The sequence below is a fragment of the Artemia sp. Qi Xiang Cuo genome, chromosome 16 (genome assembly GCF_049724085.1).
Source record: "Artemia sp. Qi Xiang Cuo chromosome 16, ASM4972408v1, whole genome shotgun sequence".
Lineage (NCBI taxonomy): Eukaryota > Metazoa > Arthropoda > Branchiopoda > Anostraca > Artemiidae > Artemia > Artemia sp. Qi Xiang Cuo.
In genome coordinates, this window is record NC_142809.1 from 48560337 (window position 1) to 48632425 (window position 72089).

Below are 72089 nucleotides of genomic sequence, written 5' to 3' on the forward strand. Positions count from 1 at the left end.
ATCCAATCTATGGATGTTAATCTACCTGGCAATATATCCAATCCAATCTGTCTGGTAATCCAGTCTTTAAAGCATCCATATCGTTTTGACTTTACACGACGTAAGCATTACAGATATGCCAGTGTCCCTGGAATCCTTTTCAGTAAACGAAGAATTAGCCACTCTCAACCTCAGATTGGCTGAACCGCTTATTGGCAATCATGAAATATGTACAATACTTTTTTTTACTTTACTTTTTAAGATTCTGTAGTTCTTGTATTCCTAAGATCTAAAGTAATTTATTTTTTTGCTTAGTCTAATCTAATATATAGTAACTAATCTAATATCTAATATAGATTTTTAGGAATACTTTTCAAGAATGAGAAAAGTCATATCTGATAGGTCAGCGACATCCATATGGTTTTGATTTCTTACGGTCGAATAACTGCAGATGAACCAGCGTCCCTTAAGTGTTCGTGTTACACAAAGTAATGGCCACAATCAAAAGTTGAACCAACTTGAATTGTGGCAGCAATAATCTTGTACATTTGTGTTGACTTAGATAGTGCGTTGTAACTTTTGCTTTTAATATTACACTCATCTCTGATTTCGATACAAATTGAGTCCACATCGATCTCTATAATCCTTCTACAGTTTTATTCTTCTATCCAAATTAATTGCAAGAAACTGGCTTGTTTTGGTAAATACTGTTTTCAGTGCCAGATATTGTTGATACGGACATTTTTTGCCCATTAGGTGTGGGTTTAATACCTATGAAATGGAATGTCCATGCTATCAATTCTTTCGTCCCATGCAGGTGCATCTGGGTAAAAAAACCTGGAACCGGAAAGTAGCAAACTCTTAGATCTGGGAATGTATCTCCAATTTGAGTCGAATGACAGGTCTCGACACCCAAAATTTTGATTCTTGAAATCAAAATTCTCACTTAGTGAGCTTTCAATGATTAATGGATTTGTGATAGTGTTCTCATAGTACATTTTTTAAAATAGAGCCTCCTAAAATATGCATAATGACTGCTGCCTCTACTCTGAAAAACCATATTAACATGGAAGTAAGCTCCTTAGCATCTTGGTTGATTTCTTCTTTTGAAGAGGTGACAATGCAAGACGTTCAAGTTCTTATGAAACTGGGCCTTTCAAATGGGTAAGCGTGTCAAAGAGTACTTCGTGCATAGTAAAGAGACACTGAACAGCCGAGTTTGCATATCACGAAATGTTGTCAAGATTATTTAGCCCTTTCCTGCCTCCTGCAATTCCTGACTTGTAAAGACCATGTAAAGTGTCTTGGTTTTTCGCGCGTTTTGGAGACAACTTTTCCTTGACGCTTATTCTTCTTTTAATGTTAGAATACTATTAAATTCTTACAGTTGTTTTTACATGTTTCTTGGGTTTTTCAGGTGTGGTCTCTTTGCAAACCATTGGCTGCTTTGGTTTGTCGAAAAGACAGAGATCTATTCTGTATTTACTTCTTAGACGGTTATATTCTGGGATTGCCTCACTGTCGGCTAAAATCTTTTTTTATACAATTCTATGACATATAATCCAGCACTACTTGTTACTCTTGACAAGGCAATGTAAATCATTCCTGGTCCAAAACATGTTTCCAGCATAAACTATAGCACACTCTAAGCTACGGCCTTGTGACTTATGGATCGTAATAGCAAAAGCTAGCTTTTGTGGAAACTGTAATTTATTTGTTTTAACGCTTCAAATCTCACAGGTTCACGGTATATTTTAACCATGCTTTAGACCGTCAAATTGTATAGTGATGCTACCAATTTCACCACTTGGTAGGTTTTTAAATCCTTGGACATATCCCATTGACCCGTTAGCTAATCCTTTGTCAACAGCAATGTTTCTTTGAAGCATAACTTTTGGCCTAGTTTACAACACCAGATTCTTTAATGTGTAACCAGTAAGTTTAGTTTCATCTTCAAAATGAATGACATTCTTCTCTGCTTCTTCCTCAATTCGCTTATCTTTAACGACCCAGAAAAGTTGATCAATCGCAGTTAGAGGCAGTAAATTTGAGCTGTTTTTTTTTGTAAAAATATTGTATTCATTAGTTCACAATCATCATTTGTGGGCATAAGAACAACAGGAGAATTTCCTTTATTAACCAGTCGTAAATATAAATCTGAAATTTCTTCAGGGGTAGCCCTTAAGTCTTTACCAAGTTTTCTTGCATTGAGATAATGAAGTTGGGTCTCTTCACACTTTCCAACTAAAATGATTGCTAGAGTTTCTCCGTGCACTTTGTCTATTTTTGTCTCATGTTGATAGTCAGTTCATCATAGTCAAACTCATTCCATAGGCCAAATGTACATATGGAACCAGTACGATTTCGAATTTCAAGACGCCTTAGAGAAGCATTTGGTGGATTTGCTAAAACTGGTCGTAGTTTAAGAAGATCACCGAAGAGATGACATTTACTATTTCCCATTGAAAGTCAAAACTAGTTAGGTGATTACTATAATGTCACTTTCTTTTCTCCGTGGTTAAAAAGTTTGAGAAGCAAGGTATAATAAAGTTTATTCTTCTCGTCAGATTCGAGGGGATTAATATTTTTGCTTAATGATGTAAGGTCTGTGGATTCGCTTTCTTAAGAAGAATGAACCATTATCAGTCTGACACTCTCATCCTTTCCTTGTTTTTCACGTTCATACCAACTGAGCAGTTTATATAAATTGATATTTTCCAAACTGTCTTGTCTATTTGTATACACATCAGATACCCAGTGGGTGACAAATAAATCTGAGCTTTCTGGGTCTTTTTCAGCTGATTTTTTTGTTTCTTTGTAGGTTTCCAGCGTCCTTTTCAATTCTGTTAGCTTTGATAAATTGACAGATCCAAATTGTCTTGAACAGCTATACAGTTTAGTACCAAGAAGCCTATCAGCTGCTTCAATGGCACCAACTTAGCGTGTTTTCACTGAGTTTAATGAATAAGACCAAGCAATTTAAGGGATTTGTTAATTGCTTCCTACATATTGTCAACATCAAAACTTTCTGCCTTCGTCATGTAATCTGTGATAGTTTGATAGTTTTGTAATCTGTGATGTGTATTCTGTGATGTGTGATGTTTCAAAAAATCAAGCTTCCCAAGTCCCCCCTTGTGTTGACTGTGTTAAACACATCAAACAGCTGGCTGATCTCCGAGCTAAATACAACTCCCAGTTAGAAAAGAATTCAGAGCATGAAGTAGCCATTGAAGAGTTGAAAAAAACAAGTTGAACTTTTTCTCAATGACCAAAAAATTGGTAACAATATTCTACAGGAGCGTGATCTTGAAATTAAAAAATTAAGTGAAAATATAAACTCTCATAATTCACAACGCCTCCTTATGGAAGATGAACTCTGCAGTCTAGAGAACAATCAGGTGACCATTAAATTGAAAATCACCAAATTACAAGAGGATTTAAAAAACAATGAAGCAATTATTATTACCCTAGGGAATCAATTATCTGAGTTCAGCAAATCCAGCATTAATTGCAGAGTATCCCATGAGAGCTTACAAATACCTATGTGTGATGACCTTGAGTTCGTTAATAGTCCAGTGACTTCCGGCTTTTCGCATAAATTATTTGGTGATAATGAACTAAACAAAAAGGTTATGGAGAAGTCATTATCGGACGATGACATTTTATTATCTTTGAAAAAATTAATAAAGTGAAGGATAAAAGTGAAATAAATACAAAAATAAGCAGAAAGGAAAATGTAATCTGCAAGCATTTCAATAGTGGTTTCTGCAAGTTCTGCAAACAATGCAATTTTCTGCATATTTGTAGCCAGTTTATTTCGGGAATTTGTGTGTCTCATAAGTTTATTTTTGACCATGTTGATCTTGGTTCTGTTTTATCTTGTATTGATAAGTCGTGTACTTTTGCTCATGCCTCTCCAGGATTGGAGCGCAGGTTTAAAACCCAACGTTTTTTAGAGCGACGCCGAAAGTATTCGCGACTTCCCCCTCTCCTTATTCGTGTTCCATTCGACTTTGTCTTATCCCCCTGCATACCCGTTACAGAGCAGTATTCCACAGGAATCCATCCCTCAAAACAATCCTTCGCCCAAAGTTCTTACACGTGCCCAGTCAGTCCAACCCCCAAAATCACTTCACTCAATTTGGACCATCCCCAAACCCCCCCCCCCCCTCACTCATATTCCTCCCAAAAATCCACTTCCTTTCGACTCCTTTCGTCTCCGTACGTCCAAAAAGTTACCAGCCGGTTACCAGCTGGCTCCCCTCTCAGACACCCTCCACCTTACTTCCTTCCCTCAGCATGATCTTGCCCCCCCCTACCTCCCATATAAAGAACACTCCCAATTTGACTTATTCCCAGATCACCCGAAAACCGTTCTCCCTTCCTTTGCACTTTACCCCCCCTCGCTGCCCTACCAGCGTGACTCTGGTTTAAGAGTAAGCAGGAAGAATGATCCACAGGTAACACATCCATGCAGAAATTCTAAAACCGCAAATAGTAAGATAAATTCCACCGCTGTTCCATCCCAACTTAATAATATTCCCATAATTTGTTCGCTGTCCTCCGTTTCTCTCAAGCCTGGTCCAGTCCCGCCTTTTAATAATGCCTCAAAACCACACCCTTCTCATAAACTTCAACCCCAAATAACTACCTCCCGAATGGAAAAAAATCCCAATACCCAAATCGGTTTAAATTTCCAACTTTCCTACTTACCAATGCTGAGAGCCTGAATTTTAACAAAATTACCGAACTCGAGGGTATCTCTGAAATTCATAAAATTAATATTATTGCTGTGACAGAGGTTCAGTCCCAGAACCCAGATTTCCTTAAAATTAGCAATTATACTCAGTTTATGAAACTTCGCCCTCCCGATCACCCTCTCAGGAAAAAAGGGGGTGGTATATTATTTTTTGTCCGAGATAACCTCCAACCTAAACTCATCCCCACCCCCAACTTATCAGATTATGATGAAATTCTATGGCTGAGGCTTCGACCGAAAGTACTTCCCCGCCCTTTCAATTTAATCGTAACCGCCGTCTTTTATCATTCCCCTAACCAAAGTATTGACCAGAAACGCAAATTTATCCAACAATTTCTTATAAGTGCTGACTTTGTGTTATCAAAGTGTCCGAGCGCTGGTATTTGCTTACTTTGTGATGCGAATGACCTGAGGATAGACTCTATCTGCACCTCTCTTAATATTAAACAACTGGTTAAAATATCTACAACAAAAGGTAACACCTCTCTGGATGTTATTTTTTCTTTGTTGAAAAAAAATGTTTCTTTGTATTTTTTCTGGATGTTATTTTTTCGGATGTTATTGTTATTTGTTATTTTTTCAGCTAATAACCTCAATAAGTTTCTGGCTTCTATTGTCCAGAGTCTCCCACCACTATCTTACGAATTTCCAGATATTCCTGTTCCTTTTTCACTCCCACACATTTCTCCACTTGATGTTGTAAAAAAAATTGAAAAACTAAAACTATCAAGCATTTGCCCTTTAGATATTCCTGTTCCTGTGATTAAAGCTTTCAGTGATTACCTCTCAAAACCCCTATCCACCCTGTTTAATAAAATTACCGAATCTGGACAGTTTCCTCAATATTGGAAACAAGGCTTTATTACCCCAATCAAAAAGAAAAATGGGAAGCCTGGCTTTGATGGCATTCGTCCTATTACCCTCACCTCGATTTTTTCAAAATTGTATGGAAGTTTTCTCGCAGACTGGCTTAAGATGAAAGTCCTCCCCCTCACTGATCTTAGACAGTTTGGTAATCTCAAATCCACGTCAACCTCTCATTACCTGATCCATCTTGTTGATACCATGGGTAAACTACTTGAAAAACCTAACACTTGGCTTAATCTAATTTTTATTGATCTTCAAAATGCTTTTGATTTGATTAACCACAATTTACTCATAGATAAACTTTTAAATCAATTCCACATTGACACTTTCCTTGTTAAGCTCGTTGCCTCTTTTCTCTCTAATAGATCTCAAGCAGTTAAATATCTAAATTGTTTCTCAGATCATCTTCCCATATTTAATGGCATTCCTCAGGGGACTATTCTAGGCCCTCTCCTTTTTTCTCTTATGATTAATAGTCTTTCAACCCTTTATGACAATCGATGGAAATTTGTCGATGACTTGACAGTTTTAGAGATATGTCATAAAAACATCTTTAGCAACCCAATGGGCATACTCCAAGATATTGCCTGTGAGGCCTCTTCCCTTGACATGACAGTTAACCATTCTAAATACGCAATACTCCCAGTAACTTTCCTTAAATTCCCTCCCCTTTTTCTTGCTTCTATTCCTCCTGAAACCTCTGTCACATCTCTTAAACTCCTTGGTATTAAAATTTCTTCTAATTTGAAATGGGATGCCCATATAAATAATATCCTACGACAAGCAAACTCCTCGTTTTCCCTCCTTAAACTTTTAAATAAATTCAGTTGCCCCCAATCACATTTACTACAAGTATACATTTCTTTTGTGCGTCCCATATTAGAGTACGCTTGTCCTGTGTGGCACCCTGGCCTCTCTAATGAAGAAACACAAAAAATTGAAAATGTCCAAAAGAGAGGTCTAAGAATTATTTTTCAAGAGGGCATGATACCATTTTGCATTTGTTAAATATTTCAAACCTAGAGACCCTCGAGAGACGAAGAAATAATTTTTGCCTCCGTTTTGGTAAGTTGGCACTTTTGAACCCCCGTACTGCGTTCCTTTTCCCTGATTACCATGTACCTGATAGAAATCGTCCTCCACGAACTGTGTCCCAGCCTATCCCCACCCTATCTCCCATTCTTTGTACTACCTTGCGGTATAAGAAATCTTTTATCCCTTTTTTTACTGACATAATAGTGGTTAATTTGTACATAAATCTTGTCTTTTCTCTTATATAATAAAAGAAACAGCTCGTTTTCTTTATACTCTTTTTTTTGTTCCCTATCCCCTTTTTATGTTGTTTTTTAAACATTGGTTAATGTGTATATTATTTATTTTTTCAGATTTATCAGTTTTATCTTTTTAACAAGTGGCCATTTTGCAGATTTTAATATAAGTGACAAAGGAATCATATAGCATTCCAATATTTTTTTTTATTTTTTTTTTCTGCATTGTTTGCCAATTTTTTAGTTGTTTTGCTTTTGTTATGATTTTCTTGTTTATTTGTTTTTTTGTGGACTTCGAAATTCGAATTCGGCCCTTCAGGGCTTGTGATAGAAATTTCTCGAAATAAATATATCTTATCTTATCTTATCAATGTTGGATAAATTTGGCATTAATAATTAGGGACCACAGTCATTAACATAGCGCTCAGTGTCTTTACGTTGAAGGTCGTAAATTCTCTTACGTGGTTTGTTGTGGTTTGATCCGTGAATTAAGTAGTCAATGATGTCATGCATCTCCATCTTTTCTTTTAAAGGACGTGGATATCCAAATCTACAGTAACTGATCCATTTTTAGTTTCTTTTGAATTTTTGCTGGTAGTATTTGTTGCACAGATGTATTTGATTATCGGCAACCAATTTTTTCAGTTTTGGACTTTTTAACTTATCTGGAAGTTCTCAAGTGATAATACTATCTAAATATTCGATCACTTCTTCAACTGACAACGTTCCAATTACAGGCGCATATTCTATCCAAAGAATACAGTGCACGTGTGGTGCTCCTCTTGCTTCATACTCTATGCGCTAAAAAATTATCCTTTACTTTTCCAAATAGAGGTGTGTCTTTCGTGCATATTAGTTCATTAAAGATTGCACTCCATTTCTGTTGAAAATGCACAGATACAAAATAGAATCCATAGAAGTCGATTCTCCTGCAGTCATCTTATCTATGCCAGGCATATTTTTGTTTATTTTTCGTAAATGTTTGATAAATTCTTTAGAATGCCATTCTGCACAAGAAAGTGTAGTGAATAGCGTTGGTAGACCCTCTGGCTGTATCGTTGCCCCTACATTACCCGAAAGTGCCTGAAAAAACTGGCGCGAACCTCTGATTCTGGATTGTAGAGAATATACTGAAGATTCCATATCTCCATCTGAATTTTTTAGAGGATCCATGGAATCGCGAGCGTTTTATTAGGTTGTAGAGCGTGCAGCATGTGACCAATGCTATTACAGAAATATGAAAGTTCTTGAACTTGAAAGTTGTGGAACAAGTATTATATATCTTGACAGAACTGTGGATGTCTGCTTAGAAGGCAGAATTTGATGTAATCAGAATTCCTAATATAAAATTGGCGGGTTAAATCTTTCATATAGTTTTTTTCTGTTGGGAAAAAAGATTAGGGAATACCATAACATCAATTCCTTTTTGAAACAAATCTTCACCTATACCAACCTGTTTTTTCAATTGAAGTTGATCGCAGTCAACCTTCTTATTTTTCTGGAAGTCTTCTATGAAGTCTTTTGGGACTGATGCGTCTAGTGGCTGTATTGAAAAATGTTCAAGCAGCTTAGATCTCGCTTCATTAGATAACTTTTCTAACATAGCACCATCCGGTATATTATGTGGGTTTTCTTGACATTTTTCTTTTTCCAATAAGCGATTTGTAAGTACTTGCTCCAATTCTTCTATTGTGAACGCTTATTTATTTTTATACAAATAATTGTTGTCTTTCAACAAAAAGGCGCTGTGTATCTTCTTCAAATCAATCAGAGCAAACCAAACGTTTCTTTTGTAGGTAGATTGACCGTTGACAATAATCACAAAGCTATTTATGTTTAGTAACTTGTCCGGAAGTATTTCTGCATTTGCGTGGACATCTTCTGGCAAATAAAAGATTCTTCCTTTAAGAGCATTAGTTAATTCAGTTTCAGGTCTCTTTGATCCCATTACTCGTCCTAGTCTTAAAATAGTTAAACAGGGCATGACACACAGAATTTGTGCCAGTTCAAACTGGTTCAAGGTTGCTATGCATTCAGGAGCTGCTTTCACTTGAAGATTGTTGGCAACAGAAGGAACGTTGTGTTTACTTGAAAGCACTTGCATGTGCAGTATTCACATAATTGAAACATATCTAATATATTCTCCCTCCAGCCAGTGGAAATCTAATTTCTTGTCTTTCTTCCTTGGGTATATATCTTTCAGTTTCGTCTAATAAATCCGTAACCATCTCATTGAATCCCTTTCTCTTGGAAAATGCTCTTAGAAACTTAAAATCTTTTGTATTTTTCAACTGTTCGCAACAGTCGCATGGAATCGAAGGATACTCATCCCTGATTTGGGCTATTCTAATTAGATTATTTGCAAAGATACTCATTATCTGATATTAATCAGTTGACACTCGAAGATTAGATGTATGTGGGTTAACACTTCTACATTTAATTTGAATTTTACCAAATGCTTCTTCAACAAGTGAGTGAATACAATGCTCTGCCACGGTTTCTAGGGACAGGAACATGTGAAGCTAAGGCTCTTAGAGCTCTAACAGCACTGTCACAACCATTTTCGGGGTGACAGCAATATGAATATCCATGCTTTTGCAACAAAGTAAAGGAACTTTTGACAATATCCCAGTCATCTAGGTATTCTATGACAAGAGAATATGTTAACGATTCTTCTTCAATCATATCAGCTATATCAGAATATATTTGTTGATATATTTCAATGTTAATTGATTCATATTTACAAAGTTGAGGATGACATTTCCATTTCACTGAATCTTTGTTTTCGGTATTTGCTTTTTTAGCGTTCCATGCCATATCACTCATTTCCACATCATCAAAAAGTATTTGTCCTACCATACCTCTGTGGGTTGCAATAGATGCAACCTGTTCATCAATATTATTTGTTCCTTAAAACTCATTGTCACTTATTGTGGCTGTTTCGAGGGTTGTACGAATTTTGCTAATATTTTCTTCCATGGAATCTTTCTTAGTTTTTATCAAATGTTGATTTAATTTGCCTCCGTCACTTGTAGTTTTCAAAACTTCTTTACTTCCAGTCAAATACAAACTGCCAAGGATTCTACGCAATTTGTCAGTTTCAGTTGATTTCATTTCTTTTCTGTCATCCTTCCAGATGTCACATCTGCATTTATTCTGAAATTTTCTCGGAAATATTCACCGTAATTAGGTAACTAGGAAATTTTCACCCTATTAAAAAAATAGCTTGATATGTTGTGTTAATTGGTATTGTCTAGTATATATAACCTACTTGACCACAGCTGTTGCATTTATTTGTGCCACAGTTCTTATAAGCGGTTTCAAAATGAAAAGCCTCACTCTGCTCACAATGCTCTAGAGTATTTTCCATTGAAACCATGAATTGAGATGCTTCTTGGACATCAAATGAATTATATAGATTCTGTACAATTTTTTTGCATTGGTTTCTAATGTTCACATACAGTTTTGCAAATGCATTAGATATATATTTTACAATTTCCTTCGATGTTTCTAAAAGTAGTTTGATTTCAACCATAGAATTGTCTTTATCGTTTGGAGTGTAAAAAAAAGAGGCATCTTGTAATTCTTCAAACTCAAATGTCATCTTGGCTAAATTTATTTTCTTGCTAATAAACATTGTTTTTTTTATTTGTTTCCCGTGCATTAGTTCCTTGAACTTCATGAATTGGATACTTGTCTTTATTCCAGTACTTTTCTTTTGTTCTAGCAATATGATTTTTCCTATAATCACGGTCTGTCCAGTACTTTTGGAAAGATGATTTAATACGTTCTTGGCGAAAGGTCTCATCAGTATTGTACTTGGTTTGATCCCTTCGAAGGGCTGACTCGAAACGTTCTTGGCGAAACGTTTCATCAGTATTGTACTTCGTTCGATCCCTTTCAATACGTTCTTGGTGAAAGGTCTCATCAGTATTGTACTCAGTCTCATCAGTATTGTGCTTGGTTTGATGCATCCTAAGGGCTGAATCCATAGGTTCTTAGTGAAACGTTTCATTAGTATTGTACTTCTTTCGATCCTTTTCAATGCATTTTTGGCGAAACTTTTCATCAGTGTTGTATTTGGTTTGATCCCCTATAAGGGCTGACTCTTTGTCATCGTTTTTTAATCTATTAGTAACTTTCACTTTTATGTCATTCTTGTTTTCTTCATAATTTTTTTTTGTCTGTAAATCTTTTTTCAGCTCTGCTTTCGGTTGTGTTTTTTTCTTTAAGCCTTTTTCTGAGTTCTTTTGAAACCAATAAAATGGTTTTAGGAGACAGAAACTTGACAGTATTCTTTGAAGTTTCAGATAGGTTACGCTTAGTCCTAAATAGAATTGTATATGTACCTAAATTTCACATACAAATCCTCCGTCAATTCCTTACATATGATTCCTTATTTCCAAAGAGGAAATGAGGCACTTGATCATAGGACCGAAGTCCTAGTCCGCAATTGGTCGCCGTAAAGCTACCAAAACAGTAGCGAAACTACCCTTATCGTGTCCGTAGGACACAAAATCCATCAATTCCTTATTCAATTCCAAAAAACCAACAAAGACAAAATTCTCAGTGAAAAAAAAAACAACAAACGAGACTGCGGCCAGTGGAGAGAAACGAAAAAAAAATGTAAAACAACGAGGATATTTCCCCTGTATCCAAACAAGGCGTCTTCAGCTCGAAAGGAGACAAGAAGAACAAGATAAAAAAAAAACAAGCAAAAACTAAAAAACTAAAAAACCAGTAAAACAACCACCAAAAAAAAATACACAATTGGCGCAAACTGATCCACGTTGGGAAAATGTGCAATTATAGAGTTACTTCAGTGAGGACAGCAGAGTAACTGAGGAAAAATAATAAAAAAAACTGTTAATTACTTTAATTATTCTGTTGCGAAATAATCCTTTTATTGGCTATTATTGAAGCAAGTTGTTTTGGTCTAGCAGGTAAAATAGTCATCTGGAGATTAATTATTATCTTAACTTTCTTATTGACTGTTGATTCACTCTTTAGAAGATTATCTAAAATTGGGTCAATATTTAAATTACCTGTATCCATATTTATCGAAAGGTTAGCAAATATATGGTTTTTAATTTCTATGGCTTCTCTCGCCCATTGTGTGTACCCCTTATCATTTGAAATAGCTAAGGCCTCATCAAATTTTACAAAGTGATCTGGTTGAAACCAAATATGTTCTGCTAAGGCTGAAACAAAAGTTTCCTGAGGCCTACTTAATTGTAAGGTTTTTTCTATTGAATTTCGATGTTCTTTAAATCTCTCAAGAAATTGTTGGTGAGTCCTGCCAATATAAAACTTCCCACAAGAACATGGAATTTTATACAGCCCACTTACTAAATTTCCCCGGTTAAATCCTTCCCAGAATTAAAGAAATTACCCATTGGCCTCAACGATTGGAAACATGTATCAATATTAAATTTACGCAAAATCTGTAAAAGTTTCTCACCCAAACCAGGTACATATGGAAATGAAATGGAGCTTTTTGATACATTTAAATGTGTAAATTGAGAAACCCCAATAACCCTATTATCATGTTTAACACGTCTATTTTCAATTATTTTGTCAATGAACTTTAATTGGGTAATTGTTACAAAACAAAATATCCCTCAAGTATAACAATTCCGAATCCAGAGATTCCTGAGAACAAATTCTAAAGGCTCTATCGACTAGTGAAATTACAACCCCCCGTTTCACAACATAGGATGGCAAGAATCAAAATTCAAATACCTATCATTGTGCGTAGATTTTCTATAAATCCAGAAAAGTAAATGGAGACCCCTTTTAATTAATTAAATATCCAGAAAATGTAATTTATTATTTTTTTCATTCAACTGTAAATTTAATACTGTTATCAAAACTATTCAAATGCTTACAAAATAGGTCTAAGGAGCCCAATCTATGTTTCCGAATGCAAACCACATCTTCCATGAACCTACCCCAGAAAAAAGGGGAGATTCTAAAACTGTATATAGTGGAGGTTTCAATAGAATCTATGAACAGATTTTTCAATAAAGGAGATAGAGATCCCCCATAGGTAACCCAAAAATTTGTCTATCAAACTCCCATCTGAAACCAAAATAAAAAAATTCATTTATTAGGGTAATTACTTTCATAATGACTTCAATACCCAAACTGGCTAAAGTCACATCTTGTATTAAATCGAAGTGTTTTTCTAATTTACTTTTTAAAATGTCCTACCACCTTTATAAATCACAATTTGAATACATGGAAACTACAAAGAATTGAAATTTCCTCCAACGTGAAACTTCTGAATTTATTAGTAAGATCAGTCTAGCTTTCTTCGCTAAGACACCTTCAGCAACTTCACACATTATTTTTCTAGAATTAATCCAACAATATTCCACATTATCAAATTTTAAACTCTTAAGTTTAGTACTTAACTGTTCCTGGAAAGTGTTTCTCAAATTTTTATCCTGGAGTCTACCAACTTCATAACTTCCCGGGAGGTAGTTACCATTCCGATATTTCAGCTTTGAATTAACCCTTGACACTGCTTTTACGGGATAGGAGGGGATGGGTTATTTTTTCGCTTAAATAATTCGTGAATTTATGCTCCCGAACTGTTAAAAAAAACAAGGCTACCTTACTAAAAATTCAGTCGTAAATACTAATGTTTTTGGTTGAATATATTTTTCAGATTTTCACCTTCCCAAGTTTAATTGAACTGCTCGGTCAACCTAAATCAATGAAATATAGAAGTAATTTGGATCGGAAACTGATAACAGTAATAATGTCAATGTAGTCAAACTTAATTTTAACGGATTATCTGGTGTTTTTGTCCCGTAATTTTTCTTTAAAAATGACTTCAAAGGGTATGTCAAGAGCGCTGGAAGGAGAAAACAACATCGCAACGTCAGGCTTAATGTAACTCGTTCTTTCAGGACTAGATGATCTAAGTATACTATTTTTCAGAAAAAAAAAACATCAAGGTGTTTTGGAAATAAAATACATACATGCATAGAAAAACAATTATTGTTCATTGAAAGATTAAAGATGCATTCTTGAATAATCAGCATTATCATCTTTATTTTTCAAATCTGTTTTTCTATTCTGTGATAATTATTAGTCTATTGTACCATTTTTGGCTGATTATTTCTGTTGTGTAGTTTCTATTATTTTTGACTATCATCTCTTTGATCCAAATTTGCACTTTTCAGTCTTGAACTCGCACACCCTTTAGCATCCACCATCTGTGGTCTTGAGCTTCCACTGTCCTAAGTTTCCCAAACTAATTGAGTATCAGTAAAGGCAGAAGTTCTTTTCCTGTTAGGATTCAAAAAGCTTGATATTTGGCAAGCTGTCGGCAGATTGCCGAATGATATTTGGCAATCTGTCATCTGGAGAAGGTATCCCAACCATCCTAAACTTTCATTATACCCCTGAAAAATGGGATAGAACCATATTTTTCACACAGTTCACATTTTGATACAAGCTCAGTCACCCTGGTACCCAATACAACTCGAAGACAATTCTTCTGAAAACTACCTAATAGATCATTTTATGTATTTGGAATGCCCATTTGTAATGACATACTTGACCATTGTTGTCAGTGTGGCTTTCAAAATCCTAATTCAGTTCATCAGGCGAATCTTCCCATTTTTTCTAAGTTTTTTCAACCGTAAAAACCCATCCTTTGCCTATGTTATACTACTTCTAACATGTTCATTGTATCCACCATATTTACCAATAACAATATCTTGGTAAGTTTAGCTATTCCTCTGATCGATCATCTTGTTACCCTAGATGACTTTTTCGTCTTCATCTATTTAACTTAACTCTAACAATTTTATTGTCAAACGCTTCAAACGGTCGTGCTGATCAGTGGCAGTTTTGTCACAACAAAAGATAAGACATTAAGCAAAAAATTCACAGCCATAGCTATCTTCATACAACTTTTTTTTAATTCGAAATATCACAAACAGAGTCATACTAAAACCTAAGATATTAAAATGTCCAAATTTATGGATAAGTTTTAAAAAAATAACCAAGTTCAAATTGAAGAAAATAACTTTAAAATCAACAGCAAGTAAAAATAATGATGAACTAAAACAAATAAATATGTAAAATCAATGGCGAGTGAGTCTAGTATTAATTCTTGACAGACTAGGGAACAAAACTATTTTCGTAACGAGTATGTCGTGCTGTTACTGGCTGAATTTTAGGTTCAGCTTAATGTTGGGGGAGCCGTTTGCGTCAAGGGAGTTGATGAGGAGTGGGGGGGGGGGATTTCACGAAGCCGCAGATAAGCCAACATCCCGACACTAAATTTTAAATGCATTTCATCACGGTGATCCGACAGAGCTGTAAGGAAACATTTTTTAAAGGGGAGCAATAAGTGACTTTAAGAGATCTAGAAACTACCAGGAGAGTTCGGCATTTAATTCTTTTCATGCTTTGCTTCTTGTCCGAAGACAGGCCGTAATGCCAAAGGGGAAAATTATATTCTACCAGCGGTTGGGTAAACGTAAAAAAATACGCAATAAGTGCCGGGTTGGGACGCCAACCCCCCACCATATTCCCAGCTAATGCAAATTATTTTCACAAATACTAATTTTCGAGCCTATTTTTACTCACTGACCGAACAAAATATTCAAAAATCACTCATTTTGCTAACAATTTTGTCTAAAACGGTCAAATCATCAGTATACTCTAAGTCTTGGCGATTTTTACTTACCGATTTTATTCTTTCCTCTTAAATTGACTTTGCCGTCTCCATTATGACAAAATCCATTCAAATGATTTGTGTAAATGAGTATAGAGCACAATCTTGATTCAATGCGAAACCTACTACGAACCTCATGTCCTGCCTCAACCCCATTAACATGTACTTATGTGGTATACCTTGCGGTATTAACTTTGCTAGAGCTTTTCTATCGGCTGAATCAACCTGCTCCTAATCTGTAAAGTTAAGGACCAGTTCATTAAAGTTAAGGGGTCTGATAACTGATACTGTTCTAAATTATTAATCTAGGATTAAAAACTTGGTCGAACTATCCTCTGCCCTTCCTAAACCCGCCCTAAAACCATACTCTATCTCTCTTAGAACTATCTATAGCATGTTTAAGTCTAAAAGTATCATCATAATCAGTAATTTGCATCCTACAAGAAGCAGGCTAATGTCTCTCTAATTACTGCTCTCGCTCTTTATCCCTTTCTTATAGAAGGGCTTAATTAAAGTTTTTCAGAAATTGCTTGTTACTTCACTTTTTCCAAAAATTAATCAAAGTCTTCTCTAATATATCTCTTAATTCATCCTTATTATTTTTCAATCCTTGAATATTGTCTCTAATTTTTTTGCAAAAGAATTATTCCTTCAACTGTTACAAACAAGTGTCAAATTATTTAATCATATCTTGATTGTTTCTTGTCACTCTATCACGGTTTAGCACAATCTCGAACTTCTGCCTATCTCTCTTCAACTCTTTTTATTACTAATTATTCCCATTTTTAACTTGGAGAAGTCAAGAATGACTACTGTCTCTCAGTTTTCTAGCGTGCCAATACAATATTTTATTGATAATTATGTTTGGCTGTATCTTCCAGATCCTTAGCAATTCTATCCATGGCTTTCTCTTCACCACCATTTCAATTCATATTTAACGCTCTCTCTACTTTCCTTACATTCTCCTTATTTTTATATTATCAATCACTCAAATACTTGTTGTAAAGGCCCGGTTTCCTTTCTTGTCCCTGTTTCGTCCCTAAGACTGTGTTTTATTTTTTTACCTTAATATTATTCTATGGCTTTCAATTACATGCTTAATAAAGTAGCAATATGTTATTATAATTAATTAATACAATCTATCTACTTAATGAATTTCTTATTGCCTAAGTAACTGGATACTCAATCTAGTTTGTTGAATTGCTTTAGTATTTCTTAGCTCTTCAGATTTTGCTGGAGTGATGTCTGGAAATGACCTAAAACCTACACGGATGGAGGTGAAGCTCTTTGCTGGTGGTATGGAGGAAGAAAATTTCGAAGCCAGCTGGTTTCTAGACTTTTATTGATATGGCAGGCTTTCGTCCAAATATTTGTTATGTGTATTATTTTCATGTTTTAGTAGTTGTTGTTTTTAATTCATCGAAAATTAGTAGAGCTGGGGCAAAGGTAAAATGCACAAAAAAATTGTTTATGGCTTTCTTTTCAACATATATGTAAAATCAGACTTCTTCTGGTTCTGGATAGTACGAATTGTGGATTTCTCAGACCTTTGAAAAAGATATTTTTGAATGTTGATTGTTATTTACAGTTGTTTTTAATAATTTTTTGTAAAGAAACTGTCAATAAATGTGGCGAAATCGAAAGCGATAACTTTGGTGATTCAATAGATTTATTTTAAGTCTCGAAAGTTAAATGTTCAAGCTCCCATTGAAGTGCTGTCCTCCAGCAGTGTCTGGAATGCTTTTTTTGTAAATTTCGTAATTTTCACTTCAGTTTTTAGATTAGGCTTTTATTTTCACTTCACTCACAAAAAAGAGTACAATCTTCAAATTATTAACCGTTATGAATATATTTTCAGCTTTGTCAAAGATATGTGAAGAAGAGGACAGTTCCTGTTATTGATCTTGGGATGAAATTGAAAATTAGTAGAGCTCGGGTAAGTACACTATTACTATTTTATCTACTTGCCTTTTTATGCTAGAGTTGGATTTTGTTGAAAAATCTGTGTTTTGTAAGATTTTTCAAGATTGACAATTAAGGAGAACGATAATCTGTTCTAAAGGAAAGATTGTCAGAATATTATCAAAGAAATGCTTTTTCAATGCCTTCACGTTTTCCTGTTATTTCTTCAAAATACTTACTTTAATAGCCAGGAGCATCTTCAATAAGCGAGGCTTGATCCCTCAGCCCCATTTTTTTGCTAGGTAAGAAATTGGCGCCGAGGAATGATGGCCAATTTTCTAAACATTTTATCATAACTGGGCTCAAATTCTTACAGACAAACTCTTAATAGGGAAAACCAATTATGTTTTGTTTAAGCACAATGGGAAATTCAGACCTTACAATCTTTGATGTTGCATCAACACTATTATTACCTTCATTTATATTGTTTAAGGTTAAAGAATTCACGCATTTAACAATATATAAACTTCAGGGATTGTTCTTTTGCATTATCTTTCTGTTCCTTATCTTACTGGTCCATAAAAGACAATTTTAATGTTTGTAATTTAATTAATATATAGACTAGTCCATCAATAGTAACCTTGACAGTCAAATTTTTTTTTAGACAGTTCGTGATAACGAACTGTAAGTAAGGAGCTATCCGGGTCAATAGTAACCGAAACTCTAAAAAAACGGAATTGATACCAATAGATATATCAAAAGAATCGAGTTTTTATGCTGGTTTAAGATATGTAAATTTCATTAAGTTTATTTCTACCACTCAAAGGTTACGACCCTGAGACTGAAGAAAGATCACGGATGTGTTTATTTATTTTTTTTTCCCTTTGGTAATTGTATCGACCGAATGGTCCTAGAATATCGTCAGAGGGTTCGTTCGAACAGAAATTAAAATTCTAGTGCCCCTAATAAGCGACCAAAAAGATTGTGGGGCAACTGGCCCTTCCTCCCCACCCCATTTATCCCGAACTTCGTCCAACAAAATTTTTAAGATGGCCATTTTCTTCATCATAGTTTAGAGGCTCAGTCTCTGTGACTTTGGATATAACATGACCCCCCCTCCAAACCCCTAAAGCCCTAGGGGAAAGGTACTTAAGTTTCAAAAATTGTCTATTTTGTACACATAGTATTTGTTATTGGGAAGCATGCATACATCTTAGGATGGGAAGACGAATTTTCTGAGGGTTTTTTTTCACGGGGGAACTTTCCACGTAGAGGGATGTTTTCCAGGGGGTGAACTTGTCAGAGAAAATTATACACTAGGGGAATTCGCCAGAATTCCAATGTGAAATTCTTTTATATTTCTTGCTTTCTCTTTTCCGGCTCAATTTTAGTTGTTAAGGGTAGTTGTCCTTAGGAAATTTGCACAGGAGTGGAACTGTCTAGAGGATATCTGTGGGGAGGATAGTTCTTCTTGGAGGTGGGGCCAGATATCCTGGGACTATTTAAAGAACGATAAGAAAATAATTTAAAAAAAACAAGTTTTTTCAACTGTAAGTAAGGAGCAATATTAAAACTTAAAACAAACAGAAATTATTACTTGTATAAGGGGGTTGCCTCCTCCTCAAAACCCAACTCTTTACGCTAAAGTTTGTCCAAATTTTTTAAGAATGACTCCTGAAACACAAGAGTCGTTCAAAAAAAGCTTTTTTTTCAAAAGTACTAAAAAACTTTAGCGTAAAGAGGTATGTGTCGAGGAGGAGTTAATCCCCTTCATATACGTAATAATTTCTGATCGTTTTAAGTTTTAATGTTGCTCTTTACTTTCAGTTTTAAAAATTTGTTTTTTTTTAAATTAATTTTTATCAAGAGATCCATAGGGCTTTAAAATTAGAATATACAAAAAGAATTTTATTTGAAAGCCTAATATAGTTGGTCACACCTTCTTTGCAAATTGAAATATCCCAATCCCCGGCATACCTGCTCAAGATAGGTTATTAAAAGCTCTCTTCTAGAAATAGGTGGCAATCAAGAAGAAAGTATATAATGAATAAAATGATTAACCATATAATGATGATCATCCCAGGATAGGTTACACACCTGACTACCTTTACAGACTATCCAAGTTTAATATTTTTCCCTAATAATTTGAAGTGTTTAACGTCTTTACATGATGTCACTGAATGTTTGTTTTCTGGTTGAACGTAATTTAATATTTACAAAAGAGAGAGGTAACATATTAAAGTTAAATATAAATAGAACCTTTTTTTTGTTTTTACCTTTGTTTAATTTAGTTAAAAATTAATTTTGGTTATGTAGACAAAACCTTAATCTTTTGCCATATTTTTGGTAAGAACGCGTGGGGGGGGGTGAATAGTTTATTCTACGACAAAGCAGTTTTATACGGTGCTATTCTTCTGAGATCAATTTGACTTTCAAGAAAAAGGAATCCTCACTAAAACGAAGGAGAATTCATGTTATTTTAGCATCTGTATTTTCTTAAAACTTGCTTTGAAGAATAACTTTCGACACATTTATTCATATGATTATTTACCTAAAAATCACATCCCCAGCTTTATATCTTACCAGTCTTCTATCTTTAGTTTGTATTTTTGGGAACCAAATACTCTGACTGATTTATTTTGAAAATTAGGAATGTTGAACGGTATATAAGAAAACTTATCCCCTGGAGTGCTATTTGACAAAATGCTTCTAAGATGGCTTCCCCCTCCTAAAACAAAATCTACAACAATAGCACCCTCTTGAAAGTAATAATATCTTCTGAAACTTTCGAAATACTTTTTCTGAAATACATGAAAATAGAATTTGTTAACTAAATTATTGTAATGATATAACAAACTTTTATACGAAAAGTGATTAAAAATAATTTCAACCTAGTAAGAGCCGTTTGTTCAATAGCTCAACTAAACATAATGGGTGTTTCATCTTTTTGATGTTGTTCTGTCGCAACAAAAATTTACGCGAAAAAAATCCTAATAGGTGCATAATAATCCAGAGACAAATTGTAGAAAATCAAGGAATATACCAAATATAGAGCTAATGGCGGAGCAACAAATATTTTTACTTAGATGTCCTTCGCACTTTAAGTGTTAGACAGTTGAAAAAAACAAAAAAAAATGTGGTGATGCAAATCTGGAAACAGATGAGAATTAGTTCTACCCTACACACAAAACTAAAAAAAAAAATATTAGCCAAATTCATTATGAATTTTTAGACTTGACTTGACTTTTATTTAACGAAAACATATACATAAATTTTATACAAAGGAGAAGAGAGGAATCTCGTAATGTCTCCTTTATCAAAAAATAATAGGAAAAAGAAATTACACTTCCTGCTAACATAGCTTCAAAAAAGAAGAGAAAAATTGATAAGAACATAACAATTTTTAAAATAAATTTAAAGAAGAAAAAAAAGAACAAGAAAATACATAACTTAACTATCGACTCACGGAGATTCGGATGGGATTTACTTAACAATTTATAAGTAAATCAATAATACAATCAATCGCTATTGTAGGCTGAAAGGACCATCTTTTTCAATTTCTTTTTATATATGTATAGTGATGGTGATTCACTTACTAATCCAAATAACTAATATTTATTCGTAATATGAGAAAGTTGATATCCTAAACTTAGTCTTGATCTCTCATTTTTAACAAACGGGAAAAGAAACTTAATCCTATCTCTTGATAAATGGCTATGTTTATTTTCAACCAAAAGTTTCATACTATTGAAAAAACGATCTTTATGCTGGATTTTCAAAAGCCATATTCCCAAATTAAGGTGAAAAATTTGCTGTAAATCAAGAATATCAAGAAATAGAAAAGACGTTTTAATTTCAGATAATTCTTCTGTCTTCCTTGGGTGTGCTAAAAAATGGTCCAGGATTCTTATTGATTTATTTTGAACAATTGGGAGTCCTCGTAAATGTGAAGGGAAAGTCAACATCCAAACGCTCGCGCAATACTGGAAATAACATTCAATTAAAGAAAAATATAAAGTTCTCATGATTTGGTATGGAAACATAAACTTTAATCTAAGCAAACAACCGAGATTCCTGGACACTGTTGCTTTAAGTTTACTAATATGCACCTTAAAGGACAGAATTGAATCAATATAAATACCTAAATATCTACATACATCTACTCTTTGTATGGAGGAAGCTCCAAAATTAATAATTTGAGATGACACACGCTTCACTGACCTCGAACTTCTCCCAAAAACCATAAATTCCGACTTCTTTAAATTAGGCATTAATCAGTTAGCATGAAGCCAAGAATTTACATTCAAAGCAACAGTCTCCAGGGACAATCGTAGGTCTTCTTCGTTGCCACTCTTCAACCTAATTGCTGTATCATCCGCAAACAATATTGGTAACTCATCACCTGAAGGCATGAAATTTGGAAGATAATTTATACATATATAAAAAAAAGTATCGGCCCCAATACGGATCCCTGCGGTACCCCTATATTTTCTAACGGAAAAATGTGAGTTGATTCTTCACAAACTTGGATTTTAAAACTTCTTTCAGATAAATACGATCTCATTAAATCCAGAGATATTCCACGAATTCATATATTTTCCAACTCATCAAAAAGAATTGCATGATTTATTGTATCAAAAGCTTTTTTTATGTCAAAAAATATAGTTGCCGCCAAATAACTATCATCCATAGCCTCTGATAAGAAATGATGTAAAGCAGCTATTGCTTGCTCTGTTGATCTACCACTCAAAAAGCCAAACTGATTAGGAGAAAAAAGCTTATTCTTTACCAGAAATGAAATAAATCTACTTTTTATTATTTTTTCAAAAACTTTAGAAACAGACGATAAAATAGTAATAGACCTATAATTGTTTGGGTTATCTTTATCACATTTTTTAAACAAAGGTAAAATTTAAGCTACTTTAAGACAAACTGGGAAAAATATTTATTTTTATACAAGAATTAAAAATATATAAAAGTGGCTGAAAAAGTACACCAGCTAATTGTTTAAACAGAAAAGTTGATATACCATCACACCCTGTCGAAAATCCATTTTCCAAACTTGTAACGGCTATTTGGTACTCCGAGAACCGGATAGGGTACACAAATATTGTCTTATCTACTTTATTTGGTAAATATTTTCTATGATTATGTGTTGCAGCAGAAATTTGATACACCAGACCCTGTCCAACTTTTCTAAAATGGTCAGCAAATGCTTTCGCCATCCCTCTTGCATCTGTTATCTTAACTCAATCATGACTAGTCATGTGAGATAGAGTATTTCTTGTTTAACGTTATTTCTTTTTTTATTTATTATTTTCCATGTTTTCCGAGGTGAATTTTATTTACGAAATTCATTTTGATAATATTTTGCTTCCGCTTCTCTGAGAACAAGAGTTAACCGATTTTATATTTTTTAAAATTTTCAATATTAATTTCATTTGGGTACTGCATCTTCACTTTATACAATCTATTTTTTCTTTTATACTCTTTAACAGACTTTCAGTAACCCATTGTTTACGAGGTAAATCCTTACTCTTTCTTAATACCATATGTCATACTTGGTCAAATATTTGGTTAAATATACTATAAAATAAAACAATTGACTGATTCGGGTCTTCAACATTTAGGACATCATTCCAAACTATATCTCCTATTTTCACTTTCATCTCATCCATCTTTTTCTGGTTAATTATCCTTTTATAACTTTTATTTGGTCTCTTTTTACGTTCCACTCCTGATCCAGAGAAGTCAGAACAACAACATAATGATCAGATGTATCATTCAAAATAACATGGGTATCAAGGCAATTTTTAGATGTATAAATGTTTTCAATAAGAGTTGCATGGCTATTACAGATTCTTGATGGTAGTAAACAAGTAGGTGACAAACCTTGTAAAAATGAAATATTCAAAAATTCTAATCCCTTATTCGATGTCGAAACATTGTGTCGCATAAAATCAATATTAAAATCCCCCATTACATAAAATGGAAGGTGGAGCTGGGTGAGGACATCTAACAACGATTCATATTGACTTAAAAACTCTTAAACACTAGACAATGGTGGCCGATATACTGCAATTACTTAAAAAGCATTTCTTCCATCATTCAATTCTGCTACACAACTCTCAAATAGCATCTCAACATTTCAAACCATAAATTCATTACGAAAGGAAGATGCAAAAACATCTCGTATAAAAATTCCAACTCCTCCTCTCTTATTATGTTTTCGATTACCATGAAAAAACCTATAATTTTCATAATGTTGAAATGTATTATTTTCATCAAGAAATGTCTCACAAATTCCTAACACATCTCTTGACGACCCTTTACAAAAATAATACAAAAAATTTAAACTGCTATTTAATCCTCTACAATTCCAAAATGTCGTTTAAATTGATTATTTAAAGGTGGAAGATCATGAACAAATAAATATTTATTTTTAGGTGCATTATTGCAAATCTTGATCTTGTGACGAAAATCTATGAAAAAAATCTTTTATATCAAGAGGATTTTTTTCCAGTTCCTCCATCCTACCAGCAGGGATTTCTACAATACTAAACTCATCCATAATCCAACCTCAACAAAAATTTTGCATCTCATCTCCGTGAGCCGATAAATTAAATAAAAAAAACAAGAAAAAATAAAAAAATTAAAGGCAACAAAAATTTCGAAAATAAAAAATAAGAACAAAAAAGTAATACATAAACACTACTTGATGTCAAACTCACTTTAACCATTATCCTTTTCATCACCCGAAGGCGAGCGCAATTTAATCACAGATACCTGAGCTAACTCACAAACTAACTACAATCATAAATCCACTCAAACATACTAAATAACCACTTTAATCTACTTCCGATACATTTTTTATGCATCTGACTTATGTGACATTATACTAATTAAGCTTCACTTTTTGCTCATTTTCAATCAAGCATAATACAGGTGGGACGACTGGGAGGATCCAAGCACTAATTCCCTTTTGTCTCAATTCTTTCTGTTTGATTTTCAGGGAATTACGAATTTCACGAACACCTTTTGTCACATCCTTCTGATATATAGACATAGGGAGATTCACTTCCGGCTACTCTTCTGAACGACTTTTCACGCAATTTCTTGTTTCCCTGAAGGATATAGAATTTGTCCTTATCATCCTAGAGCTGGATTTTGATAAATCGATTCGTAAACTCAAGTAGTTCAAATTGGGTATTAATCCCAAGATGTTGGGAAAGTAAGGCGTTAACATGCCCCTTAGCTTTTGACTTAGATTCACCTTTAATGTTCCATAGAATAATATTCCTTCTTCTATCCATGTTTTTTAGTAAAAGGACTCTCGTAGCTAACTCACCAAAACCAGGTTCCTTTTCAATTTGTTGATGTAGTGCCGATATTTATTGCTTGATACTAGATAACTCATTTTCGTGGGTAACTTTTGCTAATTCCAAATCTTCAACACGAGACGTTAGGGACACTAAACCAGACTTAATATCACTGATTTCCCTTTTTATTTCCAAAATATTATTCTTAGTTTCTTCGACGATTGCAAGGATTTTGTCCAACTTTGAAACATTATGAGTCGATTCTGTGGATTCTCTAGACTCGTCCAAATCACTTTGTCTTGATCGCTTTCCACTTTATTTCTGAAACAATAGATTCTCTAGTTTTTTGTAACTCTTTTTCTGTAGCGGTAATTGGTGCAAATAAGGCAAACTTTGAACCGGGTAACGCAGCAGCTTCATCGGACACTTTTAGTTCAGAAAATGCTTTTGAAATCAACCTGTAAATTTCGGGAAAACGCTCAAGTTCATCAAATGCGAGTTTAACATTCTTCGTAGTTTTAGTAGAAGCTTCTTGAACACTGTTCAAGAAGCATCTCGTCAGAAACCTGACGAGATATTTCTGAAACAATAGATTCTTTAGTTTTTTGTAACTCTTTTTCTGTAGCGGTAATTAGTGCAAATAAGGCAGACTGTGAACCGGGTAACGCAGCAGCTTCGTCGGATACTTTTAGTTCAGAAAATGCTTTTTAAATCGACCTGTAAATCTCGGGAAAACGCTCAAGTTCATCAAATGCGAGTTTAACATTCTTCGTAGTTTTAGTAGAAGCTTCTTGAACATTGTTTTCATATGATACAAGATAAAAATCTCATAAACAATCTGCTCGTTATGATCACCGTAGCATTAGGTCAAATAGTTTATATGCTTTCCAACATTTTTATAATTCGTACAGGCCACAACGGATAGCCTGCAAATTTCGCCAGTGCTAAATTGAATTGCTTGTATGGCGGCATGGTTAACGTGAGCAGGAGAGAAAAAGAAAGAAAAAAAAAACAAAAGAGACTTATCTTAAAGTGCCCATGCATGACGTTGTCACTCGCACCTCGTTTAGTGCGGTCCAGTTGACCATGGTTGCCTGCAAAGTTTTTCTCCACCTTTTTCTTACATACAAAACAGCATGGCATCCATAAACTAACAAAACAAACAAATCCAGTCTTTTTTTTACTTGGTAAGACAACAACTTTGAAATCAAACACGCTATTCCCCCTCTATAATGTGATGTCCAGATTTTAGTCTGTAAATTAGAATCTGGAAAAGAATACAACGAGAAAGAATGTTCCTGACTCAAACAAATTTCACATATTCCAAAAAAACTAATTTTTCTTTGAAAAATTAGTAAGAGTAATTGTAACACATCCTCATAACAAGTAGTAAGGTGGCAATTCCAGATACATAAATGCAACAGATCAGCTTTCCCGGGGTTAAACTGTAAACTTTGAACATAAACACTATTTCTTAACTGTTGAAGTCTAACTTGGTTCATACACGGTTCAAGATCTGTTGCTATTGGTGCCTACAAAACCTAGACGCAGTAAAAGTAAATAAATATACAAACCAAACAAATCGCTCTAAATGAAAAGAAAAAAGTAAAGAAACAAAATGAAAAACTGAGAATAAACAATTTTTTATAATATTAAAGAAAATGACAAAAATAGCAAAAAATACATGAACCAAACAAATATCTCTAAATGAAAAGAAAAAAAGTAGCAAAAGAAAACACAGGACTGAAAGTCAATAGTTTTTGAAACTAAAAATAAAAATAACCGAAATAGCGAAAAGGTAATAACAAAAAGGGCCAAAAAAATAATACAAGAGAAAGAAAAAAACAACAAAAAACCAACACAAATACTATTTCAAATGCATTCACAAAGGGATCTTATTTTCCGTGCAGACGGTTCACCTGATGACTTTTTGCCACGATCAGTCCATACATGTTTGACACCAAACCGATCCCTTGCGACATTTAGTAAATCACGACGTCGCTTCGTAAGGAATTTCGACATATAGATGCCCGAATCAGCTATTTTAGACTTCTGGGAAAAAAATTTTCGAGCAACTTCTTTGCTAGCAAATCGCACTAGTACTGTGGCAACTTTTTCACTAGTAGTATGAGGCCCACTCATTCTAAACTGGAAAACACTTGATAATTCGACAAAAGACATACCAGAAACACCCATCTGTGTCGACAGGACATTAAGCAAAGTCGTTTTAAGGTCAACTCCTGGCTTTTGTTTCAGACCGTTAAAAACAAGACTGTCCAAGATATTTTCTTGATTCATATCGTCAAGCTTGAATTAAATTTTTTCAATTCGATTCTCTAGATCAGGCATTTGCACTCTATACGCTTTTAGCTCTCGTTTCATACAGTCTAAGATGGGATTGAGCCCTAGTGACACAGAATTTCACAACTCATTAATTATAGTATCAGCAGAGTCTTTAAGACCAAATTGCGCTTTCGCGCCACACTTTGCAGAAACCGGACGAGATATTTCTGAAACAATAGATTCTTTGGTTTTTTGCAACTCTTTTTCTGTAGCGGTAGAACTGTTTATTTGATTAAATCAACATAACAAAAAACATATACCCCCAACAGAGAGCAAAGCTCGTAAAATTGGGTATTAATAAAAAAAAAAAAAAAAAAAAAAAAAAAAAAAAAAAACATTTCCTCATCATAACAAAAGAGAGAAAGAGAAAAAAAAACCTGGTTAAAGAAAAAAACAAAAAACATAACAAACATAAAGAAAACAAACGCTGGACAAGTGGGGCATGGAAGGCTATCCCAACATGGGTAACAAATATAAACAAAAAAAAAATAATAATAATAATAAAAAAAATTTCTATTCCAACATCACAGGTCAATACATAATTTTAATATTTTCTTACTTAGAACTGATATTTGCCGAAATGACTCAATTTGAATTATATCTTTCAGCCTATATTTATTTGAAATAAATGGTATTTGGTATCTAATTGAAAATCTAGATCTTTCACAATTAACAAAGGGAATTTGATATGTTCCAGAACACCTAAGAGCCGAAGGAGGGGGCAGAATCAACAGAGATTTTTCATAAAAATAACTACTAGGATCATGTATTATAAAATGCCATATTGATATATTAAGATCTCTTATATGTTTCAGATCTAATAAATTCAAGAAAAGAAATAATGTTTCAGTTTCCGATGCATCTTTAAGATTTGATGGACGATGTAAAAAATTTCCAAGTATTCTCACTGCTTTATTTTGAAGGATCTGTAGGGGTTTTATGTGCGTCCAAAAAGTATTTAAATAAATAATTGTGCAATAATTTAAATAAGGAGCAATCAAAGAATGATAAATTATTTTTAAAATTGAAAATGGAAAAACATGTTGCAAACGATACACAGACCCAATATTTTGCGAAAGTTTCACCCTTAAATGATCATAATGAGTTTGAAATGACAAAAGGGGATCAATAAAAACTCCTAAATAACGATATGATTGAACTCTACGTATTTTATGCTCATTAACTTGAAGCTCTTGACATGAAGTTTTTTTAGTAGCACGTTTTGAATGACCAAAAACCATAAATTCAGTCTTCTTAAAATTCGGTACTAAATAATTAGAAACAAACCATCGATTAACTGAACTAACAGTTTTAAACAAATTTTGAATTAATGTAGATGAATCCTTCGCTTTAACAGAAACATCTGTGTCATCTGCAAATAAAATTGCAAGACCATTATTTCCCTGCAAACATCGTGGAAGATCATTAATATACATCAAAAATAAAAGCGGACCTAATACCGATCCTTGTGGGACACCAATATCTTCAAGATCATTTAAACTAGACAAATGACCATCAACATCTACCAAGATTTTACGTCCATAAAGGTATGATCTTATCATTTCTAGTCCTTTCCCTCTTATACCGGAATTTTCCATTTTATCAAAAAGAATTTCATGGTTTAAAGTGTCAAATGCTTTTTTAACATCATAAAAAACAGTATATACATTATAATTACTATCTAAGCAGTCATCTATTTTTAATACAAGAGCTGCAACTGCTTGTTCCGTCGAATGGCCTGCCCTAAATCCAGACTGATATTTGGTAAAAAAAATTCATTTTATCTAGATATTTAATAATCCTTCCTTTTAAAATCTTTACAAATACTTTAGACAATGGTGATAAAATTGCAATAGGACGATAATTATTTGTATCAGATTTATCTCCTTTTTTATGCAATGGTATTACAAGTGCAATTTTCCATCTTTTAGGAAATGTACCTGAGAAAATACATAAATTTAAAATATGAAGCAATGGTTCAAAAATTACACCTGCAATATTTTTTAGCAAATTAGTTGAAAGTTCATCATATCCCAATGAATTACCATTTTTTAAATTCTTAATGACCTTTTGAAATTCTGCAAAAGTAACCGGGGCCATAAATATGCTCGTATCTTCAGTGGGCGGTAGATATTTTTTATGCGACCTCGGGGAAGAAAGGTCAACTTCTCCTGAAACAACAGATGATCCAATACTAGCAAAATATTCACTAAACTTCTTAGAAACAGCTTGTGGTCCTCTAAATTCTTTACCATTAATATCAAATAACACTTCAGGGTGTAACAACTTTTTATTTCTTCCAATTTTATCATTAATCAAACTCCAAGTTTTTCTAAGGGAATCTGAATTTCGAAAAGACTTTTCATAATAAAGTCTTTTACTTACTCTAGAGATCCTTACCAGCATATTCTTATAATTTTTAAAACGCGTTATATTTATTTCCGTGGGATATTTTATTCTAATTTTATATAAACGATTTTTCTCATTAATAGATCTCAAAAGTGATTCATTTATCCAAGGTTTTTTTGGGGTAAGTTTCTTTCCTCTCGGGCTCTTATATGGGCAAAAATGATCAAGCTTTTCATTCATAATATAATAAAATTTATCTAATGATTGGTTCGGATCCTTCTCATCAATTACAGGACTCCAATCAACATCACCAAGCCCTTCTTTTAACCTTAACACATTTTTATGTGAAAAATCTCTACGCTTGGTTTGATTTTTTTTATTATGCGGAAAATTTATAAGAAAATCAGATATAAATATACAGTGGTCAGATGAATCATCAGGAATAACAAATGTATTAACAGCACTATAAGGTGAAAAAATATTATCAATAAGTGAAAATGATGTATCAGCTATTCTAGAGGGCACAAAACATACGGGGTTTAGTCCATAAGATAGTGGGCCCTCCAAAAACTGCAAAATATTTCTATCTATTCTATTCTGATCTGCAGATAGGAGTTTCATTAAATCAATATTAAAATCACCCATAACTAAATAAGGAGTATTAAGACTAGCTAATTTATCCAACATACTTTCAAAATGATTTTTAAAATCCATCTGGCTGGAGTACGGTAAATAACTGCAATTAAAAACTTCCGATTATTTGGAAAAGAGCATTCAACTACACAAGATTCAAAAATCATTTCAATATTCATTGGCAAAAAATCAATCCTTATACGTGCTGGTATGCAATTTTTAATCAAAACACCTAGACCCCCTTGTTTTTGTCTTTTCCGATCGATGTGAAAAAATTGGTAATCTTTTACATGTATATTTTCAATTGAAAAATCATCTAAAAAAGTTTCACATAAGCCTAATATATCTGTATCTGAATCCGACAAAAAAGTTTCAATCACATCCTGCGCAGTCCTCCATCCCCGGCAATTCCAAAACGACATCCTACTTGTATTTACATTTTTTCTTACCAGCTCATTCATAAATATATATTGATTTTTTGGGATATCAAAATTACTAGAAGTATCATCATCATCACCAGCTACAATAGTTTGAAAAATTGACTGAAATGAAAGAGAATTCCGCTCAAATTCTTTTAACCTTGATGATGGAATTTCACGATTATCTCTATCCATTATCAAATATTAATCCCACGTTAAGAGAAACCACACCATGCCCCAAAAGACCAGCAAAACAAAAAAAAGAAACATAAATATCTTCATAAAAACCAAAAAACACTACTACTGTTTCCAGGCCTAGTATCACTGAAAGCCAAGACCAATCCATAAGAACTCCAATCACAACCCGGTACGCTCCGCACCGCGCTATACATTATACACCATTAATGCTTTTTCTCATTTTGTTTTTTTACTTTATTCCATCCACAACATCTTTTTAAAAAAAAGAAGATAAAAAAACACGAGACAACATTACTTCATACCAATATGCTATCACAAAAAAAACAAAGAAGTAAAAAACACAACAAAATAATAACTCAAAACCATATTAAACTAAAATAATTAATATAAATATTAATTATATAAGGCGGGTAGACAACCCGCCTAGCATTGCATAGGCCCACCTCGAGGATTTATCGGCAATTCTGGAATCACGTCATTCACGGAGAAAGAAACACGCAGGCCATTTGGCCGATCAAAACAAAGGAGAGGTGGAACCGATTTTATTACCCATGCTTGAATACCACAATCAGCAAGCTTTGATCTTTTTTCAATCAGCCGTTTTCTAATATCTCTCACAGCCGTCGGAGCATCATCACTAAGATAAATATCTTTATGACCGCAAACAGTCTTTCCTTTAAGTTTTTTACTCTGTTTCAGAATCTTTATTTTTTCTTCTTTAGACCGAACAGTAACTTTAAAATATATACGCTCTTTTTTTACTTCTGTAACAGCAAATTATGGCGTCTCGTTTACACCTAGTCCTTCTTCACAAACGGTTTTGAAAATCGCTTTAGCTTCCTCTTTATCATCGCAAGGTACATTCCAAACCACTATATTTTTCTCATTCATTCTATACTCGCGATGCATTGACCGATTCTTCAACTGATTATTTTCTTCACGGAGAAACACTGACTCAGCTGTAACAACACTAATCTGTGATTTTACATTTATTATTTCATTCTCAGTAGCCGCCACATGGGTCTGGATTATCGAAAATTGCTGCGATTGGCCAGATAGCGCTTCCTCAAGCGATTTGACCCGGGTTTCCAGAGATTTGAACTGGTCCGTCATACCGTCAAGCTTTTTTCCATTGTCTTTCACTATAGTTAGAATTTCAGAAAAGCTCCGAGCCAGCGTCGAAATTGACAAAGTCTCTCCATCCTTAGGTGAAGATGACGAATAATCATTTTGATCCTCTTCGAATGAGACTTCTTTACGGTTTCTTTTATTTCGCCCCATGAATAAGCAGCAATTAAAAAATGAACAAATAGTCTTACCTCAGCCGGCAACGATTGTTTATCCACGATGTTGCTAGCGTACAGTGCTTTTAACCGTTTGGCACGGCAAACACCTTTTCCAACGTTGGTAATCAAAGTCTCTGTTTATAATGACTAAAATCCAATCCTCTTTTACTCCATGCAATTCTTCAGTTCAAAGCAATAATCACACACCAAAAAATTTTCTTTCATCAATTCAAAACATTAATCTCACAAGCTATTTCACTCTTCAGCCAAAACTACCGCAGGCACGGAGCTCCTAAGGTGTTACTCGTTCGGGAAATGAATCATGACTGAAATTGACCGGTAATTAGGGCAAATAAGGCAGACTGTGAACCGGGTAATGCAGCAGCTTCATCGGATACTTTTAGCTCAGAAAATGCTTTTGAAATCGACCTGTAAATCTCGGGAAAACGCTCAAGTTCATCAATGCGACTTTAACATTCTTCGCAGTTTTAGTAGAAGCTTCTTGAACATTGTTTTCATATGATACAAGATAAAAATCTCATAAACAATCTGCTCGTTATGATCACCGTAGCAGAAGATCATATAGTTTACATGCTTTCCATCATTTTTATAATTCGTACAGGCCACAATGGACAGCCTTCAAATTTCGCCAGTGTTAAATTGAATTGCTTGTATGGCGGCATGGTTAACGTGAGCAGGAGAAAAAAAGAAAGAAAAAAAAACAAATGAGACTTATCTTAAAGTGCACATCGGATGACGTTGTCACTCACACCTCGTGCAGCGCGGTCCAGTTGACCATGGTTGCCTGCAAAGTTTTTCTCCACCTTTTTCTTACATACAAAACAGCATAGCATCCATTAACTAACAAAACAAACAAATGAAGTCTTTTTCATACAGTTTCAAGCAAATCCTTTGTTTACTTGGCATAAAGCCAAACACAGGTAGATCAGTATTTGTGCGAGGGACGTAGTTAATGCATTCAATCTTTAAGTTTCATAATAGTTTTTCCTTTTAACTTGAAAAAATAATCCGATTTACTTAGCTATGGTCACCTTTCAAGAACAAGATGATATCCGAGATCAAGGTAATATCCCATAGCTATAACTCAAGTAGAATCTGGAACACAGCTACTAACAGGCAAACAGTTGAATTTCACCATAATATTTATCTTTATCCGGGTAAATTCACATTAAAACAATTAATCCGCTCTTGAACTGGTATCAATTAAGTCTGGAGCAAAATAGTTATAAGAAAAAGGGCCAAAAAAGTAATACAAAAGAAAGAAAAAAGCAACGAAACAACAACACAAATACTATTTCAAATGTATTCACCAAGGGATCTTATTTTCTGTGCAGACGGTTCACCTGACGACTTCAGTAGTATGTTGACGCGGTCAGTCCATAAATGTTTGACACCAAACCAATCCCTTGCGGCAGTTAGTAAATCACGACGTCGCTTTGTAAGGGATTCTGACACAAAGATGCCCGAACCAGCCAGTTTAGACTTCTGGGAGAAAACTTTTCAACCAACTCTTTGCTAGCAAATCGCACTAGTACTGTGGCAACTTTTTCACTAGTAGTATGAGGCCCACTCATTCTAAACTGGAAAACACTTGATAATTCGACAAAAGACATACCAGAAACACCCATCTGTGTCGACAGGACATTAAGCAAAGTCGTTTTAAGGTCAACTCCTGGCTTTTGTTTCAGACCGTTAAAAACAAGACTGTCCAAGATATTTTCTTGATTCATATCCTCAAGCTTGACTTCAATTTTTTCAATTTGATTCTCTAGATCAAGTGTTTGCATCCTATACGCTTTTAGCTCTCGTTTCATACAGTTTAAGATGGGATTGAACTCCAGTGACACAGAATTTCACAACTCATTAATTATAGTATCAGCAGAGTCTTTAAGACCAAATTACGCTTTCGCTCCACATTTTGCAGAAACCTGACGAGATATCTCTGAAACAATAGATTATTTGGTTTTTTGTAACTCCTGTTCTGTGGCGGTAATTAGTGCAAATAAGACAGACTGTGAACCGGGTAATGCAGCAGCTTCATCGGATACTTTTAGTTCAGAAAATGCTTTTGAAATCGACCAGTAAATCTCGGGAAAACGCTCAAGTTCATCAAATGCGAGTTTGACATTCTTCGTATTTTTAGTAGAAGCTTCTTTAACATTGTTTTCACATGATACAAGATAAAAATCGCATAAACAATCTGCTCGTTATGATCACCGTAGCTGAAGGTTAAATAGTTTATATGCTTTCCATGATTTTTATTATTCGTACAGGCCACAACGGATAGCCTGCAAATTTCGCCAGTGCTAAATTGAATTGCTTGAATGGCGGCATGGCTAACGTAAGCAGGGGAAAAAAACAAGAAAAAAAACAAATGAGACTTATCTTAAAGTGCCCACGGATGACGTTGTCACTCACACCTCTTGCAGGGCGGTCCAGTTAACCATGGTTCCCTGCAAAGTTTTTCTCCACCTTTGCCTTATATACAAAAGAGCATAGCATCCATTAACTAACAAAACAAACAAATCCAGTCTTTTCCATACAGTTTCAAGCAAATCCTTTGTTTACTTGGCGCAAAGCCACACACAGGTAGATCAGTATTCGTGCGAGGGACGTAGTTAATGCAATTCAATCTTTAAGTTTCATAATAGTTTTTCCTTTTAACTTGAAAAAATAATCCGATTTATTTAGCCATGGTCACCCTTCAAGAACAAGGTAATATCCGAGATCATGGTAATATCCAATAGCTATTACTCCAGTAGAATTTCGAACACAGCTACTAACCGGCAAACAGTTGAATTTCACCATAATATTTATCTTTATCCGGGTAAATTCACATTAAAAGAATTAATCCGCTCTTGAACTGGTATTAATTAAGTCTTGCGCAAAATAGTTGTTATTACACTGAGTTCATTCGGACAACTGAGTAAGTTCGTTCTGTAAGTTTCGTCGGGCTTCGCCCGAGGAAATTCCTTCCAGAAGCTTCACTTTGCACCGAAAGATAGCGACTTTTGTCGGGCACCGCCCAATGGACAAAAGTCCGTTCGGGGCGAGGGGAGACCCCCCCCCCCCGTAGTGACACCCGGGCCTAAACAGCCTAGGCTGTGCTTTTAGATCAAAATTACCAAAACACAGTTACAATTGTTAAAAAAAGGGAGGGAACACAAGATGATAAAACAGACATCTCCCCACCCTGGTGGATTAAACAGAGCGGACAGATAGAAGAGAGTTTATAACTATATGTTATTCAGAGTAACACTTGTTTTAGAAAATTCGTTTGGTATTCTGACCGCTATATGGTGGATTCTTTTGCAGCAATTGACAGCAAATGTGAAACAAATTATTCAATTATAAAGGTGCTGTATGCACATTTTTCTTATGGCAAGAGTCTCGGATTATTTTTGAAAAATTTTGGTGACACTATAGGCACTAATAAGAGAATAATTGTTGGGACATGGAGGCATGAACTGCAGTCTACCTGGAAGCAAAATTTTGTTTGCCAGGGTTTAAACATTTCTAGCAATGGAACATGTATAAGGTTTAAAACCCCTTCCCACACTTTATGTTCAATCAATCTTGGATTAATCTGTTTTTTCCCATGGAACAGTAATCACATCTCTTTTCTTTGAAAATAGCCATAGCAGAGTTTGTTTGTAAAGTAATTGCAAATAGTCATGAAGGCAAAGTTCTTTTTAGAATGACTGGTAAAATGCACTTGCATAAAATTTGTCTAACATTTGAATTTTCACCTCTTTCATGAGTGCAGTTGTAATGGCTCTAAGCCTTAAACTGTTCCTTAGTATCACATTACATTATTTTCAATTATTACCAAATTGCGTTAAAGCATTAGTTTCTATAACAGGTACCAATCCATAACAATTCTTATGTTTATGTTGCAACTTAATTGATCGATCCATTTATTGCTTTAACTGTAATATGAAAGTAATATTACTTTAGTTTTGTTGATGATTTATCTATTTATTATCAGAAGGAAAAGATTATGTGTGCACCCAATTTTATAAGAAAGGGAAAGGGCTGTGAAAGGCCATATAACGTTAGTCAACAATTTACTCATGAGAGATGATGAGAAGAAATTTCAAAATTTTGTAAGATTGACAAAAGCAGAGTATGTTGAATTACCTAGTTTAGTAATGCCTTTGACAACAAAAAAGAATACAAATTTCAGAAAAGGCAATCTCTCCAGAACTGAAGATTGCTTTGACACTGAGATATTTGAGTGCTGGCATTTCTATGGCAGCTTTCCATTATGAATTCCGTGTTGGCCACTAAACTATTTCATAGATATTATCTGAAACACTGAAGGTGATATATGAAGTTTTGAGTCCAATGCATGTGCAAGAGCCCAATTGTTTCTTTGGATTTCGACAGGACATAGTCTGCCGCCTGAGAAGACGTAAAGTAAATATCAATAGACTTGTCCTGCTTGAAAACAAGTTCAAAATTTACCTTGACGATCAGAATTACAGCTTTCCTAATTTGTATTATTCGATCTTTTGAAAAAGTATGGCTATTGGTTTTCTTGATCGAGACAGCATAATCATTGGGGTAATCGGTAGCACTAGTTTCTTGGACACATGAAGAGAGGGGTTGCACTATCACTGGCGAATGAGTTTCATCCTTTTCCCTCTTTTTGCTAGGCGTCACCTCTTTCATTAGTTAGTTGCGGCTAAGGCATGAATTTCTGACAAGTGGCTAATTCTTTTGGACTACGTAGTGGGGGGGGGGGTCTAGGAAACATTTTAGAAGTAGGTTGGAATGGAAACTGGCCAAAGGTCTCAGTGGGAGTATCTTTGTCAGGTGGTAGCATTAGGGGCTGCCCTTTTCCCGATATTTATTCCGAATCAGTCTTAATTCAAGGCTACTTGGACTAAAAGTAAAGATGACAGTTTTTAATCAGCGATAACACCAATATATTCAATGTTAAGTATGTTAATTACTGACACAATTTCCAAGGGATTTTGTTGATGGCAATAACCAATTAATATTCAGTTACAGAACTAAATTATTTACTATGATGAATTTTAACTCACTTTGTATGAAGTGATTAATCCCTTACAATTAAATCCACAAGTTAATTGCTAAATCTCAAACAGTACAGTACAAAAGATAATCCAATTAGGTTCATAAATTAGTTCCTTTTAGATCAGATACTAAGCTCATAATGAATTTCATCTGCTGTCATGCTTGACCTTTGTGTTTAAGTTTCTCGCAGGAGAGCTGCCATTTAAAACATTATTCCGGCATATCTCGGACAATCATAATTTGCCTGCTTGATCGTCATTGAACTTGCACATACCCTTAACCCCGATTGTGCGGTCAGATTTTGCTCCAAATATAACATTCGGAAAGACTTGAAATCTGATCCCGGAAGAGCTGAGAGGTAGGAGCTCCCTTGCCTCATTAAAAAAAGGGTGAAAAATTATTTATTGGCCTTACAAAACAAAAGTTAAAGTAGAGTCTGATAAATAATGTAAAGTATGATAAATAAAAAGTTTAAGACTAAAATATGAATAACTAAAGTATGATTTTTTTAATATACATATTATCTATGATGGGGTTGCTTCCCCTGGGGAAAGGAGCAGGAAGGTACTGGTTATTGGTTTTTTGATTAATGAGAGGTAATGTTATGTCTGGGAGTAAGAGCGGTGTCTACTGTGCGTATTATGTTGAAATTATATTGATTGTTGTTCTTGGCGTCAAGAAATGGACTGAGTATTTTGCATTATGTGCGATTTACTTTTTTTCCTTGTAAATAAACCGATTGAATTGAAATGAATTATAGGATTAAAAAACCTTTTGTCTAAGTGTTGGCCAAGGATATTCTTTCTACAAACATAACAAACCTGTCTATGATCAATGGAGTCTTCCCGGAAATATTTCAATCAGCAATTCTTATCCTGACTCATAAAAAAGTTGATCAGTTTGAGATAAGTAATTATTGTCAAAGCTTACTTCTCCCACTTATATCTAAAGTGATCGAGAGAATTATCTTCCTACGTCTTTCTCCTTTTTGTTTGTGATTCATCCTTCAGATTCGTTTATTTCTCCTCATCAATATGGCTTCTGTTCCAAATTTTCAACTGCTCAAGCTCTAATCGACGCCACATAGTCTATGCGTTCCCAACTTGACCTTAAAAATACTGTATTGGGCTTATTTCTGGATTTTTGTAAGGCCTATGACATGGTGGATAACATTGTTTTATTAAGTAAACTCAACAACTTAGGGATTCGTGGAGTTCCTTTCTCATGGTTCGGCTATTTTCTCTCTGGTAGAGTACAGAGGGTAAGTCAGGGCGGGGTTACTTCGCATCCCCTTCCTGTCTGGAGGGGCGTCCTGCAAAGCTCTGTTCTTGGTCCAATACTTTTTTCTCCTTTATATTAATGATTTGGTCACGGACCTGGGTCCATCATTGCACCCAGTACTATTTTCTGATGATAGCAACTTTTTCATCACCGGCTCTAATTTAACCTCCGTCGTCACCTCTACTCGAATTCTTCTGAATAGAGTACATAAGTGGTGTCTCGTTAACTGCGTGAGCATTAAAAGCAACAAAAGTCAGGTTGTATTATTTCGAACGCCTTACAAAAAAAAAGAAGCTCAGCAAGCACTTGGCCTAAAATATTCCTCCAATCTCCTCCAACAGGTCGAAGCTTATATACCAAACTCGTCCGAGAAGCCAAAAAATTATAATTATTCAAAAATATTTCACTGAAAAGAGAACTTGCAAAAAAATTAATCCACAATAAATTGAATTATTTCAGAAACAAGGAATTCAAGATATTAACCTTAAGGACATCAGTGGCAGATTAATTGACCCAATTTCAGTACCGGATGTTTTTAATAATTATTTTACTAATATTCCAATTGCTAACTCCTGTTCCCCCTCCCAGTCATTACACTCTAGCAAGAATCCCAGATCCATGTTTTTCTCTCCAACTGATACTAAAGACGTGCTTCAAGTTATCGAATCTCTCTCTAATAGTAGTACACCTGACTTCTTTGGCACAAGTAATAAGCTTCTTAGGACCGTATCTTCCTAGGTATGTGAACCCATTGTGCGCATAACAAACCTGTTTATGACCAATGGAGTCTTTCCGGGAATATTTCAATCAGCAATTGTTATCCTGATTCATAAAAAAGGTGATCAGTTTGAGATAAGTAATTATTGTCAAAGCTTACTTCTTCCACTTATATCTAAAGTGATCGAGAGAATTATCTTCCTACGTCTTTCTCCTTTTTTGTTTGTGATTCATCCTTTAGATTCATTGATTTCTCCTCATCAATATGGCTTCTGTTCCAAATTTTCAACTGCTCAAGCTCTAATCGACGCCACATAGTCTATGCGTTCCCAACTTGACCTTAAAAATACTGTATTGGGCTTATTTCTGGATTTTTGTAAGGCCTATGACATGGTTGATCACATTGTTTTATTAAGTAAACTCAACAACTTAGGGATTCGTGGAGTTCCTTTCTCATGGTTCGGCTATTTTCTCTCTGGTAGAGTACAGAGGGTAAGTCAGGGCGGGGTTACTTCGCATCCCCTTCCTGTCTGGAGGGGCGTCCCGCAGGGCTCTGTTCTTGGTCCAATACTTTTTTCTCCTTTATATTAATGATTTGGTCATGGACCTGGGTCTATCAGTGCACCCAGTACTATTTTCTGATGATAGCAACTTTTTCATCACCGGCCCTAATTTAACCTCCGTCGTCACATCTTCTCGAATCCTTCTGAATAGAGTAAAGGAATGGTGTCTCGTTAACTGCATGAGCATTAACAGCAACAAAATTCGGGTTGTATTATTTCGAACGCCTTACAAAAAAATTAAGCTCAGCAAGCACTTGGCCTAAAATATTCCTCCGATCTCCTCCCAAAGGTCAAATTTGCCAAGTTTCTGGGTGTCCACATAGACTCCTCCCTATCATTCGCAACACATGTTTCCTAAATCAGAGCCATAGTCTTGCAACAGGTAAGTATGATTAATTGCGTGAATTATTTTCTTCCTCCCGATATCCTTGTCACCCTTTACTACTCTTTTATTTACCAATACATCTCATGCTGTAGATCTGTTTGGGGCAACGCTTATCCTTCAGTTACCAATAAATTAAAATCTGCCCAAAACCGTGCCGTCAAAGCAGTTTTTTGGCAACCCCGAAAATATCCTACCCAGGCCGTGTACTCCGATTTTGGTATTATCCGTTTTGAACAAATCATCCAAAATTAAATATATCCCTCGCATACTCCGCTTACCTTATCTTATTTTAATAGTAATAATTCTGAAGGCCTCTGTCCCTCCACCCGGCGATCCCCCATTTATAAGTATATACTTCAATGGAATATAATACCCTCCAGTGTCGAGCTATCAAAAAGTTTTCGCACGCTGTATAACAATGTTACTAAACTTTGATATTATAATTCTCTAAATTTTTAATAAATTTGCTTTAATTACCCGTGTTTATCTTTCTCTTTCTTTTTTTCTTTTTTTCTCTCTTCTTCATTTTCATTTTTTTTTTGTTATGGTCCTCAACAAGTTAGCTTCCAGGATCTTTATTATTATTGGTGTCATGTTTTATTTTTATTTGAATTGAATTGATTCTAGTGACAAATACTCTACCTTTTTAATAATTGCACATACCCTATACTAACTAATGTATTTCCACCATGTTTTATTTGCCTCTTTAATTTATCTTAAGATTCCGAGTTCTAGTCCACTTTCAGATATTAAGAATAAGCAAAATATACTGAAAATTATCGCTAAGTTTTCTTTTAGCTTCATTTAAAATTAGAAGAAGCACCTCCCTCGTCTCTCTAATTCTCTTGAAAATTTACCGCTGGTGCAGAAAAATATATCAATAAATAAACCCGAAGTTTAACCAGGCGTACAAATTAAAATTTAAGAATAAAACGTTCCATGCAAGCACCTTTAGCGAAATTGTCTAGCACGTTCAGTTGTGAAATAATTAGTAATTTCCGACCTTCTGGGTGTTTTTTAAGCAGAAAAGAGTAAGAAATTGTTGTTCCCAGGAAATTTCTTTCGGGTGGCAAATACTGCTAGGAGCTTAGTTCTTAGCCAAAATTCTTTAGTAGTAATATTAACGAGGGCTTTTCACCAAAATTACTATTCATCACCAATTTTTTTTGTATATTCAAATTTTATTCAGAATTGGAATTGCAAATTTAAACGTAGGGCGGCACTAATCAACGCACTGTTATTGATTTACCCATTTTAAAACAAACTAACCAGAGATTTAACAGACCGGTACCTCAAATTTTATCTTGGTTTGGCCTAGTTATGATTTGGAAAACAATCAGAAATTAAATAAAAAAAAGATATTTTCAACTGAGAGGAAGGGATATATTTAAAACCTATTTGAAAATATTGTTATTTGTATGAAGGGCAATGTCTCCTCCTTAGCTCTATACTCTTTTCTGGGAAGTTTGGTTTTTTTCCAAATTTTTAAACAAAATATGCAATTGAAAAAAATATTTTTCAAAACTTACAATTCTTGCCCTGAGGGCTGTGGGGGGAGTGTCATCCTCAGCAACATAATTTCCAGACCTTTCAACTACACTGAACAAAATGGCTGTCTAAAAAATTTGATTAAATGTGCTTGGGTAAATGTGGGCGTTAGAGGATTTACTTGCCGTCCAAACACTTTCGACTATTAAAAAGCCCCCAAGCAATTTCAATTTCCAATCGAATGAGCCCTTTTTAAAGTTTTTAGAACAAGGCTTTCTATAAAAAAAACTTATATGCCCCAGGGCATAACTTACAATCCTTGCCCTGAGGGCTGTGGGGAGAGTTTCATCCTCAAAGTTTGGCTTTTTTCCAAATTTTTAAACAAAATTTGCAATTGAAAAACAAATTTTCAAAGCAATAAAAAACTTTTTCTAATGAGCAAGGTCTTGAGAAGGAGGTAGTCCCAATTAAATACAGATTAACTTATATTTGTTTTAAGTTTTACACTTGTTCCTTACTTTAGTTGAAAAATTTTTTCTATTTGTTTAATTGCATTTCATGAAGCTGTAAAGTTTTTTGAATACAATACTTTTGGTAACGCAGAAAAAACGATAAATATTTCAATGATCTCTGTTTGAATTTTGAGGGGCAATCAAACAGTTCGTGGTAACGAACGTATAGTTCATTACCATCAGTGACCCCAAGTAGCAGCCTGACTTAATAGTAACCAAAACTATAAAAAACGGAATGTTGATACCAATAGATATATGAAAATAATTGGCTTATTATGCTGACTCCAAATAAACATGTTTTATTAAGTTTATTGAAGTCATTGGATTTAAATGAAAAACACACCATCAGATTCAGCCTATCAAAGGACCCTACTGTGAAGGTTTCAGGCTCATGTTTGCAAAAATGTGGTATTTTGTAATTTTTGCCAGTAGAAAAATCACGGATGCGTGTTTATTTGTTGTTTTTTTCTTTTCCAGGGGTGATCGTATCGACCCAGTGGGCCTAGAACGAGGGGAGAGGGCTCATTCTAACGGAAATGAAAAGTTCTAGTGTCATTTTAAATGATCAAAATCTAGAGGGTAGCTAGACCCCATCCCACGCCATTTTTTTCCAAAGTCTTCTGATCACAATTTTGAGATAGTTTTTTTGTTCAGCATAGTTGAAAGGCCCAATAACTGTGTCTTTGGAGGTAAAATGACCCCCTACAGTTCCCGGGGAAAGGTTCTTAAGTTATAAAATCTGCCTACTGTTTTATTTCTTATTGAGAAGTATGTATAATATACTAAAAAGGAGGTCGAAGCCGAAGGCCTTGGCCGAGTCCGTTGATTTTGAATTGAAGTTATCAAGTAAAGTTTTATTCAAGTAAAGTTGAAGTTATCAAGTTGATTTTATAATTGAAGTTATTGAAATTTGTAAAGAGTGGGACACATTTTTTCCATGGAATTACAAAAAGACCGCTTTCAAAATGTCGCTGGTGTCCTTGTAATTATATTAGCTGAACTAGAGTAAAACGAAAAATACTTTTATATATTTTCTTAGAAGAAGACTTGGGTTTTCGATCGACAAGGCAAACAAAATTAAAAACTAAAAGCAAATATTTCGATTAGATCACTAATAACCAATTTTCAATTATCGGGGTATAAGCCAAGGGTACCAATTCGGGAACAGGAAGAAAGCAAGGATTTTGTTCCATTCTCCACATAAATATGCAAAAAGGCATTTACCAAAATTTAGAGGGTAGTAATCGCTTGAGAAAAAATAAAACATTAATCTAAAGGCATTTTTTTTACATCTAGAGGGTAATTTTACCCCCTTCCTGTATGTGTGCCTGTATAGAACATCGTAATGAAACAAAACAATTATTAAAATAATAAAGAGTATTATAATTCTAGTGATTTGTGGTCAATAATCTAGTGATTTATGTGCTGATTTAGTGATTTTTTCAAGAATCTAGGGATATTTTCTCAGTGGGTGCAACCCTAAATAATGTCGATTCCTACAATTTGAATGAGTCAGTCACTGGGGAATAATTTAACTTTTTTTAATGTGAGTTATTTTTTCAGAGTATTGGAATGGGAATAAACGCAGTTTTGATTCATAATGAAAGGACAGGACTGATATTGACAGCAACGTATATTTGGGGCTCTCCAGAATTAAAAACTATGAAATAACCCTAAAAGGAACAGGCTTTCGTAGCAATTAACTTCCTCTAAATAATATGGAAGAAATGATCTTTACAAAATCAAACAGTTTGTGGTAACAAGCTGTAAGTAAGGAGAGATGCGGCTCAATAGTAACCGAAATTCTAAAAAACTGAATTTTTATAGTTTTAAAAACCATATATGGTTTTTATAGATATCTTTTGACTCTAGACGAGATTCAAAGACGTCATAATTGTCCATACCGGTATATTTTACTTACAATTTTTGTTTTTAGTCACTATGCATATGTCGTTCCATTGCATTCAAAGAGAGGCGATGAAGTTGCTAGAGCCCTTGAATCTATCTTTGAAAAGAATTCATATCTAAAAATTGAAACAGATCAGGGGAGTGAATTTGTCGATCCACATATAAAAAAGGTTTTTTGATATATAATACAATGCTCTATCTTAGTCATAGTCTAATAAAGGCGGAATTGGCTGAACGTTTGATAAAAAACATTTTATGTTTCCGTCCGCTACCCCCTACAAACGTTTCATATTTGTCTGAAGCGTCCACTACCCCTTTGCATACTAAATGCGGTGGAAAGATACTTTCATATAATACCTTTCTAATCATCATGCTCACTTTGCGTGCTATCCATTGGTAAATCTTGTGATATTTCTCCCAATTTCTTTAATTGTTTAAGAATATGTTTAGTCCTAATATGACTTTTTGGAAATTTTAGAACTTAAAACATTCATATTACTGTCTATCAACCGATTCGAGTCCTTTACGATTTACGATCAAATCTGATCATAAATCAATTAAATTGTAGGGCTTGCCCTTGATTATAACTTCATTCTTTTTCAGGTCAATTTGTTCATTTTTTAGCGAGACAAGTCAAGAGTCTTTTACTTTGCTCACGATAGGATCGGGGTATTAGGTCTACAATAAATTTTATACCCTTAGATAACTTTTTGTTTTTTTTGGCGGTGGTGCTGGCGGTGATGTTGAACTTTCAGTACTTTCAGAAGTTTGATCAATGACATTTACTTTGATTGGTCTTTCACGTAGGGTTTATGTTTGTTGACACGTCGAAGGACATTTTAAAGTAATGTTTATTTTTCATTTTCGGCAATTGTTTCATTGTTAATAAATTTGTCACGATTTTCTTCAAAGTGTTCTTTTGGTGACAGAGTATGTTCAATTGGCGTCAATTTCTAGGGTTTAGCCATTTCTAGAGAATAGTGCTTACTAGTCCTGCAATTACTGGCAGTAACAATGAAAAGAAACTACAACCTGCTTGAACAAGCCGTTTTTTTTTAATATTTTCATTTCTTTTTGCAAGCTAAGGCACGTACAAGTGAACGATGTTGCTTCGTCTATTGTCTAACACCTTCTGAAAATTGAACATTGCCTTTTGTAAAATTTAAAAAAAAGTTCAGATAAGAGATTAGTGAATTCATTGTCAATACCACTTTTGAATATAGCTTTTCTAAGCCCTGGTTTTAAATTACTGAGGACAGAAAATAAATATATGTTTTTCTATAGCTTCTTCAGCGTCATGATGACGACTAATGATCTTTTTTACTGTTCACGGGTAGATATACAATAATTTCATTATCAAAAGTATCTGTGTCAAAAATATCGGTTGGCTTCAGCATTCACAACTCTAGAAGTTGAGGGCTCTGACCCAAAATGTAAAGATTTTTAGCTTCAATTAAAAAATAATACAGGCGCTCTTCTGGCTCATAGCTTTCGAAGAAGAGAAATATAGCAATTTACTGCCTCAAGAACAGACTCATCCCCAACCTTTTGCAATTTTTTTTTCAGAGAGAGCCATAGCCTTTCAATACGTTGGTTGTATCTTCAGGGTCAACAAAGTTGTTGGAGAGATGTATCTGGTGGTGAGTAAAGCCAAGTTCTTACAGACTAGAGTGTACTGCCCAGCAGTTGCTCATAATTATTTAACCCGGCGTTATATAATTTTATTAGCATTAACAAAACGACTTCTTTCGTGAGTACCATATAATGCATGAGTACCGCTCTGCCAGAGTCTATCCAGCTCTAAATAGTTGCCTAGAGAACTCTTGAGGAGAATACGTGAAATGTTGGATGATTTGGCCCCATTGCACTTCCGATCAAAGGCAGTAAAATGGAATTTCACTCAATTTTCAAAATAGAAACCAGGTAATAAATTCTCCTTTGAATTTCCGAGCTTTTGGAAACACTTGCAAATAGATATTTTACGGAACGGTAATTTATTCTAAAATTTTTGGTTGGTTCAACCATAGCTTAAAAGGTAAATTGAAACTGTATCACTTACAAGCAAACATATAAAATATACAAACAAATAAAATAAATCTTATATGTAAACTACGGCTATCAAGCTTGACGATCATGCTCGACTATAAGTTGCTCGCCAGGTTGATTAAATACTTTACAATCTTATCCATGCCAGTTATGTTTGGTCAATGTTGTTGACAGAAGTGAATCATATACCGCAACAAAAACCACTCTTTGGTTCTGAAAAGGGAAGAAAAACATTTGTTTATAAGAGAAAAACAAACTAATTTTGCCTCTTTTTCAATTAATTAAAACTAGCAGAAATTACTACGTATACTAAAGGGATTAGCCCTTCCTCAATTATCTGAAAAAGACTCCGTTTTTTAAAGAGTTAAAGAAGCTGAGTCACAAGTTCGAACCTTAAAACGAAGTGAATCATATACCGCAGCAAACTCCACTCTGATTCTGAAAAGGGAAGAAAAACATTTGTTTAGAGGAGAAAAACAAACTAATTTTGCCTCTTTTTCAATTAGTTAAAACTTAAAACTAGCAGAAATTACTACGTACACTAAGGGGATTGGCCCTTCCTCAATACCTAGATCTTTACGTCCCGGTTCGATTTGCTGTCCCAATTATTTAAGAATGACTAGTGAAGCACAAGGGATGTTTAACTAGGATAAAAAGCTTTTTTAAAAGTTCTAAAATGACACTAGCATAAATATCAAAATATTGAGGAAAGGCACCCCGTCTCCTTATATACGTGAAAATTTCTAGAGAAAAAACATGCTCCTTACTTTTAAATTAAAAAAACTTACTTTTTTATTTAATTTCTAATTTGAATTTTCGAGCTTTTGGAAACACTTGCAAACACATATTTTACGGAACGGTCATTTATTCTAAAATTTTAGTGGGTAACATAGCTTAAAAGGTAAATTGAAACTTTAACGCTTACTAGCAAACAAATAAGATATACAAACAAATAAAATAAATATTAAATGTAAACTACGGCTATCATGCTTGACGATCATGATCGACTATCAGTCACTCACCAGGTTGATTAAATACTTTACAACCATATGCCAGTTTTGTTTGGCCAATGTTGTTGACAGAAGTGAATCATATACCGCAACAAAAACCACTCTTTGGTTCTGAAAAGGGAAGAAAAACATTTGTTTATAAGAGAAAAACAAACTAATTTTGCCTCTTTTTCAATTAATTAAAACTAGCAGAAATTACTACGTATACTAAAGGGATTAGCCCTTCCTCAATTATTTGAAAAAGACTACGTTTTCTAAAGAGTTAAAGAAACTGAGTCACAAGTTCGAACCTTAAAACTTACAGGGATTAGGAGGTACAGTTAGGGGCTGCCACCCCCCAAATCCCCCACTTTTGCAGCCTCTTTTGTGCAGATTTTTTAAGTCCTCTAGCCTGCAATCAGTTGGTTGTACCAACACGAATGAAACTATTTCAATGGAATTTTTTTTTAATCTTCAGAGAATTTGGCAATGACAGCTCAGTCTGTTACAGTTATAACTACAAACTTGTCTCTGTGCCAGGTATAGTTATGCATTCAGTGTGATTATGTATGATGGAAAAATAGATGAACCTGAACCTAAACTGCTTGTTTATGCTGAGCCCTTCTTCTGTTCCCTGTTTTTTTCTGTTCAAAATTTTTAGGTTCATCACATTATAGCTAGTTATCGGTTAGGGAGAAATCCAGCAAACAGGCTCAGTACTGTTTCTAATCAAAGAGATGCAATAGGATGTTCTTACGGTAAAAAAATTCAAACAGACTTCGTTCGTGTTGCAAAGGATTTCTTTGCAAGAGAAAAAGCGAGAGTTGAGGGGGGCGGTAGACCCTCAAATTAAAAATGTTAAGAAAAGAGGCTGCAAACGCGGGGGGTTTTGGGGGCAGCAGCCCCCCAACTGTACCTCCTAATCCCTGTACGTTTTAAGGTTCGAACTTGTGACTCAGCCTCTTTAACTCTTTAGAAAACGTAGTTTTTTTTAAATAATTTCTGCACGTTTTTGTACAGTTTGTTACTTATTATTGCTTGACTAACTGTTAGCTGATCGTGTCAGGTGTTAAATTTGGGGGGATTCCGCCCCCAAACCCCCCGCTTTCGAAGATTCTTGTGTTAATGCTTTTAATTACTGAATACTCAAATCAAATGCACAGTAACATTTTCTTTTTTCACCTCTTCTTCGAGCATGTGGGTATACGGCATGTTATCAAAGCAGTGGAGACTTACCTGTAAGCTGAAGGCCGACTTTGATATTCTTCTGGCGACGCCTGTTGAGCCGAAGGATTTAATAGATTGGATTTAAAAAAAACTGAGTTTTTTTTTTAACTTTAAATTTAAGAGATACTACTTTAAATTCAATATATAAAAAAGTACGCTGACGGGGAATTGAACCCGGGTCTTCCGCATGACAGACAGGAATAGTGACCACTGTACAATCAGAGACTTGTTTATTTATTTTGATTGGCTCGGCAACAGAAAAAACCCAACGGTTTTTTTGTCAAAGTCTCTGCAATCTATTTTCGACGCAAGCAAATACAACGTAAGATTTTCGTTTTTCGACAAAAAAAAAACTTCTGGGAAAGAGTTGGAATTTTTGGAAGCTTGCAGTCGGTTTTGAAAGGTTAAGAGGACTATTTTGATCTAATTAAATAATGAAATACTATGCTTTTAGGAATTTAAAAAATTAACATGGGCTCTGATAGGAAAACGAGGTTTTTCGTAAATGTAAATTGGGGGGATATTTTTTTCGGTCTGAAAATTTCAAAAGACCTTAACAGGTCAAATTCCGCTTCGAATGAGTCCTCATTCACCCGGATCCGTTGCCAACTGTGGCCTGTAGGCTTTCAGAGTTGAAGGTTGTGAAGGAGTTTTTTTTTTTTTTATCTTACGACGTTTTTTCTAATGGGGACCAGGTCAATTTGCGGTCTTCTATTTTTTAGCTGGGACTCTCACCAATTGGAGAAAGTTGAGAGAAGTAAAGTTGCTGAAATTGTAAGTATACTTATAAAAGTTTCTTTTTTTAGATATTTTTCTGGCTCTCATTTATTATTCATTCAAATTTAGATCAGAAATATAAATAAAAATGAAGGGACATCGGTACACAGACAAGGAGAAAGCGCTAGGCTTAACTTTGTGCCTGAAATCCCCCAAAGCGTACAATTTTTACAGGAAGCTTTTTATGCTTCCAAGTTGAAACTTGCAGCTAAAATGGTGCCAGCTACTGAAAGTAAATGCAGAACTGTGTGATGACCTACTAAAGGTATAAGAAACAGTAACTAAAACCCTACCTGAAAATGAGAAGAATGTGTTATTGTGTATAAACAAAATGGTACTCAGTGAAGCCTTTATTTACAATAGGTATATGGATAAAGTTTAAAAATATCAGGATTTTGGAGAAGCAAAGGTAGAAAATAAACGAGCAAATACAGCACGTGTTGCTATGATCCATTCAATGTGAGGTGACTGGATATTTCCAGTTGCTTACTTACTGAGCTTCAACTCATGCAAAGCAAATAAGCTTGAAACATTTGTGAAAATGCTGATAATTAAGCTACGCACCATTGGATTAATTCTCTGATTATTGATCACAGACCAAGAATCAAATTTTGTGAAATTGGCGAAAATCCTGGGTGTTAGCCAAGAGAAACCTTTTGTCTCAGCTAATAATAAACTCAAGACATTTTATTATGTTTGACACCCCACACTTATTGAAAGGCACCAGGAACAACCTTTCTAAATACAGTGTTAGGTTCATTGATGAAACCAAAGCTAGTTGGAGTGATGTGTGTCAAGCTTACAACTATGCCTCCAAAAATAATACCCGCATAATGCCTGGACTCCATAGGGGATATTTGTTCTTGAATAATAAAGATTAAAACGAATGTTAGTCTTGCTGCCCAGGTTCTGAGTCACTCTGTTGATAGTGCTATGCATTGTTTACATGCCACTAATATTCTAGGTTAGGGGTGTCTGGGAACAAAAAAATCCATAAAGATCACAGAAAAACGGTTTGATTTACTAAATTCGTCTTCTCTACTAGATTAAAAGAAATTTAGGCGACCTTTCAAGAGGAATCGGGAAAAGCCAGAAAAGTTTTGTTTTTTAGACAGTGTTTCAAAAAAGCTGTCAATTTTGAAGATATATAATTATAGAACAAAAAAAGACATAACAAACTGCGTGAAATTTTGAAAAGGTGGGTACTGAAGACATCGTCACTGAAGGGACTGTCTACTGAAATGAAGACACTGGGAATTAAATAGCTTGCCACCAGAATATTAAATCAAGATTGTTTGGAAAACTTCTTCCGACTTATGAGAAGAAAACGTGGTCTAAATGACAATCCTAGCGCATGTGAGTTTGACAACAACTATAAACAGGCATTTTGCTGTTTAATAACAATCCCATCAAAATCAGGTGCCAACTGTGAATTTGATGATCCAGTAATTTTAAATAATATGACCACCTTGAAAGGACTGAAAAGTAGAAACAAAGAAAATGAATCTGTTCGTGAGTGTCTTATGGTAACCCTGAGTTTCAACACGACGAGTTCACTAAACAATTTTCATCATTAATTCAGCAATATGAATGTAATACCCCAATTAACCCTGGTGTATTTGCAATATCAAGTGATTTGGACCAACAAGCAGAAAAATTTGGTCTTAAAAATATATCTGGCTGGTCTGTTAAAAATTTTTTGGAGAGACGACACAAGTTTGATCATTGTAAATTAAATATTAAGAGCAATGAAAACTTTGTAAGGCCAGATTATTTTTTTACTTATTATAGAGCAAATGACAATCCATCAAATGGTCCTTTCCATGATTTGACAGTTCCAGCTAAAGCTTGACTTATGTATATCAAATCCTATGAAGATTATTTTCCTAACAGCCTGAAAGTTTTTTATAATCAAACAAATATAAGAAAAGATATTAAGCTACTGCGATAGTTCTACCCTACTTTGTTCTGAAGGGGCTCGACAGCAATTCTGTAGAACTTGGGTAGTTATTAAATAAAAAAACAAGTTTTTTTTAGCTGAAATTAAGGAACGACGTTAAAACTTAAAACGAACAGAAATTATTCCGTAGTATGAAAGCGGCTGTCCCTTCCTCAACGCCTCGCTCTTTACGCTGAAGTTTTTTACTGTTAAAAAATAAAGTTGTGAGAAAGCCGAACTTTAGAGTAAAGGGCGAGGTGTTGAGGAGGGGACAGCTGCTTTCATATGCGGAATAATTTCTGTTCGTTTTAAGCTTTAACGTCGTTCCTTACTTTCAGTTTAAAAAAAAAACTCGTTTCTTTTATTTAATTTTGAACCTTTTTGAATTAATGCAGGTTTTGATTTCGGCTCACCGTACATGAATAATTAAAACAAAATTTGTATATTAATTTTACTTTTATTTGGTTAAATGGCTTTCTCGAAACTTGTTTAATTTCATTTACGAACGTTTTTATTAGTAATAAATAGCCTATACGTAACTTACGAATTAACTTACGTAAAGAAAATCTATATTCATATATTTTTAATACGTATATCAGGGGGTTCGCCTCCTAGTCAATACCTCGCTCTTTACGCTAAAGTTCGAATTTTGTTCCAATTCTTTAAAAATGACCCCTTAATTACAAAGGCCATTATTTAGAATAAATAGCTCTTATGAAGGTACTAAAAAATATTTGGCTGAAAGAGCAAGGTATTGACTTGGGGTGAACCAAATCATATACATAATACTTTCTGTTTGTTTTAAGTTTTGATCTTGCTCCTTACTTTCAGTTGAAAACTTGTTTTTTTATATTTAATTTCTGATCTTTTTTTTAAATAATACTGGGAAATCCGGCGCAATCTTTATAGAAATGTCCCTTCCCCTGTGAAAACCTCTGTCATGGAAAGATGCTCCCATATAACTCCGCACCTGCCCCCCCCCCCTACCAAGAAAAATCCCCCCTGAAAACGTCTGTATACTTCCCGATAACCAATATTATATGTTAACATTGGGTAAAGTTCATAGCTTTCAGCCCTTCTCCTGGGGACTTAAGGGGATCAAGTCATCCTAAAAGACATAGTTATCACATTTTCGACTATATGGTTATCTCAAAATTTTGATCGGCTGACTTATGAGAAAAATGAGCGTGGGAGGGGGCCTAGTTTCCCTGTATTTTTTTGTCACTTAAAAAGGGCGCTAGAAATTTTCATTTTCGTTCCAATGAACCCTACCAAGATATTCTAGGACCACTGGGTCAATTTGATCATCCCTGGAAAAAAAAAACAAAAAAAGAACTAAACACGCATCCGTGATCTTTCCTCTGGCAAAAAATGCAAAATTCCACATTTTTGTAGATAGGAGCTTGAAACCCCTACAGTAATGTTACGCTGAATATGATGGTGTGATTTTCATTAAGGCTATATAAATTTTAGGGGGTGTTTCCTCCTTTTTTCGAAAATCAGGCAAATTTTCTCAGGCACATAAATTTGGGTAGGTAGAACTAAACTTGATGAAACTTATATATTTGAAATCAGCATTAAAATCTGATTCTATTGGTGTATCTAGTGAAATCAAAATTCTATTTTTTAGAGTTTCAGTTACCATTGAGCCGGGTCCCTCCTTACTTACAGTTCGTTACCATGAAATGTTTGATGAGGCTCTATTACCAAGTAAAGATCACAAATAGACCTCTAAGGGAGCAAAAAACAAGAACAAAGAAGCATAAACAGACAAAAGTTTAATAAGAAATTCAATATTGCAACATTCAGAAGTTAATTTTTTTCAATTTTTCTGGCAGTAAAGTGGATATATTTGGAGCATAAATGTTATTGATGGTCTATTTTGTTGCTGCTTTATGTTGTGACAAAAAAAAATTGTTTCTTGTCTTTTTCTTGGTCATTTGCCCTTTGCCGAGTTTTTCTTGTTACCAAATCTTGTTGAAAGTTATATTCTTGACTTAATTCTAGCTTGCTAGTAAGAGATGAACAATATTTTTTTTTGCCATTTTTCCAACTTCAAAAATTATTTTTAACTGTTTTTCATTGTAAGATGTATAAGTGCACAAAAAAATATGCAGGTAAAGCAGAGCTCAAATTTTCTAGAAAAACTTCAGTTTTAAATGAAACTTCTCTGACTGGTTTGCTCGATAAATGGATAAGCTAATAAAGGCTTCATTTGAATTTTGATTCACAGTTTTAAAGGAAAAAGAGATACAAAAAAAACTAGTCCTAAATGTTGCCTGAATGAATTCAGACGAGTAAGGCCTCCGACCGCAGGACAGAAACTGAAGATTAGGTGCAACAAAGATTTGCAACGATAGCCAAGAGAAGTTTATCCTTTGTATACGGAGGGGTTATTGACTGCTGATTGTGGATAAGTAGAAACATATTTGGCGCTAATCTGACAAGGGAAAGAAAGAAGGGGAAAGAAGCATATGATTCATTGCGGTCAAACCAGTCATCAACTGGTGCAGCGGTAACCGCGGTGACGCTACAGACTCTTGCGGACAGTATCAATGTTGTTTTATCAGCTTTGTAAATTAATACATTGAAATTAAGTGAGCTCACGACCAATATTGACTGAAATGAGGAGAAAGTGAACAGCTTAGACTCTCAAATAAATGATGCAAGAAGGGGAATGGGCGAGCTAAAGCCGAATGTCAATACTGTGGAGTCGGAAACAGAGAATTTTAAAAGACACGTTAAGATTCTAACAGATCAAAGTGTAACTGTAAAGGCACAGTTGGATGCAGTTACACGTACGCTTGTAAATGTCGAAAGTCAGGAAACAGAGAAAAATCTGCTTATGTGGAATATGAATGTTAAAAGTGAGTCTGAAGCAAAGGACTTGTTTAAAGCTGTGGTAGATGAAGGGCTTGGTGTGACTGAGGAATTTCCGTTTAAAGTCACATAAATTCAAACTGAAAAGAAGTTTGTCAAAGTTGAGCTAAACTCCAAGGAAATGAAAATCGGACTGTTGAACAATTCTAAAAAAAAACTGCATGGTAAAACTAGCGGTGGTAATACACAAATCTTTCTCACTGACGATGTGCCTTTAACAGTGCGTGTACAAAGGAATAGTTACTTTGTGTTCGAGGTTGCGTGATAAGGGTATTGAATCGTGGATAGGAAAGTCCTTACCCCTCTGCTTGTTTGTTCTTGGTCAAAATGGTGCTGTCGAAAAGTACCTTCTTGGTGAAATCGCAACAAATTTATTGATGCAAATATAAGGGACCTGGTAACTTTTGAATAGAAGAAGAGGAGGGAGAGATGGAAGAAAAGAGAAAAAAATATTTTGAGTTTGTGATTGAAGTTTGGTGAATATGACTGTTTTTTTCTGTATTGTAAGTCTGGATTATTGCTACTATTGAGTAAAAACGTTTAAAATATTCTTTAAACAAAAGATGTGATAGTTTAGGTCTTGCGCTTTCACGTCAGCATTTAGGAAATAATTGCGAAAGAATAAAGTCGCCATGATGGACATGTTTTGTGTCTTTATTATTATTTATTTTTTAGTTTTGATAGGTGTTTTGCATAATAATTGCTAAGATGAAAAGGTAGTTGAAATATTGACGGGTGTTTTTGTGTCAACTATTATTCATGGTTATTATATCTTGTGAAAGATCGGCACTATTTGAAGGTAATGGGCTAAGATTTTTTGATGGTTTGGACACGCAGCTTAGGGATGGTGATGAGGGAATAATACGCCGAGGTTCTCCTAATGCTAAGTATGTTTTTGCGAGTGATATTTTTTGTGGTTCGGTCCGTTCTGGGGATTTTATAGTTATGCATTTGAATTGTTGAGATCTAAAGAGCTCATATGCGTATCTATCTGAGTCGTGCCAGGAGAGCAATATTCAGGATGTAGATTTAACTGAAACTTGGCTGCGTGACAAAAAATTCTTTGACCACAACGATTACTAAATCTTAATCATCTTAATTTTTTGCTGTTGTTGTTAATAATTGATGTTAAAATGAAAAAAATGAATCTTGTGCGAGCAAAGTAAAAAAAATCAAATACATTCTCAGTAGTATAGCCCCTAATATATATTAATATTATGTCACAATTTTCACTTCTAGCACGTTTTATTTCTTAAGAGACAAACTTTCTCTTAGTTTGTCTCTAACATTTGACCTGCTACCCTATCTGCTTTAATTACCTGCCTCTAACTGCTAACCTGTCTCTAACTGCTATTCAGTATCAACGAAAAAATATAATGATAATCTGATAATTTAGGGCTAAATTGCTTGAAGATATTCTACCCTTTTTGAAATATTAATCTTTTCAATCTGATTCATCTGAATTTGAAACAGAGCCTGATGAAGAAGAAAGTGGTAACAAGAAGAAGAAATGGTATATAACACATTTACAACTGGCACAATATGAAGACGATCCTGAAGTTTGTGCTGATGAAATATTTGTGAATCTTTTAACAGAAGCCTGTAAAACCGAACCAGGTGTTTATCCTAATATTATTTCAAAAATGAGCCTAGATACTCAATCTTTGCTGAAGTCTTATTTGAAACCCTTTAATTTAAGTCTTTTTTTATTTTATTTTTATTGTTGTATGAAAAATATATAGCTAAAGACTATAGATCAAATATTATTATCTGGATCACTCAGAAGCCAAATTGACGTTTTGTACTTCGTTATATTTTAGTGTTAAAGTATGTTATTGACTATTTACCACTGCTTTATATGACTACTTACTAGTCATATGCTGTGCACAATAGTTCACAAGGCTTAACAGTCCATACAGGATATAACCTATATAACAAATATTACTAAAAAGCACTTATGAGAATGTAAAAACTATTCAATTTGGAACCATTATGATATAGACCTAGAAAGACCTACTCATTTAAGAAAAATTATTATTTTTGTGGTCCATAGGTAAATTATTAATGATGTATCCGACTATTGGGCTATTATAGTGACTTCAGATGTATCAACTTCCCAAAATCAAAGAAAAGAGAAAATAAATGGGATTAAATTAGATGCTGCTTCGATTAGGAACTTCGTCATCAACTTCGTCAACATAGTCATCAAATGGACAAATGGTATGGTCAGTTAGCTTCTCTGCTCTGTTCAAGCTGTTCTAAGTATAAACAGCCGAGAAAAGATGAACCAAATAAGTAGGGGATAACAAAAAGCCTTCTAAAGTGTATAAATAGAAGGCATGACTTATATCAAGAGAAAACCCTGAGCCCAAATACATTCAATGAAGGGTTCTATAAACGATATAATAATGCTCTGAATAAGCTTCTCAGAAAATCAAAACCGGATTATTATCAAGCTGCATTTAAGAAAAGCGGTGATTGTGCGAAAACATGGAAAATTATTAAATGCTTGAATTGAAAATCAAGTATTTTACAGCAGGCATCAAGACATGGCTAATTGTAGAAAAATCTAAGACAGATAGTTCAAGTAATTGAGAGGTGTTCGTGGTATTTAGCCACCAGTGTTATACCGGTAGGCCACAACGGCACTGGCGTGGTAATATATGGGTGTCACCACTTATTGGAGGGGAAAGCCCCGGCCCCAAAATATAATGTGATGCCGCGTCTACCCTACCGGTTCTGCAAATATCGGGTTTGGTACTACCCTATTTACAGTATACCCTGTCCCAGGGTATTATAATACGATTGAGAGGTCAAATGGACACTTTCTTAAGCCAAATGTACCCGCCTTGGGTTACGGCTAGAAAATCTCTAACTCTCTCCTTGGAGGTAACAAACCCCCCTGTCAATAAATAATGACGGTACCTCGTAGCTCTATTCCAACCCTTCGGGGGTTACGGAAACTATTACACGGTTGGTAAAAAATACCTTACTTGTATTTTTCCAAAGGGTCACAATAATCACAAAAATATGTTTCCCCGGACGGGATCTAAACGCAGACTAAATTAAAAATAAAAATAATAGGTACAGCAACTGTTCATAGGGGTGGACCTTCACTTGGCCCAGCCAATCATCTCAATCCCCATTCAAACCCAATTCTACCTTCTCAGCCCTGAAATTACCTTAACTGAAATTACCCCCTTGAGCCTAAATGAAAATTCTTTTATCCATTTTACTTCCATTCTCTCGAGAAAAATTGCTGCGAATCAATTAGCCTTATATTTTTGCACACTAATTAGTTGTGCGATATATTGATTCGTAAATTTTTCAATTATGATCTAACAAGGCATAGCCCATAATAGATCTTCATAATTCTATTGATTGATTCCGTTTTTTTTTTCTTTATATGTAATCCCAATAGGCTACTCTTGTAGGCTAAATTACTTGTCTCTTAGAAAACACGGCATTCTTTTAATATCAGGTTTACTGATAGGACCTTTTCTTGCTGCCACCAATGTTCGTGGTATTTAGCCACCAGTGTTATACCGGTAGGCTATAACGCCACTGGCGTGGTAATATACAGCTGTCACCACTTATTGGAGGGGAAAGCCCCAACCCCTAAATATAATGTGATGCTGCGTCTACCACATCAGTTCTGCAAATATCGGGTTTGTTGCTACCCTATTTACAGTATACCCTGTCCCAGGGAATGATAACGTGATCGAGTGGTCAACTGGCCACTTTCCAAAGCCAAATGATCCCGCCTTGGGATACGGCTAGAAAATCTCTAACTCTCTCCTTGGAGGTAACAAACCCCCTGTCAATAAATAATGACGGTACCTCGTAGCACTATTCCTACCCTGCCTGGGTTACGGAAACTAGTGCACGGTTCGTAGAAAATAACTTATAAAAATAATAGGTACAGCAACTGTTCATAGGGGTGGACCTTCACTTGGCTCAGCCAATCATCTCAATCCCCATTCAAACCCAATTCTACCTTCTCAGTTCTATTATTCAATGACTCAAACCAGGAAGTACAAATCATAATTCAGTTCAAACCTTACTTATTGCAAAACAACTATCGCTTAGCAACGAGACTTTTGAATTGTCATTGCAAATTATACTATTGGCAAATCTAAGCAAATGTAATTAGAACGAAAACAGGTCATTTATCTGAAAGGAAAAGAAACAGGGGTGGAACCCCAACAAGAGGTGAAAGTTTAAATGGCTTCCCTTATAAAACCTTATATGCCCCCAGGGTATAGCTTACAACCCTTGCCCTGAGGGGTGTGGGGGATTTGTCATCCTCAAAGACATAATTCCCAGGGTATAACAAAGAAGCCATGGCTGCCAGTAAATCAGCAGTATCATTATATTTGAAACCTTTATGTCTTGGAACATGTTGAAAATAAATCTGGTTGCCTTTAGGCTGGTTGTTCAGAAGCTGTCTTCTAATGTTGAATATGCCCTTATCATTGACAATTCTATTAATTTTTTGAGCAACAATATTGCCAATTTGGAGTCAGAAAGGCAAAGAATATTCTCCTCTATAATGCTTAAATTTATGAGAACATCTAGGGCCAAGCGAATGGCACATGATTCAGCTGGCAAAATGGAAGATCCCAAAGGAAGGAATGAAAAAATATTAAGGTTCAGTGATGGAATACATACACCTGTCTCACACCCCAAACAGATCCATCTGAATGGATTCTCCTGTGATTATGGTACAACTTCGAAATCTGTTCAGCCAGAATAGTCTGAATCTAATGATTGGGAATTAGGTTTTTATATATTGGAATAAGTTCTGCTTGACAAATAGGTGGGCTCATTTCCCAAGGCAGAGTGTCTTTAAAGGGGTATGTATAGGGGGAATACTGACTCTATTTTGAGACCTCCTGATAAAACTGATTCCAAGATGAAAGACCATTGGTGCAAGCTGCCTTCAAACCAAAGGTATGATTATACACAACATGCTTGCTTCCATAAGCTTGAATTCACAAAAAATATGTCTTAACTTGACTGGATTCACTTTCACTTAGGGAAACCAAAACAGACAGTCGTTTTGATTTAGACAGAGGAGTATGACTGTGCAAAACTGGAGCAATAGTGGAATATCTGAATTTTGTAAAGATTCCAGGGTTTTAAATGCAGATGATGAACGAATTAATAAGAACTGGATAACATATTCTGTATTAGATCTGATATATAATTTATAAAAATCTAAAATAACTTTAGGGTGGCATCCCCACTTACGTCCAGGAAGCTCTCGGTAGAACACTAAGTCTCCGAATGATAATTGATTTCAAAAAATTAATATATGCATGCCATAAAATTTTAGAATCTATCCGTAGGCCAAGTAGCTTCACAGAGCTGCAGTATGGAATATCACTAGATAAAACTTGAAGAAGATTGCTCTTAAGCAATTATCAAATATAATGGCTTTGGTTTTACTAATTGAAATTGGAAAACCGAAAACGAAAGAGAATCTCTGAACTAACCTTATATCCTGTTGAATAAGACTTTGAAGAAGCACTATATCTTTTCTGGACTTCCAAATAATAAAATCCTCTGCATTAAGGCCAAACCAAGAGTGAGATAATTGGGATTCTGAAACATACAAATTTAACAGAAAGAGACTCAAAATCGTTCCTTGAGGAAGACCTCAAGTGATGGAATTCATCTCTGCACTAAGCTCATTAACATGAACAAGAAAACCTATCACTTAATAAGGACTTCATAAAACTTGTGAAAAAATATGGAAAATCCTGATTGATTACAAGATCAGTCAATTTACAATGAACTACAATTCCATAGGGATCTGGCCAATCAAACATGACTGCCTTTGTGGCCTGTCTGGTTAAAGAGTATTATGAACATCAATTTCCAGGCGAGTCATATTATCCACAGAGCTTTGTCCTTTTCTGAAGCTGTTTGTTCACTTGGAAAAAAATTATTATTTTCAGCAAACCACACAATTCTTAAAAGAATAAGCTTTTCAAGGATTTTACTGAAGGCTAGTAAAACAGATATAGGTCGGTAAGACTAGGGGTCACTAGATGGGTAAGAAGGTTATAAAACAGGAAAGACCCGGGCAATCTTCCAAGCATCTTGGAACTTTTGGCTTGGGTGAGCGTGAGGTGGGGTGGTGGGCATGAGAGGTGGGTTAGTTATCTTCCAATCACTTTCAACTACTAGAAAGGGCACTAGCCCTTTGAATTTCCAATTGAAATAGCCTTTTTGAAGTTTCTACGACAACGCTTTCAATCAAAACCTTATATGCCCCCAGGGCATAACTTACAACCCTTGCCCCGAGGGTTGTGGGGGAGTGTCCTCCTCAAAAACATATTTTCTATTTGGAAATCCACTACGCTGAACAAAATGGCTACCTCAAAATTTTGATTGGATGTGTTCGGAGGAATGAGGGGCGTGGGGGGGGGGATGCTAGTTGCACTTCAACCACTTTTGACTATTAAAAAGGGCACTAGCTTTTTGAATTTCCAATTCAATGAGCCTTTTTGAAGTTTCTACGAAAACGCCTTCTATAAGGACCTTATATGCCCCTAGGGCATAACTTAAAACCCTTGCCCAGAGGGTTGTAGGGAAGTTTCCTCCTCAAAAACATATTTTCTATCTGGAAATCAACAACGCTGAACAAAATGGCTATCTCAAAATTTTGATTGGATGTGTTCGGGGGAGTGATGGGCTAGGAGGGGGGCTAGTTGCACTCCAACCACTTTTGACTATTAAAAGGGCACTAGCTTTTTGAATTTCCAATCGAATGAGCCTTTTTTGAAGTTTCTACGACAACGCCTTCTATAAAATCCTTATATGCCCCCAAGGCATAATTTATAACCCTTGCCCCGAGGGTTACATAGACTTGAGTGTATTCTCACTACCCCGTGTTTAAACTTTCCATAAAAATTTATATTTTCGAGCTCTTTATATTTTATTAACAAAAACAAAATTGTGAGTGGAATTAAAGATGTTGCAACTGACTGGTTGTTTTTAATAACCCTTTTTTATTTTATCACTAATTACAAAATCATCCGCCAGCAAGACCGTGTTAATTACTGAACAACGCTAATAATGAGCCGAACAAAGAATAATTGTTTTAACACTGCCCGAATTTTGGTAGAGGCGTTGATGACCTCTATCCTAGTAGATCTCAAAAAGGTCGGGCCTATAGGAGGGAGTGGAGTTTTTTGCGAGTTTTCAGTCTATGGGTAATGGGTTTCTAAATTTTGCTGATGTAGAACTCTCCATTGTCTTTATTGATGGCTGGTTTGTTTTTAGCAATTTCCAGAGCTTCCCTTATTTTCTGCTTTAAGAGTTGTGGAACAATAGCAATAAGTTGGGCCTGGTCAAAATTAATGGAGTGGGAAGGGCTTTCAAAAATATGACGGAGAAAAACTATCCTCCTCATTCGGCTTTGTCTTTTTAAGCCAGGCATCAATGGAATCAGCATGTTCTTTTAATCGGTAATGTAAAGATCTCTTGGTACGACCTATATAGGTATCACCACAACTACAAAGAATCTCATACACTTCTGATGGATATGAAGTGATCTTGTCTTTGCCTTTGTTCAAGAAGGAGGAGATGGTCATTCCAGAAGGAAAAAACACCTTAAAGCCAAGTTTAGTGAGTTTGGAGCTTAAAATCTCAGTAATACCCTTAATATAAGCTAATGACAAAAAGCGTTTATCTTCTTCACTCTTAGGGGCAGAGCTGTTGGTTTTTTTGCTAATCTTTCTCCTGAAAATAACCTTATCAATGATTTGTTGGCGGTAGCCATTGCCTATAAGAACATAATTTATATGATCAAGTTCAGCCTTTAGCTGAAAATCAGAGGAACACACTAAAAACGCTCTATATAACCACCCAACTGTGAAAAATTCTGTAGTCTATTCGTTGGTTGATAGAGCATGTGTAGTGTGTTGTTGTAGTTTGTAGAGAATTTGATCCTGATGATGACAGGCACAGGTCCTGTCAAAATTACTGTTCAAAGAAAAATCAAGACCTGACATGCATATCTTATGTAAGCTTATTACCATCTACCACTATCAAATCCAGTGAAAATTTTAATTATTAATTTTAACCAAAATTAAAGGTTTTATTTCAATCAAGATGATTTGTTTTAATTTCTGATTTTCAATCTGTTTTAGGTGTAGTTGTATACCTTTCCTATATGTGTAAAAAACTTCAAATATAAGATAGTATTTAATAAGCACTCAGTGCAGACACTAAATATTATATAATATTGTCAAATATTATACGGAAAGAGTATACGGAAGAGTAATATCCGTCATAATAATGACGGAAAGAGTGTAGGTAACTTACAGGAGTGGAAGTTAGTACTAGTGTATATAAGAAAACACAAGCACCATCTAGTATTTTCTTGGTATTTTTTCAACCTTCGAAGTTGTTTTTTTTATTTTTCATTAGAAATTCAGGTCAGACAATTATTACTACACTAATTTTGATATTTACACTACTTAACTTATTATTTCACCGAAAAAGAACTACGAGACCCCAAGTATTAGCTGTCGTCTGTGTTAGGTGAATTCCTTGTTGTTTTGCAATTCCAAACATTTGCATGTAAGGACTTTAAAGCTTTACAAAAGGGTTCTATGTAATTTTGTAATTAGGAAGGGACAAAGGGTGCATTTTATACCAAAACACCCCAACTCTGAATGAGCCTTCCGATAAATTCAGAATTAGTTCAAATAGACAGACGAGAGGAGGGTGAAGGTATTTATTGATATAAAATTGCCAGGTTTGTATCCAAGATTTTTCTTTGGGGGTTATTGTTTTGATGGGAGGGCGAAAAACTTCGAAAAATATCAAAAATGTAAAATTTTAAAAATCCGAACTCAGAAACCAGTCCTGAGTTCGTCTGCTCAAGTCGCTAAGTCACTAATGCAAAACGTCAAGAAGGACAAAGATTACCAAGCTTTGACAAGGTCACGAAACCGAGGTCAAATTCAGAACCGAATTGTTCACCACAAATCAAGAACCACGGAGACTTGTAAATATTACAAGGAATAAAAAAAAAATAGGAATTCCTAACCCAGAAGAGCCGCAGCGAACTGACAAAGGAAGATCAAGCAAAGCTCAAAGCCGTTCAATAATCGATTAAATTGATATTAATTTTCAAAAAAAATTGAAAATTTTTAGTTTAAACTTTGCAAAAGTTTCTACACTAATATCTTAATAGTCTTAGTTTTCTTAATTTTTCGTGTTAATAACGTCAGAGTTTTCTTCATAATATATATTTCCTTAGTAAAAATGATATAAAAGTGAAGTTAATAGCCTCTGTGTAATAAAAATAACCTACAAGGACATTGGTTCTGGAACCAAAAATAACGTGTCGCGCGAACAATCACACAGTGACATCACGTTTTATTGCAGTGGTTAATAATAAGGATTGTAGCTTTTGATGGGTTAAGTTCAATTTAATGAATAATATATATTCTGCATGAGCATTAAAAGACAATTCGTTTGATATATATATATATATATATATATATATATATATATATATATATATATATATATATATATATATATATATATATATATATATATATATATATATATATATATATATATATATATATATATATATATATATATATATATATATATATTTATATATATATATATATAATTTGTCAGGAGCTATTCAGACAGAGTGAGAAGGACTGCTTAGACGCAGTCCTAAGCATGAATGGGATTGAAGGGGAGGAGAAAATATTAACCTCTAACGAGAAGGCTGTGCTTCTTACAGAGTATAAGGCCTTGTTTGAATCAGAGCCCCCAGGGATGAGGAAGGATTCGTACCCTGAGTAACAAAGCTGGGGGACGAGATGACATCTCCAATTTCCCCTGAGGAAGTGAGTAGAACCCTCAACTCCTTCAATGACAAATCAAACCCCGGGCCTGATTTCCTCAAGTATCCAATCCTGAAAAGGTGGGCCCCCATGTCTTGGCTATTCTGTTAAATGTCTTATTGGCGGTCGGAAAGACGCCAATGTGTCTGAAACAATGTAGAACTACACTGGTGCCAAAAGTACAGGGTAGCGGCTTACCTGTTAAGTTTAGACCAATTACCATAGCCAGCACTTTGCTGCGTCTATACACGAACATAATTGTAAATAGGCTTAATGCCTCCGAGCTTTTGTGTGGGAGCCAAAGAGGTTTCGTGCGTAGACCTGGTTGTTTCGAGAATATTTGTACTGTCAGAGCTTTGATCAAGGAGGCACGCACTCAGGGAAGAACCATCTGCCTCGTTGCAATGGATCTGTCCAAAACGTTTGATACGGTGCAGGACTTAAGTGTGCTCCGGGCGATGAATCATTTCTCTGCGAGCGACAAACTAGCCCGTGTGATTACCGAACTATATTCAGATGTATCTACACAGCAGAAGGTAGGGAGGGAAGAACTAGGTCACGTTCAGATAAGAGTTGGAGTTCAACAAGGGGACCCTCTGAGTCCAACGCTGTTTAAAATGGTTATAGACGAGTTCCTTGCCACCGTGAATCGAAATGCAACCGTTGCTAATGCACTAGGATTCAGCGCTGCAGCGATTGGGTACAATCATGATTTATTGCTAATTTCGGAGTCCCGCCATGGGGCTCAAACGTTAATGGAGGGGTTATCTGACTTTTGCAGGCGCTGGAGCCTGCGGATCAACCCCGGTAAGTGTCAATCGTTGTACCTAGAATGGCAGGGTAAAGCTAAGAGCCACAAGGTCTTGGGAGATGTCATTCTTTTCAAGCGTACAAAGGAGGAGGCTCTTGTTGAGGAAGGCCCCGTAGGTATGCCGGCTGTTAGCGTGACTGGGTCTCTAAGTTATCTTGGAGTCCAGATACGACCAGATGGGAGTTGTTTAACCATTTATGCCGACGTCTCGTCGTCGCCAGCAAAGCTAGAAAGGGTCCCCCTTAAGGGGGCGCAGAAGATTAAATTGGCGAAACTTCTGGTTGATCGTCGTTTCTATACATTCTATGCGTCTGACCCCACCATCTCTCGGCTAGGGCGGTGCGATTGAACACTACGATCTTTTGCCAAGAGGGTGTTACACCTTCCTAAATCAACCGCTACCAGCTTCCTATATACCAAGACCAGGGACGTCAGAGATCTTGGCCTCCCCTGTATTCTCGAAAAGGTGATGACGTTTCTGGGGGGTCAGTTGCGTAAGCTTCGGACCTCCTCAAACTTGTGGATCATTTTACTTAGTAGTACCCAGTTGGTACAACGATTGCAAAGCCGTTGCGATAAGTTTAAAGTTCGATATTGGCAATATGATTTCTCCCAGACCTGGCAGGGTCATGGGGCGAACTCATTCAAGGCAAACCCAATCGCCAACTTCTGGCTTCCCGGCCAGACTCTGTTCTTCAAGGAGCGACTCTATAACCATGCAATTCAGTTGCGGACTCAGTTATACCCAATCGCAAGGCCCCAGTACAACTCCAACCCTTTGACGAATATGTGAAGGCACGGATGTCCTTCGAAGGAAACTATTCAACTTATCCTAGAATCCTGTGTGTACGTCCACGGGGCCCGGGTCAAGCGGCATGACTCCGTGGTCAATTTTCTGATAGAGCAAATTAAAAGAAGCAACTTAAGGTATATATACGAAACATATTTGACTCATGGCACACAAAGGCTCAAATCGGATCTCGTAATTATTAAGTTAGGTGTGGCCTACATTGTGGATGTTACGGTGGCTTACGATCACCCGATGGTATTTAATAGAGCAGCTGAAGAAAAGATACGAAAGTATGGCGTACTCACCCCTGAGGATATGCCACCTGACTTAGACGAAATTTCCAGGCTTGAGGTTGTCCCAGCTGCTTGCCTAGAAATAGGGCGTGCTCAGAATCTTGCCAGCTGACCACGCAGGACAGGTGCGAGGGATATATTTAGAATTCTCTATTATTTGAACATGTGTATCATCCCGACCACATTTCAAGTAGTAATATTGAAACACTCAGGACTCTTGCCTAGAAACAAAATTGGGGTACCTTGTCGCCAAAAGAAGGATGCGCTGTTAAATCTTCTTCTTGTGCCGCTGAACCATTGAAAGAAGGGAGTAGTCCCTAGGAATGTCCTAGAATCAATAGAGGCCACACTGCTTACAAGAGATTGAATCTTCTACAGTAGAGTTTTCTGGTACGTTCAATATGTTAGGTTCCTTGAATTTTACGGGATGTTTCTCCTTATTTCAAAAACAAGGTTTATTTTCTCAGGCTCTTATCTTATGATGGGTAGCACTAAACTTGATGTTCAGTGATACCCTTTTTACATATTAAGCTGATTCTTTTGATGTATCTACTGATATTAAGATTCCGTTATTTTCAGTTTTGATTACTATTGAACCGAGTCGCTCCTTACTTACAGGTCGCTACCACGAACTGTTTGATAAAAACAACAAATTTGGGACTGTTTTAATTTTCGAAATTCAGTTTTAAAGATCTCATTTTATTGTAGGATTTTAATTTATATACGTAGCTTGTTGTGGATGGCTCAAGTCTAAACAAACCTCGCAGTCTAAGGTAAATCATTGTTGTCTTACAATTCCAAACATTTTCATATATGGTGTAAACCCCTGAAATGTGGTTCTCTGATTTTTTTTGTAGGAAGGGAAAGAGATATGAGAGCATTTTCATACCAAAAATTGAACCTTCAGATAAATTAAGAATTAGTTCTAAGGGAGAGATGAGAGGCTCACGTCTTCAAAAATATAGAATTGCGATCGTTTTTTTTGTGTGTGTGTTTTTTTTCGGGGGGGGGGGCAAAAGAAATATAACAGATGCAAGTTTTCTTGTTTTTCCCAGGAGGGGTCGTATTTAACCGGTGGTCATAAAATGTTGGGAGAGGGCGCATTTAAAAGAAAATTAAAGGTTCTAAGTGACATTTTTAAGTGACCAAAAAGATTTGAGGGCAGCTACCTTCTTCCATGACCTTATACTGAAAATGTTCAATCAAAATTTTGAGATAGTCATATTGCTCAGCATAGTTTTAAAATCCTTTAATTATCCCTTGTGAGATAACTTGATCCCCCAAAAGCTCCTGGGGAAGGGTCTTAAAGTTGCAAAATTTGTCATTTGTTTACGTATAGCATTTGTTATTGCGAAGTAGTCATACATTTTTCGGGTGGCAGGGGGGAAATTTGTGCTGGAAAGATTTTCAATGTGGAGTATTGTCATTGAATATACCATATCGAAGCATTGAACTGTTTGTGGTGACAAATTATAAGCACGGAGCAACTCCACCCAATGGTCCCCGAAACTTAAAAAAAAAAAATTGGATATCAACGCAAATTTATAACGAAAGATATGTTTATAAATAATTAATTGAGATGTTTGCATGGTATATGTTTACTAAATCATATTATTGACTAATGTGGAAATACAACTCGATATCCCTTTTTTATGCTCATTCTGAATTCTCACTATTTTCACAACTCAATGGCCCAAATGCGAAAAATTTTATTTGAATTTCATTTAATCTATACACAAACATCTAGAATTTTGTCGTTATGATAAGCGGAAAGGTCGGTGTCTTTTTGCACGTCTTGTATTTATGCAAAGATGTTTTTCTTCTCAAATATTAGGTTATCAAATTGAATTTCATTTGTTTCCGCCAATAACATCTCGTGTCCTTAACAATGTCATCGGGATTAACTGAAGAGCATTGCGTTTTGGGCTTCTTTAAGGAGTACTGAGAGTAGAAGTTTATTTTGATTTTTTCTTCAAACAGTTCGATGTATCTAGTACTATGTTAAATACGTAACCTGCTGAGTTCTAAGTGCCAAGGACATTTTCGAGGGGAGGGGGATGAATAAGCTATTTCATCTGTCCAAAATAATTTTGGACACTGACCATCTCATGATTCAAATGTTGAACTTCCAAAGAAAAGCAATAGCTTCTGCAATTGAAATATCTGACTTCCTTATAAAGTCTATAGTCCAGGTTTAAAGACGATGGTCAACAAAAGTACGCTTTGTCGAGAAAATATTAGAAAATTTATAGATTATAATATGAATGACATGCAAATATATCTATTGGTATCAAAATTCCGTTTTTTACAGTTTCGGCTACTATTATTTAGCCGCACCATCTGTGCGCGTATAGTGACATTTGGTTGATTCACTGTTCCCCTCCCTAACCACTATATATCCTGAAAGTTTGAATTTAATAACCACCCCATATGTATTACTGATATAACATATTTACAATCTAAACGGGACATACTAGGTTCTGATTTTGTTCGAAAAATCCCCGAAAATTTCCTACTAATATTCTTTATCTCTTTTGGAAAAATCCGGTGTTTTACTTGGTTTGAATTTGGATAGTCTAACTCCTTCAGGTCATCTCCTGAAAATAGCTTATTTTGAATGTGTATAAACCATCCTATTTTTGACCCTAGAATCACATCCGTTAAAACATACGATAAAGGGGACCGTTAAGTCTTGCATCTCTTATCGAGTGTCCCTAAATCCAGGCAAGCTGTAATTGAAAGGTGACTACAAATATTACGCAAACTAGAACATGTATTATTCCGGAATTATTTCGAAGCCTTTTGTAACGCAACTTGACATCCAAATATGAAAGTAGAAATGATAAAAGGTACAATCCCTGTCCTTCAAATTGACTTGGGATTAAAATACAAATTAGTGAAAATGTCGATAAATTTAAAACCTACATTTGCTTTTTGCGAGATCGTCAAGTCCGTAGCCATTTTGCTTTCTTGCATATGGGCCCTCGCGTTCTATTCTTGTTCATATTTGTCCCAAGTCTGATGTTATGAATTACCGTAGGACGTGATTGGTTGTCAATTTGAGCCCTTTTGACGGGTGGAGTGACATCAAAATTATTCTTAAAAAGAAATTAAATTATAGTTTCCTTAAAAGAAAAATTCTTTTTACAACTTTTGGGGGGTTTTATCTTTGAAACTTGCTAATTATTATACCCCCCCCCCCCCCATTATAAAATCCTCGAAATTTTAATAAATATAGGCTTGAAAGCACATTTCCTCTATAATTAGACAGAAAAAGGTCGTTACAACAGCCTATAGGCCTAAATTTATATTAAATGACAGTTTCAAAAGCTAGCCTAGTAGAAAATTTGCTACTGTCACCAGAATATTGAGTGCAATGCTATATAACTTAAGTGCATTTTAGTGTTCCTTTTGTAACCAACATAAGGCTTTAACAATAGAACAATAAATAAAGATGTATGAATCTTAAGTGAATAATCTGAAAAAGGTATAGAATGCTTTTAATTTAATTAAACTTTGAGGGTTTAATGATAAGGGGGTAAGCCAAATTTGGGAAATTTAACTTAAAAAGGGGGGAGAATCTATAAAGTATTTAGAATATAAATTCGAGAAGCCTCTTCCTGATTTCTCATTTCTAACAGAGTTGGACATGTATATGTCAACTATAGCTTCTCTAGGGGTCTTTTCAGTAAGACCACAGCTTATAGTGTTAAAGTTTTATTCCCGGGCCAGTGAATAGCCAATAGCTAGAACTTCCGTTCCGAGAGAATTCAGGCAAAATGTATACTGTTTGAGATAGTTCTCTTTCACCTTTTTCTTAGTTGTTTCTTCTTCTACTACCTTATTCACTTTATGTGTATTCTTACATTATTAAATAAAGACCATTAAGGGTTAAACTCAATGTTTTAAGTAAAAAAGTGTTAAACAGAAGTATCAAACTCAATTCAAAGACTAGCATACGATGGTCAAAAGAGCTCCAAATTTAATAAATATTCTTGTCGGTGAAATTACTTTAAAAGCGTCTCGCATCTTTATCTACAATAATTGTAAATGCTGAAATCAACACGACATGTAATTAGCACTGCAGCAGCAGTCATTGGGACCGTGGCTTCAGGAATTATAATCTATCAGAAGTTTAAACAGACCGACGAAGAAAAACCCAGCGAAACCCCTGGAACGAACGAAGAAGAATCAAGAGTAGAACCTGGCGACGATCCCCTTTCACCAGTTTTGAAAATGTCACTTTCTTGTCAAGAAGTCTTAAGATTAAGGGGGTTAAGAAGGAAGACAAGGGAGTCAATAAAAATATAACGGGTGCCTCCCTCCTTACATACTCATTCAGCCTTAAAAGTGGTAGCACCTGTTTTTGGGCTTTTGAATTTCAAACTCACCTCGGAATTTCATTATTTCATCCTCTTCTGCTATCAGCAGCGAATCAGTTCAGCATGGCAACACTGACGGGCTGAAGGCAACAATGGCAAAGAAAAAATGTAAAGGACTGCCGGAGTATGATATACGAAACATCATTCAACCTATAACGGAAAAGATGGATGAAAATGTAAGAAGAACTGAAAAAGTATAAAAACCTGAAGGATTCGAAAGAAAGCATCGAACATATACTGAGATGTGACACTTGAAAATTTTGAAGTAACTTTCAAGAGGATTTGAAGTTTAAATAGTAGCATAGATGATATTCTGAATGCTATGAATCAAATTCTCTCAAATTTTAACTTTATTTTTGCAAAATAACGCTAAAGTGGGAATGAATAAGTCCCAATTCTTCACTAAGCGTCTGGAACTATTAGGACATGACGTAACTCCAGCTAGTATTGCGCCGCTCAAGAACAAACTGGACGCAATAAAAGCCGTTCAACCTCTCTACAATAGGAAGGATCCATTGTCTGTTGCTCATGCTAGAAAAATTGAGCTTTTAAACGAGACACATGTTCGTCCATTTCCCGCAATAGTAAAACTTCCAACAAAAGTTTTCTAACGTTTAATCTGGGAAAAAACTTCATCCCCTTATTCCACACCAATCAAACTATTTCATGCCTGATACAGAATGCCTATTATTCTCGAATAACAGACCGACTAAACAAGAAGCATCTAACAAAAATTCAATGATCAAACACAGGTGAAAATTAATTTTACAGTAATAATGTTAATTCAATTATTTTTTTTTAATTGAACTGCCGTATTCAGACAAAAGAGGGATCGTTTTCCTAACCTTAACCCAATAGTTCTCGACTCTTGTCAAATGAAATAATAATTTGCTCTAACAATTGGACTCTTGTGTTTTTGTAAGCCTCTGAAGCAGAGATGTAACTTACCCATGCACCATCAATGCACAATAATGTAAAACCAAATAATTATTCATTCCCTACCCATTTAACCACTAACAGATCCTCAATAAGTTATTTGGTTACACGCATTGAAGTATAAAACTAACAAAGACATGAAGTTACAGTGAAAAACTAAAAAAGAAAAGCTTTCAGAGAATCTAACAATATTTTCCTTAGTTCAAAAAGCTCTATGGAGTTGATGGAAGTTTACAGGGGCGGGGGGGGGGTCAGACACTGGAATATTCATTTATGTTCAGGTCTTGCTGAAGAACGAAAAGATTTAGATCAAAACAGATCGAAGATTGATTACTAAGGTCAAACACCGTTTTAGTACATTACTTTACGTCTGATGTATATTATGTTTTTCATCCTTTTGAGCTATTCTAGTTTTATTCTTTACTGATTAGACAACATTCTATGAAAAAAAAAGTTCTTGTCTTCTGTCTTATGGTATCCGCAATATTCTAACTTAATATTTCTCAATAAGTTGAATTATTAAGTGAATAATAATAATACATTTATGTGTTGGACATTTGAAAATTTTACAAACAGTTGAAAAATAGATAACTTTTTCTATACTATAAAAAAGTACAGAAAAAATCTCATGAAATATAGAATGATATTTTGATGTAACTGTTTTGATGCAAGTTTTCCATGTTTTATTAAATTAGGATAAGTTTCAACTCAAGCACGTGTTTTGTTACTGGTGGGTATTGTAAAAATAATTTTTTGGAAGGTTTTGCATGAGTGAATTAGGATTTTTTATGGATGGTTGTTATGCAAATGGAGGGGGTGGGGGGGGGGGAAATTATCTAGGATGACATTCTTTCACAATAGTATATATATTATATACATTATATAGAAAAATTCTCAGCTCCGTTCTGAGTTATTAATTTAAATATAGAGAAAAAGAACAAAACTAATTACGAAAAACGCAACTATTGTGAACCTTTATTCTATCGGCACATTTATTATTTTTTACTTTCACCTTGTTTAGGCTTTACATAAATAGATAATAATAACTAAAATGACTAAGCAAAATATTAAGAATGGGGTGGCTTGTCATTATTTATGGAGTGATACGTGACAGAATAGAATGATTGTTTTATCCTTGTAAAACAAGCTTGTCTCTCTGCCAGATATTGGTATATGTTATGTATATATCAT